At 37.3% G+C, this 72,089-nt stretch overlaps 2 protein-coding genes across 2 annotated transcripts; one reads left to right on the top strand and one right to left on the bottom strand.

The window, feature by feature from the left end:
* Positions 1-20,496: 20,496 nt before the first annotated feature.
* On the bottom strand, positions 20,497-54,827 carry MOSPD2 (motile sperm domain containing 2). Its single transcript, XM_068683492.1, has 15 exons — positions 54,723-54,827; positions 54,489-54,552; positions 46,512-46,667; positions 45,697-45,783; positions 43,081-43,235; positions 39,658-39,718; positions 38,351-38,389; positions 37,566-37,690; positions 32,436-32,606; positions 29,515-29,627; positions 25,914-26,010; positions 25,002-25,098; positions 24,236-24,365; positions 23,025-23,127; positions 20,497-22,518 (listed from the first exon to the last, which is right to left on the bottom strand). Exons 1-15 carry the CDS (start codon positions 54,729-54,731, stop codon positions 22,372-22,374), a joined length of 1,554 nt encoding a protein of 517 aa, XP_068539593.1. The 5' UTR covers positions 54,732-54,827; the 3' UTR covers positions 20,497-22,371.
* Positions 54,828-54,855: 28 nt separating this feature from the next.
* FANCB (FA complementation group B) lies at positions 54,856-68,468 on the top strand. The gene is made up of 8 exons (XM_068683478.1): positions 54,856-55,895; positions 56,906-57,058; positions 57,567-57,659; positions 62,145-62,273; positions 63,156-63,322; positions 65,369-65,823; positions 66,642-66,879; positions 67,983-68,468. Exons 1-8 carry the CDS (start codon positions 54,990-54,992, stop codon positions 68,401-68,403), a joined length of 2,562 nt encoding a protein of 853 aa, XP_068539579.1. The 5' UTR covers positions 54,856-54,989; the 3' UTR covers positions 68,404-68,468.
* Positions 68,469-72,089: the final 3,621 nt, after the last annotated feature.

The following is a 72,089-nucleotide window of genomic DNA, read 5'->3' as shown; positions in this document are numbered from 1 at the left end:
ATATTCTATAGGCTACCTTCACTACCTTTTTTCCCCACTTTTCATGACTAGGGAGGATTGTACACATGTTCATGTGACAACAAGTCTATTTCATAACCACCTTTCCCCTGTTGGTATCCTTTTTTTCCTCATATTATTCTTCTCTGATTTTGTATTTACTTAATAACTAATTTGACATAACTAATAACTTAATAACTAATTTGAAAACCAGTACTTTTAAAAGGCTTTGAGATGCCTGACTTATGAGCTGTATGCATAAAGATATGACATTTTATAAAAAAAAAAAAAAAAAAAAAAAAACAAAAAAAAAAAAAAAACACAAAGAAATTGTAAGTATGTTGCATGATTTACATCGCTTTACCTTTACTATTTTAGGATATCCTTAATTCCTTCAGCTACTAGCTTGTTAATAGCTCCTGATAGCTCCTGATATTTTTGATTTCTACCTAAACAGGACATTGAAGAAATATAATACAATGCCAGATTTAGTCGGTTGTGTAAATACAAATCACAGGCTGTCAGCCAGTCAATACAAATATTGAAGGATCATTAAAAGGTTCATTACAAATAAGCTCAGGTAAGCACCACAACAATGCCTTTATCTTAAAGTTTGTTTAATATACTCTTGTTATCCAATAGATATTTTACCTGTTTTCTTTATGAATTTAATTCATGTGTCAGGGACAAATATGCCTGAATAGAAAATTAAATAACATTTGCTTTGACTCATCAACAGTAAATTCTGCCAATATTATGAATACCAGCAAGAGAGGGACTGTCCTTGTACCCATTGCATTTGACACAGTTGTCATTAGCAGTGCTTCACCAAGTACACACCTTTTATATTTCTTTTCCTTTCTTCTTTCCCCATCAACTCTGTGCCCAGATGCTGCTTATAGCAGTGCTTTTAATGGCTCCTTTGAAGTCTGACACTTCTATTATAATAGCTAAATTGGAAGCCATTTAACACCCCCTATTTCATTTTCACTATTAAAAATGGGTGTTAAATGCAGACAGGGCATTGTGGAAACAATGGTGAATGCAGTATCCAGACCCACAGGGAACCAATTTATTGACAGATGCTCTGTGAGGTGTCCATCTCCCTCTCCACATGTTGGGTGATGGAGGCACTCTCTAGCCATCTCAATTGTCTTTCTGCAGCTTCAGCTGCCTTAGTTGTTATATTGTTTCTTGTTCACATCAATAATAAAAATATTTTCCAGTTAAACTTGTTAAATCCCAGATGGTGTAGCACATTGCTTGTAACTCTTTCCTTGTCTCAGATAGCTTCCCACAGCATCCGTCTGCAGTGAAATGTCCTCCCCAAGCAGTCAAGCGTTGTACCTCGATCTGACAGTGGATATAGATGTGATGAGGGACGGCTGTGGTCCAGTACCATACAGAAAACAGCTCTTCTGTTATCATTTTCTCTGTGTGTTCAGCTCAAATATTTAATGCTCTGAGTTTCCCTGTAAATCCCTACTTTAAGGAGCAAAATTAATGACTACCGTGAAAATCATGTAACTGCCTTCTCCAGAGCAATGGGATTGTAAACAAAAGCCAAAAAAAAAAAAAAAAAAGTATACCAAGTAGCCACTAATCTCATCAAAAAGTGTTTTGAATCAAAACTTTTATTATTACAGCAAACGAAGAGAGAAAAAAATAAACTCACAGAAGAAGAAGAGACACAAAGATTTTTATACCAACAAAAAGGAGTTGAATGTTCCTCATCAGGAGCAAGATTTTCTGAACCTTAGCTCAAAAGAAAAAGCCTGTGTAGCAAAGATTAAACATTGCCAGGTAGTGGCAAAGAGCTGACAAGGACTGTAGGAGCAATTCGTAAAGAAAATGAACCTTATGGTTCTGAATTTCCAAGTGAGAAAGAATCCACTAAAACAACAAAGTCAAACAATTTCCAGGTATCAACATAAAGGACACCCCCGTAATTTTCCCATCCTGTGCCAGGCTCAGACAGTGTCATTATGTTGTTATAAACTCTTCTGCTTAAAAAGAAGTCTTGAACACACCCTCAAGGAATACAAAATGCACAAAAAGGTAGAGGAAATCATAATTTGTATTTGGTTTGTCTGTATGATATTCTTAAAGCATCATACTTGCCATACAGAGGCAAAACTTCACAGGACAACAAGCATGAGAAAAGTTGTGAACCTGTTTAAGCTACAGAAGCAAGATAGAGTCAATCATGCCACATTTTCCTAAATGAGATTTGATCAAAATATGGCTTCCTGCTGTAGAAATACACATGAGCAAAGCCTCCTGACCAGAATATGTTCTAGAGCCCAAAGCAAACTGGTGATCAAGTTCCAGGAATTTATATTGCAAATGGATGCAGGATTTTATATTGCAAAAACCATCATCAAAGTGCAAATAAAATGCAGCATACATGATATAGATACATATCTCTCAAGCACATGGAACCATAGAATATTTAACAAAAAATCTCCTTTTCAATTAGCAGAATAAAAATGGGATGGTATATTATGGTATGAGTTTCTACCTCATTTTAAAGTGAGAACTATTACTGCACATTTTCTATAGATATCAGAGTGACTTTTATAAGTTTGGAGTTTCTGGCTGTTAGATTGTCACTGACTCTTGTCAAATGAAGGTCATCCCTTTGCTAAGGAGACATCACATGTCATCCATCCTGCCTTGACAGCTGTGGGTCTGGGAGGCAGCACTTGAAACCTTTCCCAAAGATGTCTTGAGCTTTCTTCCTTTTCTGATGTAATGGAGAAAAGCTCACATATCTGTTTCTGCACAGATCTGTTCCATTCTTATTCGCTCAGTAATTTCTGCTGGCTGCAGTGCTAAGATTGTAATCCAGGAAGAGGGAGATGTGGTGTAATAGGAATGTAACCAAGGGTGAAGCCTTTCTGCTCAGTGAGAGTGGCCAGTTGTGATATCTGATGTTGGCATCCTACACTAAAATCCTCACGGAGAGATTTGGAAGAGGCCATCCACATCCTCCTAGTACATCCCCAACACGCCGAGTCTTCTTACTTCTGCACTGGCAAGGAAGAGGGGAGGAGAAGGAGGAAGAAAGAAAAAAAAATCCTGACCCTTGAGGACTTTATCACTCACTCTGTCGGAGGAGGAAAGCAGAGCATTTTTCATGCTCTTGTCAGTTTTGTCTCCGCTCATCTTTGAAGGCTTTGGAAGGGTGTACGTGTCTCATTCAGGGAAGGCCTCTTGTTTTGATTTAATGGTACAAAGTGAGAGTGAGTTAATTCTTACTACAAAGCTGCTTGTGCTGTAGCAGCAACATGAAGACTAACTTTCTCTAATCTCACAAGCTTGCTAGGACTCTGAGATTGAAGTGTTCTTCAAGTCTACACATGAGGCACTACTGAAGTCATGTTACTGAAGAGCTTTCATGTTATTTAGAAGCATTACCACTACCAGAGACATAATTTTACCTACTTAATACAACATCCTGAAAGTCCTGAATGCTTAAGCTTGAACAATATTTTTACTATTTCCTCTGCTGATTCTTTTCAGATGTACTGTGCTGAATTCTTAACAGGCAAGAATATTTTCATGGAATAATGACTGCTTTCTGAAAGATATAAACTAAAGAATATGATCTAAGAACTTAAAACTTCATCAGAGAAATTGTTTGAGTATACCTGATGCTGCAGAGAAAATGGAAAGGGAGGCTGTAGGACATCCTTTTCCTTATTCTATGAACCCATGCAGGGAAAGACATTGGTCACACCAGTGTCTTGCTCAGAGGCAAGGGTAGGTGCAGTACCATGATCAAATGCTGCTAGCCCACACTGCTGACTATTCAGAGTCCTCCCAGGACTCATGGATTTATTCATGGAGGATGACCCAATCCCTCTCAGGCATTAAGACCTTGGAAAAAGCAATTCAGTGCTATGAGATCCTCTGCAGTAGCCCAGGGCTCCCTGAATCCTGTGCCCATCCTGACTTCTGGCAGCTTTCATAGATATTTTCAGCTCCTCTCACGTTTTTAATGATCATTGGCCATGATCAGTACTGCAAAACTGGCACTGTCTTTAAATGCCTTTCTACATTTCTATTTGGATTCAAATACTAAAATAAAATAACATATTCACTGTTTGACATTTTGGCAGGCAATGTGTGTCTGTATTTAGATTCATGGTCTAAAAAAATAAATTCACTGTTTTGCATTTTGGCAGGCAATGCTGGTTCTGTTAAGCTCTGCCTGGACTTTCCTTTTATCTTTCAAATTTATTATTTCACTCTGAATCACTTAGCTTGCTCAAACCTTAACTTCAGGAGAGAACATACTAGCAGACACTGTTTTTGACCTGAGTTTCTGGTTATTTCTAGAAGACACAAACTGAGTAACTACCTTCAGAAACTGTTTTTGTGGTGACCTACCTGTGAGACCTCCTGGCAGTCTGCTGTTTGTCTGCTGTGTTCTGCAAAACTGTATGGAAAGGACAGTAGTCTTCCTAGGAAGCAAAGCTACTTTCTTTCTGACCTTCTCACTTTGACTCTAATAAAGCCAAATAAGATATAATAATAAGATAGTACTAAGACAACCTGAATATATAAAGGTAGTACTAAGACAACCCAGAATAAGAGAGCAAAAAGGCAGAAAGGCAGAATGAAGTGTATATATAAATATATATTTCATATATATACTGTATACTATATATATTTAATAATCATATGGTGGCCTCATTATTCATGTGTTATAGATTATGGGAAAAACAATCTGTTTTTCTTTGCTTAGCAGACTGTTTTTGTATACGTTTGCAGTTACCTCTTGGAGCTACCTATGTGTGATTAGAACTGTCAAGAAACCTAGGTATCCAAAAACACTCAGATAATAAGATGTGCACCGCTCTGTAAATAATGATGTCAAGCTGTCAGAGAAGGGATCATAACCCCTAGCACCATAGTATTGTCCTTTCTCAGTGTTTTGATTTTTATTTTGCCTCCATGCTGTTATTAAATTCGTATGAGCTTGGATGATATTTCAGTCTGATGAAAGCCTAAATTATAAATGAATCCATGCAGCTGGAAAGAAATCATCTCATATAAGTGTCATGTTTGAGGTATTGAAATAAGGGAATTCAAGTCCCCTCTCAAATGAGACAAAATTATCAAGAGATATTCAGTAGTAGTTGTAATACATACTAATGTGAAGAGACTCTCTAGGACTCAATCCCTTCATACAATGTTTGAACTTGATGCTTTCTCCTTGGATTGCATGTAATTGTTTTCAGGTCCTTCAGTGGAAAGAAAACCCCACCCACGCTATTATCCCCAAGTACCAGAGTGCTTGATTAACTAGCTTTCCAGCTCAAAAAGAGAATGTACCAGGCTCTTTCCCAATGCTCACTGACTCTTTGTTCCCATCTCACAGCCTTCTGCCTTCCCTGTGGGATTTCGCCGCTGCCTGCTCTGCAGAGAGCAATGGACTGCCCGTGGCAAGGCAGAAAAGCCTGCAGCAATGTGAAGAACCTCCCTGATTTTGTTATGTATATACACAGAGCAGAGGGAGGTGATGAGGGAGACAGGCAGGGGGTTTCAGTGCAGTTCTCATTTCATTGGATTAGCTGTGTACAAGCTTTGCGTTGTGCATGATGTATCCCATCGCTAACAGTGGAAATGGGGCAATTTTGCAGCCTGCCATACTTCTGAGGTGACTGCCCCATCGCTGGTCTCTCCATCAGTCTGATTAACCAAGGACCCATATGTCTGGCTGGATTGCCACTGCCACCCTCTGTGTAGCCAGGGCAGACTTCTTACAGATATCACTCTTGGTTTCTCTGATAAAGGAGTTGCCAGCTGCTCACCCTGCTTGGACCTGATCAGACCACTTGTTCCCTGGGTCATGGTGACATGGTGACAGCTGCATCTCCTCCCTAGCACCTGAGAACTTCTCACGCAATGAGGCACTGTGGTTCGTCTTCATGACACAGGAAGGTGTCAGGGACCTGTCCTGACAAATGGGCAAAGCTCTGCCAGGCTGCTCTCTCTCCCCAGTGCAGTGACAGGCAGCTGTGTTTAGTATCGAGAGGGAGAGTGGTGGCCATCGTGGGGGAGGAGGAGGGTGAAGAAACGCTTTGAGAAAGATGGGTGGATGGACAGGTGGACGGACAGACAGACGGGCTTTTGCTTTATGTCAGACTGGCAGTCTGTCCATTTGTAATCCTGCTTCTCAGTTCTCCTCTTTGTAAAATGAGTTAGATACCATTATCTGAGGGGGGAAAAAAAAGCCAAAAATCTGACAAGGCTTGACTTTCTATTTTTAAAGTGAGCTAATGCCTTGTATGGCAGGTGGACACATTCCTTCTTCTTTCATGAAGCCACTGGCAAATATTTTTTATATCTTTACCTTATGTAGTGAGATTTATTTTTTAAGAGAGCCTGCAGACGTGTGACAATCTGCATTACAGCTTGAGATATGGGAGACAGGAATAGCCAAAATTTTGAAGAAAGCTGAACAGATCTGAGACAAAATCTGTCTCAGAGTGTTGTGGGAAGCACAATCTCTGCAGTCAGACCCAGGGGGCCTCTTGTGTCCATACCTGTGCTGAGGAAGGAGAGAGCTCTCCAACCCTGGTGAGCTCAAGAGGAAACCTCTGAGCTGCAATTGCCCCAGCAGAGCTCAGGGGACATGTTACAGTTGCTTATTCTAAGCATTTTTTTATTGCAGATTTGCTTCAATATTACAATGTTATTACCCTCCAAATGACTATGAAATGTCTTTCCCTCTGAAGAATTAAAGTGGAATTGTTTTCTATCTACTTTTTAATGTCTTTCCTGAAAAACATTCTGTTTGTCACAGTACCACGCATGCTTTTGTCAGATGTTTTCTCACACCTGGCAGTTTACAGTTCCCCTTCCACAGTAATTAGGAAGTGCACTGAATTTGCCTTCCTTTGTTTTGCTGTGGGTAGGGTAGAAAAGAGACTGCAGTATGTGGCTGCCTTGTTTAAGGAAGATGGATTCTGCATACACAAACTAGCACTATCGTGGCTATATTCAGGTCCAAAGTAAAATCTATTTCATGAAAAGAACACAGAGCAGTCCTTCCAAACCAGCCTTACAAAAGACTACAAGACCAGCACATAGTACAAAATACTGGAATTATTTCTCATTATTCAAAATAATGTCCATATTGTGAAAGAAGCCATGGTCTACTCCTTTTCACATTGGCTCCACAACGTAAAAGGGTTGATGCCCACTGCGATAGATACGTTTTGGAAATTGTATTGGTACAGGAATGACATGTAGAATGTGCCAGGCTTTGAGATACCTGTGGCTGGGAGTTTCTGTGCTGTATCTCAGGCAAGGCAGTGTTAGTTACAATGGGTTTGGTTATGTGGGACGCCATTTTTTGGCAGAAGAGTTATAAAATAGGGGGAAACACCCCTAAAATCTCCCATGTGAGACACAAGCTTATTTTTCCTCTGTTCAGATTAGTTCTCAGAGGAGAGCACTGGCAGTCAGGGCTGCATGATCGTGTGCAGAAAAGACAGGGCAGCTGACAACAAAGAGCAAGGACCCCAGTGCCAATGCAGGGCTCATCCTGAGACAGGAGGGCTTGGCTTCAGCACATTTGCAGCCATCATTTAGCCAGTGCAAGTAACTGGAAGGTGAAGTTCAAGCAAAATCACTACCTGAAAAGCAGCCACAAATTAATTCAATAACATTTAACAAACATATGTTTTTTTCTGCATTGGGTTTGCCAGCAACGCCCACAATAACTACTGTGATTCTCAAAGGAAGGTCAGTCATTGCAACCAAATCCCATCCAGCCCTGCTCTGTTATTTTCTTGGGCCATTTTCCTAGTTGGACTTTTTTTTTCGAGGTGTCTCCTTTGTCCTCCTGTGAAGTGCTGGACTCAGTCTACATCCTTTGTCCAAAAGAGCCTCACCATCTTCTGCACCCACAGCTGGACTCCTTGCTGCTGCCCCTTTATGGCAGTGCTGTCATTCCCTCTCCTCACCCTGCTCGCCATCTCAGACTCTGATGTGTTTTCACCTTCACTTCAACCCCTAGTGCCTTTGAACCTGTCTCTTTGTCAAATCCATACTATTTGTGGTCCTTGCTGCTTCTTGAAGTCCAACACCACGGACCCCTCAGCCCCACTACATCTCTGGGTGTAGGAGAACTCTCAGGAGACACACTGAACGCCAGCGAGGTGGAAAACCACTGAGACTGCTGAGACATGTGCCTGCACTGGTATGCAAAGCCGTGGCAAAACACCAGTCATGCAGCACGGCACCACACTGATACTACCATCCGTACCCCCACGTCATGGTGCATCCAGCCATGCCTGCCTATATAAATAAAGTCTCTTCATGACAAAGAAAAACAGGTGCTTGTTTACAGTAATCCAATTTTAGTCTCTAATCAACCTCACCCAGTTGTTATTATTTCTTTATCAGCTGAAGTTTCTTGATGATACACAACTTCACTCACTTGAGGCAACTAAAATCCTCCAGCAGCAAAACACATATTATCAGGGGACTTCTAACACCGTGCAGGGAAATAATATTATCACCAGGAGTGCTGCAAGTAAATCTGGTAAAGAAAATAAATTATGCTATTTCTACCCAGTTAAAATGTGGAAATTAACTGACTGTGCAAAGCTATCTTGCACAGGCTACATTAACCTTCAGCTTCTCCTCTTTGAATCTTAAGGGTCTGTGTTCTCTAGTATCTCCTTAAATCAGGTCCATAGTCTCAAATATTTAACTTAAACAGTGAGTGAGTACCTTCTTCTAAGTTTATCCTTAAGGAGGATAGATATTTTCAGATACCAATAGTATTGCTTGCAAGGGTTTGTTTTTGTAGATGGCTAAGTCAGGTACAAAACCAGTATGACTGCGTGCACTACGAAGGGAGAGAACAAGAAACTAAGCAGTTACTTGAAAAATCCAAAAAGTCTTCTCCCAGGAGGCAAAGAGGAGCATGTGGGTAAGAGTATACTGTGTTACCAAAAGCTGAGATAGCACAAAAGTGGGCATGGGCAAAACACCGAGAAGGTGCTTTCCCCTGAGCAGGCTCAGTGCTGGAGGGGATGTGCGTGGCTGCACACTGTGCATTGCAAGGCAGTGGAGCAGCATCTCTACTGCTTCTGTGCTTCATGAGCTGCCCTTTGGGGTGGACGGGAGGGGATGGCACCCTCCTGCCACCTGGGACTTGTGCTCTGCACATCCTCATGGCACAGGAGTGAGGAGTTTACGTCTCCTTGTTACTTGCCAAAAAAAAAAAAAAAAAAGATACTGGTTTGTATCTCTATGCAAAACATTCTTTTTCGAGAGAAGAAAGTATACGACACAAGGCAGTCTTTCCCCTGGAGACTGAGATTGAGCTCACAAAGACAAAAACAAATATCTGCCAGGAAAGACAGATTGCTTATCCCCTCCTCATCTTCAAGCAGCTTGCAGCCTTCAGCAAACTCACTCACCATCAGAAATCCGAGCACTGGTTTTCCTAGTTTCTAAACTTCCCAACAGCTCTTTTCTTTGACAGCCAACAAATGTTGCAATGGAGCACCCTGTTTCCCAGCTTGTCATTTTTACTGTATAAATTACAAATTTCTCTGAAATGTAATGCCTTCACGCAGACTTTGTTGGTTCAGCAGCGAGCAATATTTAAAACATTGGTGAAACTTTCTCATTTGGCACAAGGAGTCTCATGGTGAATGTTGCAAGAGTACTACTCAGTTTGAGTTTTAAAACATTTCCAGCAACTCAGTCACTTTTGCCAATGATGCAGGGTACCCCATCTGTGCCAATCCCATCTGTCTACTTTAGATCAATCAAGTTAAGTAGTATTGCTAGCTGTCATGCCTTCAAGAGATTTTCCCTGCTCCTCAAATGTGTCAGAGGCAGCGGTCAGAGCACTGAGCAACAGGAGACCCCACGTCACACCAGGGTTTTCAGTCTCACACTGAAGAATAAGTTTGTCCTCAGCAGCATCACAATCATTGTTAATTATTAATAGTGCTTTTTCACAGCCAAGAAATTTCTGATTTGTTCTGACAGGCCACTAGGCATCAGGATATTACGAATGCCCATGAAGGAGCAGAGCTGGTTGTTTAACAGGCTGGTGGGAAGGGCAAATGAGTAACACTAACACTGGGAGGCCTTACCTCACTACTTGAAATCTTCATCACCCCAAAAAGTGTTTTCTCTTTTGTGATAATAAAATGTCTATTAAATGCAATATGTACATAATACAGTTTCTAGGTAAGCTACAAGTATAGTTCAATGGTATCATTTCCATTTTATTTATTGAGGCTTAATGCCTTTTTATTTTTCCCCCGTACAATCAGGTTGCAAAGCAGACCTGTTAGGACAGTTCGTATTCATTTCAGCATGGATTTAGAAAAATTGTTGCTTTTTGCTACAGCTGCAATGTTAGATGCCAGATGCAATGAACCTCTCCCTTCTTCCAACAAGCACCAGCCTATCAAGGCAGGTTAAATCACTTCCTTGTACTGTCAGTTTTGTAATTTTAGCTGATATGTTTGATCACCTTCAGCATTTGAAGACTGTCATCACCAGCAATTACAGTAAAATTTACCTAAGTGTGAAGCAAAGATATTAGAACAAAGATCACAGGCAAAAACATGTCAGATCTCTGCTGGGCTCCTTGCTCCACACTGCCTTGTGCCTTTCAAGCTGTGGAGGTGGCCAGCAAAGTTGCACCTGATGTTGTTTGCCCTTGCCCTCCTTGGCAGCCTGCAGTGTGCATGCCAGCCCTGACAGCACCTTCTCTTTCATATAATCATAGAAAGGCTTGGGTGGGAAGGGACCTACAAGGTCATCTAGTTCCAAGTCCAGGTCTGTTTAGATGGCATCCCTTCTTTCTGTTGTATCAATTGCACCACTCAGCTTGGTGTCATCTCTAAACTTGCTGAGGGTGCACTCAATCCCACTGTCTATGTTACTGATGAAGATATTAAACAGCACCAGTCCCAACACAGGCCCCTGAGGGACACCAGTCATCACTAGCCTCCACCTGGACATAGAACAATTGACCACCACTCTCTGGGTGTGACCTTCAAGCCAATTCCTCATCCACTGAATGGTTTACCCATCAAATCCATCTCTCTCCAATTTGGAGATCAAGATTCCATGTAGGACAGCATCAAAGGCTTTATAAAAGTCCAGGTAGGTGAGATCGGTCTGACATCAAACAAGCCCTCACCCATAAATTCAGGGAAATGAGAGACATGGGCAGCCTGACTGACAGTGAAGCCTAAGGCAAAGAAGTTGTTGAGTACTTCAGCCTTCTCCATGTCTGTTGTTACCAGTTTACCCTCCTCATCCATCAGAGAGGGCACATTCTCCTTGTTTTTCTTTTCTGGCCAATGTACCAATAAAATCCCTTGATATTTGCATCCCTTGCCAAGCTCAGTTCCATCGGTGCCTTGGCCCTCCTGATCCTATCCTTGCACATTCAACAGCACCCCTGTACTCTTCTCAGGTCACATGTCCCTTACATGTCTTTAACATCACTTAAGTGTTCCCTGACTGAGAGTCATGTGAGAGAGGTGCTTATTATTCTCTCTCTTTTTTTTTTTCTTTTCATTTTTTTTTTAGACAGTGTAATACTTTTATGTTCAATAAACAGATTTATTAAAAAATTGTTTTCCACCCTCCAACACTCCTGTGATACCACTTTTACACAGCTTCCCTCAGGTCTAAATCCTAGCCAAATACCAAGTTAAAGCAATCAAGTATTTTCTCTAAGTCAATAATATTTTGTCTTCATTATCCTTCAGCACTGTATCACAAATTATACTGGGATTTGTCTACCAGTTTCTCCCACAGTTTCTGGCAGAGATTGCTGTGAGATTTTGAATAAGTTCTGCATGTAAACCATGCCATAAGTGACAGCATGTTATACCCCTACCCTCAAAGGTGTGTGGCACAGAGGTATGTCTCTAGATAGAGAGTTTTCAAGCCATTGTCATGTTGCAGAACTCCATACATTTCCTGGAGGAGAAATACATCCATTTAAAAATTTTACCTAACATATTTTAACTAAAACTTGATTTATCTTAATATCTTAGCATATAATAAAACAAATTAAAATATAATGTGCTTATAGTTCTGGTCATCACTTTAAAGATGGTTGAGATAACTTTTTTTCTGGCACCAAGTAAGTAAAGAAGAGCATGAATTTCAGTTATATATCCCTTTCCAACATATAAGGTTTTATTTTGTTTTAAATTTCATTTTCATTTATTTTAAAAATGAAAATTCCCCTTCATATCAGTAGCTGGACAAAAATAACATCAGTTTAGGCATAAAGACATCTGGCAGTTTCTACTATATTCTGTTTAACTAAGAGAGGTAAAAAAGTCCTACTTCAATCCAACTTTCAGTATTTTCAGTTTCTGTATAAATTCTTTTTCTTTAGCTGATGTATTGCACCCAAAGTTGTAGCCTTTTACAGACGGGTTTTGTGTCTATTTGGTCTCTGTTGGTTTCAGGGAAACGTTGACAAAACTAGCAATTTAATTGCTAAATATTCCCCTATTTCTTTTAAATCTCTTGAGGATAAATTCACATTTTAGCCTAGAAATTGACCAATTTTATAAATGTATCAAGGACTTTTTTGTTTCCATGACAGATCTGTATTTGAAGCATCATTACACTTCCACACTGAAATTATTTTGTGAGAAATCAGGAGAGCAGCGATGCCTCTGGGTAAAGCAGGCTGCTTTTTCAGAGCAGCATAAACCAGTGTCCAGCCCAGTGGCCCAAACAGATTGTCTGGAAGGATCTTTGCATTTACAAATGTGGCTAAAAAACCCTCAAATCTATTTTGGCTAGACAGTCTCCAAATTTACCTGGAAGGGAGTTCACGTATATATTTGCATTTCTTTACCTACAGATGACTTAGGGGTGACTTTGCTACTTAGAACATTTTCACAGTGTGGTTGAAAGCAATTTCCAAATTGCCTACCAAATAGTGAATGTTTCTGCGACTACTGCTTCCTAGATGGTGTTTCATATGCTCCAGGAAGATAGCAAAGCCCCTTTACACTTGCACGCAGCAAATATAAGGTGTCTGTCACTCGTGCTCCACTTGTGTGATTCTGGATGCATCAGGCACAGCATAGCACAGTCAGTCAAGGGAAGTGATTGTCCCACTCTGCTGTGTGCTGGGGCAGCCACACCTTGAGTACTGTGTGCAGTGAGAAAGGCTTAAAACTGCCCAAAGGAGGGCTATGAAGATGGTAAAGGGTCGAGAGAGGAAAGATAAGGAGTCTCCAGTCTCCACATCCTATTACTCACCTTTCACACTGCCCCATTTTGCAGTCCTGAAGCCTAAGCCAGGAGGTCAGGGAGGGCTCCTGCGCACGTGTTGGGTTTCCCAGCTGTCACACCTCCGCAGGTCATGCAGGAGATGGTGGTTTGGGCATGCTGGGAGCTGAGCCAACCTTTCCCTTCCTGGTTAGTTTGTTCAGTTTATGCGCAAGTGATACCAGACTGTTCTCCTTAAGAAGGGTGCTTCATTTCAAGGTCACAGTGAAAGCTAGCTCATTTTAAACTCTTTAAAATGTGGAATTTCTTACTCCATGTTGGCTACGGATTTAGGCAAAGCCATTGACTATATTTAGGGCCTCTTTTTTCCTAAGGTCTGGAAGACATCTGTTTGAATATTTTATTATTATTATTTTTAGTAGTAGAAGGAACCACTCTTTGGCTTAACACATGTTCATCAATCATTGTGATTATGGGAGAAACATTTGTTTTTCATTTCACTGTTTAAATTTTGTTTCACACTTCAGTCCCAAGCTGCAGATCCACGGTCAAAGCACAAAGCCCACAACAGTAACAGCCAGTTGTAGCAGTGTTGGTATGATAAGAAGCAGGACTGATGGACTTACAATAATTATATAAATACAAGATGACCAACGCAGCATTGGTTTGGAGAAAAATATGTTGTGCTGCCAGACTGCCTCTAGTACCTGCCACAAAAGCACAAATCACAGTTGTGTTTGGTTTCTCAGTGCCTGGATCTCAGTTGTCTCTGTATTGTGGGCCAGAGGAAAAAAATGGTGTGCAGAAAGCATCTACCACCCTAGGGTGAGGAAAAGCTGCAGCAACAGGAAAAAAAAAAAAAAAAAGCACAAATCACAGCTGAAGAGATTGAAAATCTTACAAGAAAATCATCAGAAAAAATACAATTGCAAATGTCTAGAATGGCCTCTGTGCTGCTGGAAGTAGTAACAAAAAGGAAATGCAATCATGTTTCATTTGAGATAATGACATGCATTCATTTAGTATCAGTGTTTCCTCATAGGAAAAAGAATTTACAGTACTGTCACGTGGAAGATATTAAGATCTGAGTGTCCTGATATTCCCCTCCTGCATCTTTTCAAAAAACATTGAGCAATGCAAGGACAGTAAGGCTTCATTCCTCCAAGCAGCAAGCTGCATGCTGTCTTCAGCAAAGAGCACGCGCTGCAGGCAGATTTCAAACACCTAAATAACATGGTGTTGTGAAATGAGTAAGCATTTTGTTTTCTTCATAGGGTAATCTTTTCATCTCTCCCATTCCCGATGATTCATAAGCAGTAACCTATGTAAGAGACCAGAATGCTTCATTAGAACTCTGCAAACCTGTTTTGCTAAATCATGACTCAGATCTAGAAAACTCTACCAAAGAAACAGATTCTTTGGTAAACAGATGTGTGACTCCCTAAATTTCAGTGGTGGGAAAGCTTCAAAAAAAAACAAAAAAAAAAAGGGGGGGGGGGGGAGAAAAACAAAACAAAAAGAAAAAAAACATATAGAAATTGACTATTTTCTCATAGACAGTAACCTAGCCACAAGGTTTGCATTCAAGAGATAACAACTAATACATCCAGAAGATGACTGCATTCTTCCTTTGTTCTTTGCAAGTTCAGATGCATTTAAAAAGAGAAGTTGAGAGGACCTGAACCACAACATTGGGCACTACCATGTGTGGAAAAAAATAAAAATAAAAAAAGAAAGCTGGCCACCATCCAAAACAGCAGAGATGAAGACACAAATACTGAATCACATGTAAGATGACTCGGGTTGATATTCTTAAATTGTTAAATTATCTTCAGCTTGATCTGTAACTGCTTGCAAAATTCAACATGGTGTTGAACATTTCCTAGAGTGACAAAGGACTGAGGACTGAGAACAGATTTGCTGAGGAATGGTGCACAATCAGCTAGCAACAACCAAACTAGACAGCTCCACTTCAACCAGATTATCTTGAGAAACTTGCAGGTCTGACAAACCAGAAGATCACACATCACATTGCTAACAGGACAGTCCTGCTACAAATCTTGTGGGTTTTTCTCCTCTTCGCTGATGTTTCAGTGTACTGATGGATACATGGGTGCTGAGATTTAGAAATTAGACTAGTGAAATTATAAAGTGTTGATCAAGCCTGAACAGATGAAAACTATTTTTTCTTGTTCTTAATCCCAGCTGACTCACTGCTATCTTTTCCTGAGCCACCTTGATTGGAAGAGTTTTGATTATATGGCTTTCAAATTCCACATTTCCACTGCCAAACTATGTACAACCCAGAAAAAAAAAAAAAAGAAAAAAAAAAAAAGATGTTGCAATGTCCTCCATTCTGTAAATTGTAAGGCAATATTCCTTAAGATCTTACATGCTATCAGAGCCACTGGCATGCTGCTAAGTCAAAGCAATGAGAGCACGAGAAGATGATGCTAATTGTTTCATATTCATGCACAAGTTTAAAACAACATCAGCAGACCTTGGAAAAATCCTCTCTCCCTTGCCCGTCTCTCAGAGAAGATCTGATGAAGTCCTATGAATTCTGCCTCTTACAGGGCCCTTGTAGCTGGAATCACTGCTTTGTCTATGTCAAAGACCTTTCTCAAAATCCTAATGCCTTAACTGATTGTATTAGCCCTCTACATCAGTCATCCATATGGGAATGTTAGCCAGAACTATGTATTTCCTTTCAAAAATTTTTAAGAAGTGAACATTCCTTTGCAACACTGATTCAGAACTTAACCTTTTAGAGTGATCCTGAAGACCTGAACTCCATTTCTTAAAACACATCAGAAATATTATATAATATATAAGCAAAATAGTACTTATTGCATAAGTCAAACATCCAACCTATACTAAAACTCACAACTATCACCTGAAATACAGCTTGTGCCTTGCTGTGTACTGTAGTTTCTCAGCTCTACACAACTGGAACTCACTTTGAAGCAGAGAAAAAGACACCACAGTCACATGTTCCCGAGCACTGGCTCATTATCCTCTCTGACTTAGTGACATTCAAGGAGAAGAAACTGCTTCTGAGTTACAAATGGCCTTGTTTTGTCATAAAGAGCAAAGCTTCTTGCTTTTCTACCAATTCATCCCAGCTCTACTTTGATCCATATGTTAAAATAAGTAAAACTGAATGGTCCAAAAGTTGTCAAACTTTTGATGTGTATTTTTTTTTTGTTTGTTTTTAATGGATCACAGTCATTAGAGTGGTAAATTTGATCATTTTGGACCTTAGTTTTCTGTCTCTAATGGCAATAGAACCAACTTAAATTTATAGTAACAAAAAGCCTGTAAAATATGAAAAGAAAATGAAGTGCTCAAACAGCACAAGGACAGCAGTGAAGACAAACAGGGACAGAGCTGAGGAAACATTACAGAATAAACAAATTTCTTCTCCTCTGTGAATCTCCTGCAAACACAGGGTAGATTTTCCACATTCTTGAGCCTTCCAAGGATTAACAAAAGCAATATTTAATTTTCAGTTACAGACTGCTACAAGATGACATCCATGTGACTAAGAAACTTCAGATATATTTTACAGATATATTTCTAGACTTAAATGGAAGGTAAATCTCACCGGAAAAGAAAGGAGCACAAACCTACCTGCTCACCATGTTTTTTCAAAGAGAAACTCGGAGTGGACAAAACCAAGATACTGCTCCTTTCTTGACTACCTCATCTTTTCTTTCTTGGGTAATACTTCCCAAGGTTTCCAGCAGTTGTACCAACAAAAAACACAGGAAAGAATTGGATACCTGTCCTCAAGGTTTTGTTTTTTTTTTTTTCCGTTTTTCCTCTAGCTGGGAACCTGCTGGAGTAAATAGATGCTCTCTCTGAAGGCTCCCAGAACAGCATGACTGCACATGCTCTCCATAATCCCCATCCACATAGCAGTACAGGACAGCCAGCACAGGAATACCGGGATGGACTCTCTGCACAGGCTGCAAATAAATTTCTTAACACTTGCTCAAAACCCCCACAGGCATCCAGTGTGAGGGACAGGAAGAAGCATCACATCAGTCACAGTGTCTGCTAATAAAGCAGTATCTGGGATTACATACATACCAACATAATTTGTTCAAGATAGCATTTAAAAATTGTTCTCTTAGGGTATAATGCAATGGACTGGCATAAATGAACATTGCTTTTCTAAGGTTTCCCACCTATTTCCAGACTAGACTAAGAACCCACGTTTGTACAACCTTTTTGTAGAACAAAGCCTGTCTAGCTGCAAACTCCAGAAGAAAATTCTATTTTCTTTTAAAAGGCACTACAGAATCTTGAGTCACCAACATCAGCAGCATGCTTAAATTTAGGGAAAGAAAAAGGAAAATATGGTAAATACTACTTGTGTACATGAAAACGCACTTCATGGTATGGGGATTATAGTCGTTCACTCATGTCAGTAGGTTAAGCATCAATCTGTAAGTGTTAGTTGTACCAGATTAATGAAGCATCTGTGGTGGTTGCCCAGATTTGCTTTCCTTTCAGCAATTTATCAATTGTAGCACTCTAGACAATAAAAGCTTAACAAATTCTGTTTATGCTTCTTTTTCACACTACTGTTGTCATCTATATTTATTTAAATGATGCTCCTCATTTCTGACACTTTCCCTGGAGCTTGAAGAACAGGTGTTCAAATATAGCTCCAAGCTGTCAAAAATGAAACTGGCAATGGTTAACAAATACCGGGCTAAGGAAATGCAAGAAAGTTGTAATTCTGAAAAATTAACCACCACGTAGGGTTTGATAGACTGCATCGTCATTACCCAAAGGACATCTTAATTCATATTTCATCATAAACACGAAATGGGGCGGTGATCCTCGTGGGACTGATACTGGAATTTGGATTTCAGTTCTTGTGTCTGAAGCATTTCTTTGCAAATCTCAGGAAACCATGTTGGATTGGAACCAAAACTATCAGAATTGCTTTTATTTCTTCTCCTGGGCCCCTGCCTAGGGGAACACTTGCTCTAAGGAGACCACTTACACAGCTGGCTGTGAGAACACATTGTGCAGCATTGATCTGCCTTGCACTCTTGGCTTTCTAGATGAAATTGATACATGGCTTGAATCTCTACCATTTCCTTTCTCTTCAAGCAGCAATGCTAGTTTGTTGTTTTGGCTACTGTACTGGAATGTACATATATATCGGAACAACATGCGTAGATGTTAATCATTATTTATACTGGGCTTTGCAACAGAAAGTACGTATTACACTATCTGTTCCTTCTGGTAAGTTCTAACAGGCTGTGTTTTTGCCCTTTCCTAAAAAAAGTTTGTACAAGCACATTTATTTCAGGGGCAAGGTCTTGTTCAGACCTTGAAACTAAAGGAAACAGGCACAGCAACTTAATGTTTTTGAAGAATATTTCAAGGCACTCGCTGTTTCTTGCTGTCTGAATCACGTCCTGGCATATCCCATGGGCTCATCAAGATGAGCAAAATGCATAATTTACCATTCTTCTAAGAAAGTATTTTCAGCATGTGGCAAAACCTCCAAAAATATTTTGAAAAATAAACAAAACCCAAGTGACAGTAAAATAATAAATACATTTTACTTTGGAAAACAAAAGATAATAAACAAAAGTTATAGGCATTTTTTTTTTTTCTTATTCAAGCTTTTCTAAATTTCAACCAGCTCCAGTACAGTCCTAATGCAACAGATATGAGAATTAAAATTGGACAGAGGAAATATTACTAACAAATCAAGAGACCCATTGGCATAATGAAGAACTTAACTGCCCTTTGAGTGGGCTACCATTATACTTTGTACTGTGCTGAAGACTACAATGACTGGCAACTGAGAGGATTTTGTGTTGTGTCCCCACAAAAAGGGCTTTTTGTTTGGACTTCAGTATTAACTTCTGCTATACCATGAGAATGAATTGCCTACTGCAATTTAAAAAACAACCAATCAAAAAAAACACAAGTGCTATTAGCTGCAATCACCCAGCAATAATTGAATGTTCTTCAGCTGTTAGCCCAGCATTTCTTTCAATGTTTAGGAAAACAGAAGTGACTTAGAGCATGTCAAGTAGGTAGTCTGATGCACCAGTCTGGCAAATGAAGTAAATCGGGAGTTGAGATAGCTACTGGTATAAATCTGTTAAGCTGCTCACTCTTTGCTCATGCAACTCAGGTATTTCAGTACTTCTCAGAAGTAGCAAAGCAGTAATTGCAAAGATCGACCAGGAATCAATCTGAATCAGTCATCTGAATCAGTCTCAGCCAAGGCCAGCACATGGAACTGCACTCACCTGCTCTGCGAAGAAGACAAACCTCACTAGAGCCATGCTTCTTGGGAGGTAGATTTTCCTCACTTCATTTTCTAAGTAGTCTCTATGTCTAATGCTGTAGGCATTTACCATAAAAATGGCAAAACCAAGGTTTGTGAAATTTGAATTGAAAAGCAAGACTGAAACAATTTAGAATACTGAAAAAGGGAAGCTATGCTTCTCACTAGCTGCAAGAAACACAAACCCAGAAGCTGTCAGTGCTGGAAAATGCCTGAGAAATAGGCATGAGAATTCCAAAGGTTATACTGAAATAAGTTAGCTTGAAACACTAACTTACAATCGCTTGCCTTTGTCCCACCTATCATGGCAATGTAGCAACTGACACAACACTGAGTCAGTTACTCCTCAGTGACCCACCTTCCAGGGAATAATGAGCCACACGCTCCAGAAACTCGTTTAAGATGATTTTTTAGCCTCACAGAAGAGCCCACATGTTCCTCTTGGCTAATTAGAACTAATTACTTTTTCCAAAACTAATGCATATACTGGAAATACAGACTTCATGGCTCAGGCACAGTATCTTGTGAAATCACTGCAGGATGTAAAGCAGTGAGTCTTACCTGGAATGCATTTTCTTGAACAGTGCTGTATGGACAAATTTAAATTTGTTCTATTATTAATATTTAAACCACAGTTATGTTTACCAAGATACGCATATTTGTATTGTGTGGATTTGCATTACTTCTGCCATGGTATTATCATCTGATATCTGTTTATCTTACTCTGCCTAAGAATTTAAGGTTATCTATTTTACTTTTGTCTGGTAAATATGATCAAAACTTCTATTATGCAACGGACTATGGGTCATTATCATATTGACCCCTATTTCATGCTAAGTATCTAGACTAATGAGAACCAGACCCAAGGATGGAGCTACTTTAAAAACACTAAACATTCAAGACTATGTATTTCCTCAATTTTATTTTGTAACTGCATTTTTCTGAAACATATTAAAATAGAAAAAAATGTTAATCTGATCCATCATACAAAGAAAATACCAACATAGTAATAGAATACTGAAAATATTTATGAAAGCACCAAAACATTCAAATATTCATATTGGCAAATATCTAAGAATATATTTCTTGCAATTTTACAGTAAAGTGCTATTCAATCCACTCAAATTAAGGAATTATTTTAATAGCATGGTTAGCAAGTATTATCTGAAAGTTACAAGTTAGTTACCTTTCTCAACAAGACAACAATCCAATTTGCTCAAAGCAAGCATTTGAACGTTGTGTGCGTGAAAATAATTTACACAAAAGTTTCATAGTAAGCAATGAACAATGTAAATTGCCAATTCATTAAGAAAACCAAATGTTGATAAGCAAAATGTACAGAAATGAGATTAGTGAAAAATTAAGAAAATGCAGATATAGTAAAACTGTATAAAGTAAGAAAGGACAGAAGACCACGCACCAAACAATTCTGAAGACTTGCCTTTTACATAGTAGTTTTTTTTAGTAATCATATTAAATCATTGCTGCTTTATTAGTTAATCAGTTTACTAGCACGTTTTCTAAACTGCCTGTTTCTATTTCCTAGAAATGGTACTACATCTACAACACATTGGAGAGATACTGTCAGCAAAAAGACAGTGGCAGAGTATTACCTTTATTTTTCCCCAATAATCTCTTCTTGTCTATTGAAATCAACCAATCAAAACTAAATAATCTATTATGAAGTAAATTTGTAGCAAAAACTAATTCTAGTAAAGAAATTATTTTAAAATTTTAGACTTCATCTAGAGTGAAAAAAATAAATGTATGAAAGATACCATTAGTCTCCTTTAAGGTGTTTAGCATTTTAATGTACATATTTACAGCCATGAATACAAAGAATCCATGTTAGAATAAATTCACACTAGCTTCATACACCATTTCTACAACAGATTTGGAGAAATGGCAGATGCAACACTTTTATGTTGCCTTCAATAACATTTAATCTTCCTGACTCGACTGTCTTTTTTCATGAATTCATCTGTGATTTAAGCATATTGCACATCTCAGAGCTAAGTCCTTACACTATTTATTAGCCTTTTTAGGAACCATAACTAGGTCATCAAAAGTCAACTGTTACACTCCTCCTGCAATTTGACTAGGATCTTTGGAATTGAACAAGGGTTATTTTCCTGGTCAATATGGCTGTGTGAATGTTACTTGTTTAGGAAATATTTACAGTACGTTTGCATTCAGGAAAAGCACAAAAATAACGAATTTAACTAATGAAAGCAATGACCCTGAAGTACCAAAATAATTACTATGAACAAATATCTTCCTTTATATGTGAATTTACATAGATTATACAAAAAAAAAATCTGCCTGTTCTACCTAATTTCTGTAAATTTTCCTGAACGAACAAGTAAACCTTTAGAATACACTAAGCAGACTGCTTACAATTTCTATTAGAGTAATTCTGAACATAAGAATATGATGAAAAGAAATTAAATACTGCATTTAAAGTACTTGAATAGAGGAAAAAAAAAGTTTTAAATTATATTGTTGTATTTAGTTTCCTCCCTCCAGTTCAGTAGTATTAAGTTGTACAGTGAAAATAACTCCAAGCTCTAAAATCTTCTTTGTGAACTGTTTGAAGTGTCAAGTTTCAGTAATTTCCTTTGCCAGTCATTCATTCCTTTTTTCAGAAAATTTTATCATCACTCATTGCTGTGGGCTCACAAGCCTCATTTTGGCAGTTCCATTATCTAAGAGCAGTACTGAAACCTTTTCCACTCAAGTCCAACATGATAAGCAGCACCTTCAGAGTAAAACAGTTCTTTTCAGCCTCTCTGGTTATACACCAGGTAGAAGCAAAAGGCAACAACAGTAATTGATAATAATGATAAAACGGCTGACAACTGCTGAAACCAGAGGCAGCGATCAATCTGTTCTTGAAGTCTTTTATTAATTTGCAGTAAATGAGTTAGCTGAAATGAGAAATAGTTTCATTAATTTAAAATTACTACAAATGAAAGTATTTGATGATTTAGAGCTATTTAGCCATGATAACTTAAGCACAGTAAAAATATAAAAATGACATCTCTTAGTGATACATCTTCTATCAGAACATACTTCAGGAAACTCTTCTCCTAAATAAGCTTAGCACTTCTAAGAGTTACAAATTATTGCCTATATCAAGCAGATGACATCTTTATGCTAGTAAGCAGTACATAATGCTGAGTATCATTCACACCTGAGATCATACAAAAAAGATAAATAAATAAAATGCATTGAAAATGTATTTTATTAAATCATTAACACTGAAAGTAAAACAAACAAACAAAACAAAACTATTACTGGTTTAGTTACTATCAAGTACTAAAGATTTTCAAAAAGTCTAACCTACAAAAGTACCAAAGAAGTTTAGTACAAAAAGTTATTTTTATCTCTATCATATTTTAAGTTTATTCAGCACAAAGCAATATACTATTACCTGCATATGTAAATCTTCATTGGTTTTTGCTGGAATATTAAATGCATTCTCTTTTAATGTAAGAGTAGAAGGCTTACTACTTTCTATGACGTGACACCTGAGCCTGTTTAAAGGGTTAAAAAAAGGACATGTGAAACACTGTAAATTTAATGGAACATTGAAAAATTAAACCATCCAAACAACTGTTAGTTATATGTACTTTATAATCTGTTCTGCTTGATGAATTTTATAAATAACCATTGTAACAATAGTCTGAAAAGGCTTCTTCAGTTCACCAATTACATTTAGACAGTTTTTCATATACAAAGACAGACCATAACGACCTGTAAGCTCAGGTAAAATATACCTACTTCATTTTAAAATTTGTAATACAGAATCCATTTGTTTATTTAGTCAAAAACTTACTACCAGAGATGTAACAAGTTATTAAACAGTAAACAAAAACTAAAAGTTTTCCTTCTGTTTTCATCTTTAGCAACAATATTTTTCACATACTCCACCTCTCCTGCAGTTGAATATGTAGGAACAGAATTTCATACCACTATGAAAGGCAGTGGAATCCTACACGATTTATAAATACAGCAGAAGCTCCCTGATAACATGCATGCTTCTCTTTAAGATGTGCAGTGACATCACTAGATGTGAACAGATGTAAGAAAGGAGTAACAGGCATATTTAAAACAGTATATCAGGATACTTATTTTCCTGGTGGTATTTTTCCACCGTTATACAAGGAAAACATACATCTTAACAGGTGATGGCTTTTACAGAGATCTTCTCTACAATTATTTTTCCTAAGCATTTAGGGAGCATTTTCTAATATTTCCTAGAAAATATTTTTGCATTGTTAATTCTTCCCTTGCATGTTTCTTTTTACAAAACTAAAGGGGCATATTCTTATTAAAAATATGTATCTACTGTACACATGTATTTTCCTGTCCAATGACATTCATTTCCACTTATTTTTAAAGCAGCGCAAAAAAGCAACAATATAAAAAAAAAAAAAGCATGTACAGAACACCATGATGCTTTACATGTTAAAAAACTCATCTAATAACTTAAGACAGAGAGGAAGTCACAGTAATATACTTCAGTCAGCAAGCACACAACTGGGGTTTGTAGAATCCTCCACAGATTATGATAATGCAAATGCTACTAATCAGATAAATGATGGCTAAAAAAAAACTGGCAACAGAAAACTCTATGCTCACCTATGTTCCATCACTTTGGTCCTAGGAACTTCTTTCCAAAACTGAGACAGATCTTGTACACCTGATCCAGAAGACTGGTCCATTTCTGCTGCCATTATAAGGAAACGATCCTGCAGAGAAGCTGCAAAACCTGCCCTCAAAGGAAAAAAGTAAAAATAAAAATAAGCAAAAAGGGTGCTTGGATAAAATAACAGTACGACAAAACATACGGAGCATTTTTGAACAAAAAACTTTTGAAACAAGAGATTGTTTAGGGTAGGACACTGAACACTGACTTACTAGAAATAAAAATGATGAAATAATTCTCTTATGCTCACCAATTTTCTCTACATTTGTTCCTAAATTAGGCAGTTGCTTTTTAACAGAGTTTCATGTGAGTGATTCAATGGCAACCCACAATTTTGTAATGAAAACATTCTCCAAAAAATTCACCTGCCCTTGCAACAATTCAGAAAACTTGATTTTCTACAGATAAACTTTCACTGTAGGAGTGTGAGCCAGCTGCCACTAACTTTTTTTTTTTGGTTGTTGTTTTTTAAAACAAGAAACTGAATCAGTTGCAGTCAACATCTGCTTATGGCTAGGTGTAGTAAACCAGTATGGGCCAGTCACTCAAATGCTGTCTGACAGTAGCAAAGAGTAACAATGTCATACTTCAGCCAGGTAGATATGAGTTTTAGTCAGCCTTACTACCAAACAAAGGTTTGTATTCAAAGTAGTTAATCCTCCAGGCTTTGTAAAAATTCTACAATAAGATTTCACTTACCACCATGAAGAGAGACTATTATGTCTAATGACGTGCCAGGTTCACAGCTACTGTTACTGGGTTTAACTCTGTATTTTTCAGGAGCAGTTGTTCTCACCTAAATACAAAAAGTAACAATCAAGCATATAGTAAATACACATACAAACTATGACCTTTTCATGACCTAATTCTGCCATGACTAAAAATACCAAAACTGTAAAACACTGTTTAAGACACAGTGATGCACATGGTCTTTAAATTATCGTACTCTGTAGGAATAATCACATTATTTAATTTTTTCCTCTCAACCACTTTTATTCTTTCCTGTCTGGTATATCCTATTATTGCCTCTCTTTTATGCATAAATAAAGCCAAGAATATCAAATGGACTATCTGTCCAAATCCTTAACAGGATTACGGAAACTATAGTTATGTGTGTGAAGAAAACACAAAAGATGTGGTGGAAAACCAAATCAAGATGCAAGTCAACTCAGAATTTTTGAAGCAAACATAACTGCATTTATTCCTTTGATGGCAACATTTGTAGACGGAGCTGCATCATTATTGAGCATTATGAACCTGTTTCCAGCCAAGATTTAAAATGGCAAAAAGTTATAAAAAGATCCCTTTTCAAAGCTCTAAGCATACTTTTTTAAAGGTGAAGTATTAGACTACCACTAAAGAACTAACAATCACAATAGCTGTTTTTCTGTCAGTGCTCCAAAGATTTGTATTGCTGATTATCCCCTTTAGCGTGGTACACCATATGCACAAATTCAGCCAAAAGATTTCTTTGATCTGCTTTAAATACCCCAACAGAATAAAAATTTGGACTGGAAAAGTGGCTTAATAGTATTTCCACCTCCTTACCCAAAACTATGCAAAAAGTTACACATTTCATAAAGTAAACCAGGTCACGCTTAAGATATTTACCTTAAAAGCTACTACGTTTTTAGTGACGTTTGTCAGAACTATCAAACACTTTTTTTCTCCAGTTTCTTTGGATCCAAAATATAGTTCTTCTGCAGGGCTAGTGAGAAATATTGAAAGAATAGTTTTATTCAAAACATCTTTATCATATATCATTGAAATAAACGGGCTACACATACAAGAAAATAAAACACTTTCAACCTTTCAGCTACCGTCACTATAAACAGTTTTACATTTAAAAAGTTGTGAAAAAAATGCAAATATTTTGTAGTGAAGCTTAGGGCTGACTCAGTGTCCACATGTGGATGGACTTAGTTGCATCAGTTGAGTTGTCTACAGCCCTTGACTACTTCCATCTGGAAGAGCATGACCATCTGCAACAGCAGGCTTGGCAGACATCCATATAGTCACTTCACTCCCTGCATTTTATAATGGTATGCTAAGGGAAAATGTAATTAGTTTCAATTAATGCTAACATGAAAGGCTATAAGCTGTTACAGCCTACTAGCAATTTCCACCTTGTATGTCTGCCCTCGGTAATGGCCATCATGCATGCATATGAAGAGTAGGCAGGTATCTGTGAGTGGCATACATCTCAGCCACTACTGCTAAGTTGACTTGTACTCATTAGTCAGTCTTCACATACTTCTGAAGATGCATGCACAAAAAAAAATTAAAAATCTAAAGGCTTTGCTTATTTTTAATATTCTTGTGAAATTACGAGTCACACATCAAGTCTTTTAAAACCATGTTAAACTACCACAATTTATTCTGGATTAAGCATTCAAATGAACACGTAGACCAAAAAAGCAGGGCATGCTCGTATACTGAGAAGACTAGACACAAATTAAAAACTTGTTTTCTTTAAATACACCACATTAGGAATTTGCAAAGAACTCCCACAGTAAGCAGTACTACAGAAATGGGTATTCTTTGACAGAAAGCCTTTTGCAAAAATGAACATTACTTCACTTCTGCTCCCCCCTTTTTAGAACGTCAGTTTCACATTTGACCTCTTCCTCCAATGATCTCCTTTCATAATGCCTATTCTTTCTTCTCTCTCATTTAAACATACGAGTGTATTAGCTAAAAAGAAAAAATCCTTGGTGCTGGATGGCAAGCCTGAACTGCTATGCTAGAACAGGAGTCCAAAGGTGATTGTGTGTGGGAGGAAGGTGCCTATGTTTGCAATGTATTAGGCAGTCCACATTCTTGGTGGTGAGGAAGGAACTGTGCTAAGGAAGGCAAAAAATGAGAAAGTGATGTGTAAAAAATGGCTAATAGGGTAACTATCTCCTCCTCTCAGCTCTTTTATTCCTGTTCCCAAATTATCAGCCTAACTAACCAAGAGCAGTAAGGAAAAGGAATGAAGAAATTTCAGTTGTCTTACTACCACGTTACTGCAGCCATGAGCGTTACAGAATTGCAAGATAAATCATAAATGGTATTGGAAAGCATTAACTAGTGTCAAAATAATCAAAGAAACTAGCTGGAGGACAGAATATTGTGCCATAGCCTGATTTTTTTTCCCTACCACCAACTGTGGCAACTGACAAAAAAAATAAAACACACTTCAGGACCAACACTGAACGTTTGTTTTGTGTCAAGTCAAACAGTTGCACAGTATGGGATGGGGGTGGTATTTTAAATTAACACCAAAGCTTTTTTTCATTTCATACTGCTGTCTTTACTCTCTGATGTGTGGGAATAAAGCAGTTCAGATCATACTACAAATTCCAGTCTCCAGACATACTACAACATGAGCTGTCTTCTGCCAGACAGTGCAAGTGAACCATTGCAGTTTGTTTTTTTTTTTGTTTGTTTGTTTTGCCTTACCAAATGTATTCATTTATTCATCAGGAGGGCCAAGAGAGATCTATCTTCCCTAGGAAGGAATGCAAGGCAAATGCAATAATGATCTAAACCAGAGATGAATCACTTGTGGCCACAACTATGCATGAACAAACAGAAGAGCCCAAGTTTGCCAGTTCTGCTTGGTTACTTGGCTTTGGCCATACGCCAAAGCCACGAAGTAGTAAGTAGACATTGGTTAAGAAGTATCTGTGCAGGGGGTACGTTGCAGAAGCACTTGGGGACAAAAATGCTACTGGTTGTTAGTGACTTCACACTACCAGCACTGCTATGCCTCAGCTCCCTCCTCAGTCTCTTTGGGGCTCCCTGGACAGGGTAATGCTGGTATAAGCAGACATAACCTAACTGTACTGGCAGAGGTTCCATTCATGCCTTATCTGTGATATAGATGCTTGTGAGTGAAAATCTGCTGGTTATTTGGTTATAAAGTAAAATATATAATGTCAAGTCAATGCCCTGAGAAAGACTCCAGGGAAATCAAAACCAGGTCTAGCTTCTACAAAGTGACAGCATCAATAAAGAACAACGACTGTGCATACTCCTTCAAGAGTTTACTCAAGGAACAAACAGCAAAAACAATAAAGAAACCAGTATTTTATTTTTCCATGACAGCAAGTATTAGCACCACTGTAATTGACTAAGTTTATTCTTGAAATTTACATCATCTCCAACACCTCTACTCCAACAGCAGAACTTCAAAGATTAAGAGAAAAAAGGCACTTTTTTTTTTTATTTTTAATATTTTTAAATGGATGGAAGGACACAGCTTCTTTTGTCACATGGAGAGAAAGGAAAATATTTCATCTGAATTCTCTTCACAGAAAACCTAAGTAGACATCCATGGATTTCTGAAATTCTTTTAAGATAATGACTCTGCAGTCTATGCCTTTGTACAGCTATACAAGAAACTAGGACTATAAATAGATTTTTTGCAAGTAACTAATTTTCATTTCAAACACAAGGAAAATTTGACATACAGAAGAAGTTCAGATGCTAATAAAAATGTAATTTTTCAAAATCACTTCAAATTTAATTCAGTGTAACATTTATGAAATTAGCTAAGGAATACCTATATCTTATTTTCTTCATTCATCTAATAGCAAACTGGAAATGAAAAATAAAAGTTAACGTCTAAATCATTTTCTAAACAAGCATCTCAACCTGAAAGTTGGTGAAAAGAAAAAAAAGATTTCCTGATTATTTTTTCTTAAACTTTCCTGATAAGAAGCACGTTAACTGTGAGACGTAAGAATCTTGGATGACAAAATCTTCTAAGCAGATATGCCATTTATACACAGCACTTCCCACAGGAAGAATTTTGTACCCATTCATTTAAATTGGTTCTAACTACTAGTGTATATACTTATACATCTTAAGTTAAAACAAAGCAAGATTTAACAGTGTATGCTGTTTTCTCTATGAAATGCTCTGATTTCATTGGCTTAAGGAATTAGTGTCAAATCATTAACTGTTCTTATTACAGATATTCACAAATTTAAAGCCAATGAGTTTCCCGACAGAAATTAAATATACACCTATTAATTAGCACAAAAGGCATGCCAATGGTTACACCAAAAGATTCACTGAAGATTCACATAAAACCAGAAAAATTGTAAGAATTTGTTTTGTTTGCAACTACTGTGTTGTTTAATAGTCTAAAAACAATTTTAAAAATTCACTGTTCAAGTGTCCAAGGCACATTGTTGAAAAAATTAAAGAAAATTAATATTACCTGATATGTAATAAAGGTCCTTTAAAAGTGGTTAGTGCTTTCTTTGCATTTTTTGGTTTGAACTCTGTTTTGTCACTTTCCTCTGATTTGGAATTTTGTTCTATAGAATTCATCTGAGTAAAAATCATAGTTATAATGATTAACTAGAACACTGGGTTACACACACTACAGATTCATGCACGTATTTCAAGGAACATGAGGCTTATTTCAATTTATACATTACAGACCAAGCTTAATGTGCATTCTTTCTTTAAGGACGATGACTGTCCACTGCATTAAAAAATGTGTATTAGAGGTTACGTTTATATTAAACATGAATGATGAAGCTTTTTTGCCTGTTTTCCCCACCCTTGAGTATTTCCCTGATGCCTAAGTTGATTATTTTTGAAAATGCCAGACATATAAGTTGCAGTACTTCAAATATCAGTTTACCAAGCACTGATGTTACTCTTCAACTGAAAAAAAACTTTCAAAGCAGACCCCTCAAAACAATCACTGCAACACTGAAGAGCAAGCACAGCAACAGTTCCACACACTGCATTTAAGAGATGCTAAACAAATCTTCATTATTTTTAAATGGAACTCTGAAGTACTGGACTTAAAAGAAGTAACACTGATGGAACTGGTACATATGAAACTGCAGAGATACTGTAGGTTCCAAAGTTTTTCCTCAATATATTAAGAAACTATATGCATGTCAACAGGCTTGGATGTCCACATCATAATTTTAGAGTTCTTTATTTTCAACAAAGTGCGTAACAGGGAAAAAACAGAGAATCAGAAACATTAGTGGTATGATGAAGATCAGCTAGCTAGCTAGGCAGTTTGTGTTTATTCCACTTGAAATATTGACAGAAGAGAATCCAGATAATGTAAATTTGAAGCATGGGAATTAAACAAATAGTTTTATAGAAGATAAACATAAAAAACGCACAGGTATTTTTTTTTTTTTTTTTAAATAATTGTGGTTATATTAGAAGGTTATTGTGTAAATATACTGCACCTGTCATGTTTGAATTTATTCTAAATACCTCTGATTTAAAATACCAGAAAAAAAAATATTACTGTAGTGTACTTTAGATGTAGAATCTGCTTCCAAATATTGGTGTTGACATGAAAGGCACTTACAATTAAGTTTATCACTCATGGCTCCCTCTACTCTGTGAAAGAGCTAAGCATTTCTATAGGATGACAGGAGGCATACATACAGAAAATAAATCAGATGAATTCCTGATGATGACAAAAAAAACTGCAGATAAACATTGGTACCACAGTAAATAATAATGAAGAAAAATTCTCAAAGATCACTTGAAACCTGTCAGTTTGGAAGCTGGCCTTATTCAAAAATAGTTAATTATTTATGTTTAAAATAGACACAAAATAACTTAAGACTAAGAAATACCAACAACTCACAAAATAAGGGACTGTTTCTGAAAAACATTTTGGAACAGGATGCAATATTGAAGTGACATGCTTCTGTGTAAGAAATAGGAAGTAGTGTTGTGTAAGAAATAGGAAGTATTATCCTTAAATATGTGAACAGAACAGCAAATTGAAGAAAAACAATTCACTTTTTGTATTTTTTGGAACAGGAACAATGAGATCTATAACCCAAAATTTTTAAAGTATGTTAAGGGTGAGGCCTTAAACATGCCTCAGAGTTAATTGATAAGAGTAAAAATATCAGTCTGCTTAACTAACTCAAAACAAACAAACAAACAAAAAAAGAGTAGCACCTTAATTATACAGTACAAAAAAAAAGAAGATACCATAAACTGAACCATTAGTTTTAACACTGGAATAGACAGAAATACCGTAAGTATAAAGCTGAAGTCAACCAAGCAAATCAGATAGTAACTAAATAGAAATATTGAGGCTATTAAGCACCAAAGCCAACTCTCACACTAAGCAGGGATTCCTAATATGTCTGTATCTGAGAATCAGATCTTAAGAGACGTGTTATAACCAAAACAAGCTAGAGCCCAGTGGTCATGAAGCCACAATAGTTACATATTGCTTCTTTTTGACCTTAAAAAAATTATTTCACTGAATTTATTTTGAATAGAATGCCAAGTTGCAAAAAAAAAAATAAGTGTAAAGTTAGCTGTGTGCCTCAAGTGATTCTGACAAAAATTTAACACAGTAAATGAAACCAAAATTAATACTAATAAAGTATTTAAGTGCTCCACTCAATTAAATAGAAGTTTTACAATTCATATTCCAATATTAATTATGGCACTGGTGAATGAATTTCAGATTTCTCTGTTTTTTTCCTGCCATTTTTAAAAACAATATCCCCACTGACTATAACTGCATATTCTGAAGTGTAACTTCATGCACTTATATAAAATAATGCCTTATATTTGTGGATAAACAACACTGCAGGAAGATTGTATTGTCAGCATAGAATTGATAGATTAGCAATAAAATTTGTCCTGAGATTAAGTGATTACTTTCATGTGTTTAAATTTTACAAACAATTTTTAAAAGTTAGCTTTCAGTAAGGCATAAAAAATTATTTTCTCACGTGCGTACTGATTTAAGCATCTGAGAACAATAGATGTATTTGAAAACATCTGCCACAAAATAACCCAAGCTTAAAAATCTACTAGGTAGAAAGACAAGGTTTGAAAACAGTACGCACACTTTTTAAATATTACTGTGCAATTCACTAAATTCCAGACATACTAAGTAGTTAGTACAGGCTTTACTCATTCAGAAGCACAAAGCTGGTCTTAACAGTCAAATCTGTTCAAACTAAGAAGCAAGGTTGAACCTGCAGTTATATTTTTCAGTTTTACCGTGTACTTATTTCAAACTAAAAAGAAAAAAAAAAAGCCTGAGCACAAAAAAAAGTTATATGACACCTATCTTACTTTGTAAACATATAATTAGTTCTGCCTCAGCCTTCAGTCAGATACCTTTTTCTGATTAAGATTTTGTTCTTCATTCAGATCCCCAGTTTCTTTAGCATCTGCATCAATCTCTTCTTTACTTTCATGCTCATCTTCACTAGTAATGGGCCCATTTTCACATAAAGGTGTTTGGAAGTCATCATCAACAAGTGGAGGATAACTGTACTTGAAAGAATCCTAAAACATAAGGAGATTTATAAAAGACCATTTAGCATGATGAGAAGTGCCTTTTGTAGTTTTTTGGTTTTGTTTTGTTTTTTAAATGGAAACACTATCATTTTGTTTCATATGACTTGCAAGTTTCATTTACCTATTTTATATTAGGTCCCTGTGCAGAAAGCTGATACTACAAATAGATTTGATTTTATCATCATTAATACACAGACCCCTAAAGCCACTAAATTATAACAACTGTTATAGAGCCACACAGAACTGTAGTATTAGGTCTATCAAGGATCAGTATTCAAAGTCTTAGTGCTTTTTTTTTTTTTTTTTTGTTAGGTTTTAAACCATGTTTCCTACAACTATGACAGCTAAGGATGTGAAGAAACAGCCTCAAGGCGTACTGGGGAGAATTAGATAGGACATTAGGAAGAATTTCTTCATGGAGACAGTGGTCAAGCATTGGAACAGGCTGCCCAGGGCAATGACAAAATCCCTATTCCTGGAAGTATTTAGGAGACATGTGGACACAGCACTAAGTGACATAGTTCAATGGTAGAATTCTGTAAGGTTAGGTTGATGGTTTCAGACTCAGTAATCTTGAACATCTTTTCCATCCTTGATGACTGTATGTCTCTAAAGAATGTGACTGTATGTCTCTAAAGAATGTTCTAAGTGATTAAAAAAAATGTTAGAAACAACGTCTAAATAGGGCACTGTTTCTACTGCAATTTCAGTTTTAAACCCTAAGTAAACTGAGTTAATTTGTTAGCTTTTCCAGTGGAAAATACCAAAGCATTGACTTCTTTGAGGCAGACTTGAGCCATGCCCACTGTTTCCAAACTCTGCTGCCACCAGCAGAGTTGAAACAAAAAAAGTTTTGTCTTCTCAAAACAGAAACAATGATCTGATGTTAGGTGGGAGGGGGTGGGGGTGGGGGGTGGGAAGAAAAAGAAGAGATGCTATGTTTGCTGCACATTTAGCTTCACCATGATGCTGGGTAATGTCATCAGCTGATGTGAATCTCATCACTGTGACAACTCAAAGTCCCTCACTTCCCAATCACAAGCCTCAGTCAGGTAAACAAGACAGATTTATCCAATGCTCGATACATCCATTCCACAGAATGACAGCTTTCTTTTAAGGTGAACACAGACTTTATAGAGCTATGTTTGTCAGTAATGGTAGAGGTTTTAATCATGGTAGTCGTATTTTCTAAGACTGCATGTACACAATGGCCATGAAATTGCATGCAAAAGGCCAACTAATATCTTAAACTTCAGGCCACAGACCTATTAAAGGTTCTTCCAAGAAAACCTAAGCTATAGGCTGTCAATTCAGACAGGTGAATAGTGCAGCATTCTAGTCGCACATACTGTTCAATGCTGGCACCAGTGGAGGGAACCCTGAATTCAACAGGGGTGAACTGCTCACCTCTGACAAAGGAAAACTGGACAAACAAACAAGCTTAATAATCCTATGGGACATGCACATACTCGATCCTGTACTAAATGTTATTGAAGTGGCAGCAAGTTTCCCTGGCCAGATAGAAACATGTCTAAACTGTTCTATCACTATCTTCAAGAGCTGGAACCATTCTTGTAGAATGTGGACTACAAAGGATTGTGAATCTAGGAAAACAAGTTTTGAATACATTTACTATTATATGCAAAGTATTAGGGAGTGTTTTTTGTGCATCTGACACAATTTCACAAACTGCTTATCACCAACTTGTTCCTAAATCTGTTTTGGGCAATTTCAACAAGTTCTTCAAGACACACACACCCCTTATAAAAGATAGGGAGACCTACGCAGCACAGACAAGAAACGCTCAAAACCAGGTACATGGTACATAGGCCCTCTTTGATTAGCAGCAAGGAAACAGTGACAGCCAACAGATATTGATGGGAACTTGGATATAACTTGCTAAGTATATGTGTAAATTCCTGCAAAAAACACATTTCTGTTTTCCATAATTAGTATTAATGCTTTGGATACCCTGAAGACACCTTTATCCACCAGTTGTCCAAAACAAATTAGGTCATTTTCCTCCTTTCTCAGCTGGGTGACAGTTGACTGAAGGATTTTCATGCTAAGGGAAGCCTCCAATTTATCCTGCGAGTGACCCATGTTATAGCAAAAACAAAACATGCTTGAAGACAACCTGACAGATGGAGACACAGAACAGTTCCCTTGATTAAGCAGAGCAATTGGTGACTCCAAGGTGAACAATTCAAGCTGTATTACCAAAACAGTCCACTTTTTAATTTAATTCCAGAACTGGTCTCTAAAAAACATTCTTTTTGGACACCTGGATCCCATAGCACACACTTTCTGCAAAGTGACCAAGTGACCTGCTCCACTAGCTGTTTACATCTGGCAAAATGAGGAAGATGAATCTCATTAAATGAAACGACTCTCGTGAAATGAAATGAATCTCTCAGCCTATGAGGAAAGTCTGAGAGACCTGGGTCTGTTCAGCCTTGAGAAAAGAAAACTGAGAGGGGATCTTACCAATGTTCACAAATATCTGAAGTATGGGAGACAGAGGGATTTGGCCAACCTCTTTTCAGTGGTTTGTGGGGACAGGACAAGGAGCAAAGGCTGCAAAATGGAGCACAGGAAGTTCCACACCAACATGCAAAAAAACATCTTCATGGTGAGAGTGACGGAGCACTGGAACAGGCTGCCCGGGAAGGTTGTGGAGCCTCCTTCTCTGGAGATATTCAAGGCCCATCTGGATGCCTACCTGGGAAGCCTGCTCTAAGGAACCTGCTTTGGCAGGGGGGTTGGACCTGATGATCTCTCGAGGTTCCTTCCAACCCTAGAATTCTGTGATTCTGTGAAAACCTGACTCCACAGGATGGATCCCAGTAGGGAACTAGGAGAGAAAGGAGAGTATACTTATGGCTAGAGTACTGAGCAAAAACAGAGAACAGATACGCTGTGTTCTTTCACCTGCACTATGCTGGTTGCAAAGCTGACCATGTTCTTAAGTGACTGGAAATCATTAAAAGAGGAAATGGATATGGGGAAAAATGCTTCAGTAGAAAGTGGAAGATATTTTTTACACATCAGGTACCTTAACAAAAAATGAACAAAAACCCCCACAGGCCTGTCAACACTAGCACTAGTAGATGTACTTCCTCTTCAGACTCTAGCTGTCTCAGGAGAAGGCAAGCTCGATCACATCAAGATAAAACACGCTTTCAGAAAAAGTGCTGGAGACTAACTGCATACTTGCTAACACTTCCAGATGGTGACAGTTCTGATGTAAAAAGTTCAGAACACCTATTAAGTGTTTAAATACTGAAGAGACTCAGTAGTTAGACAAAACATATGCTGGTTCAAAATATAGGACTTAATAAGCAGGAACGTTTTTTTTTTTCTGAAATAAACACACTTAAGAGTCCATGTTAAATAGATGTACTCCTGCACTACTAATTTATTACTGTCACTACAACTTAGCACCACAGCTAAGTAGGTTGGTCAACATGGGGCCAGCTTGGTCACTATCACTAGCTAGCACTGAGACCTTTCAGGTCCAAGGTGAGATAAAGGAAAACTAACTCTGTGTGCTCAAGATAGGGGGATAAAGGATGCAAAAGGATATTTAGCAAAGCAGCAAGCTTCTTGAAAAGGGAATTAGCTATCAGGTACAACAGTATAAAGCAGACAGGAGATACTGAGGTCTAAGAGTGAAGAGAAGAACTTTCCCTGCTATTGCAACAATAAAATAACAACTTGGAAATTAGGCTCAGAAGAGCCATTGCTGTTCAAATCCTTACTGAAGCCAGTTAAGATAACATCAGTCCTTCCCTCAGCATCCACTACGTAAGTTCAGAGATTTCTACTTTCTCTAACACGAGCAAGTTCTTACACAAGACTGTGGAGTTAAGGCAGCAATTTTCTATGGAGAAGGATACGATCTTTTCAGGTTTTTGTGATAGGAGCGTCATTTTAAAAGTGCTTTTTACAGTGTGCTATTTTCAGTTAAATAGAAACAGAGTAACACTATGTACATTCTCAAAATGGTTTTGCATGATGTTCCAGCTACCAGCACTCTGCTTTGAGCTTAAATAATAAGGAACAAGCTTTTCTCCTACTTTGGCTGAAGCAGAATCTTCCTTTTCTCCATATTGTTACTGTTTAACATCAAAAACATTCAGGAGAAAAAGTAAAAATGAAAAAAAAAGAAAAAAAAAGGTAAAGATTACTACAGTGGGTTTATTCCATTAACATAAACTGTTTACAAAAGTTTTAAAGAAAAGGAATATCCTTTCTGCAGATTCTGTTACAAAAATTATGCAAAATTATTTACCAGCTTTACAAACAATGAAGCTTGTTGCGCAAGAGCATTGTGCTGTTTTGCCATTTAGGTTATAATAGAATAGGATCCAGCTTCTGTCAAAGCAATACTGGATTGAAAAATACTTTGGAGTATGCTCTCTAACATCCTCTTAAAAAGTCTTCTATAGAGTCTTAGAAAATGCAGCCCTAGGGACAACAAAGGAAAAATAATTGCAATACTTTCTTTCCTAAACCATAGCTTTGGAGCAGGATGAATTTTCAGAGGGCCATGAAATCTATTTTCTGTTTGCAGAACCTGTATCATAAACCAACACAATCCCTCTTTAATTCATCAGGTAAGGGAAAAGAAAAGTGGAAAAAGGCATTTAAAATGGATAGATATTTTTTGCTGTTGAAGGTCTGAAAACTAAATTTCTTAGGACTTGAAAATGAATGATTAAAATCATTCACAAAACTGATTTCTACATTTAAGACTACAAGATACCAAATTCTTATAAAAATTAATCCATTTTATACTAATGTGATTTAGAAAATATCATTTTAACGGAACAATCTCAAGAAATTTCACATCCAAGAAGCGCCAAGTTGCAACACCACATATGTTACTTAAATGAGCATGGCTCAACCTATCACAAAAGGATTACGAAGTGTTAATATACTTACAGTTCCACCCATATGAGGTGGCAGATATTCTCCACTGATGTATTCCTGTACATCACTCTTGTTTGTGAACTTCAACATGCTTATTGCATCTGGGCCAAGCCAGCCCTTCACAATTTTAAAAGCAGCTTTATAATGGAAACAAAAAAAAAGCATATGTAAGATGTCAAGAAGGTTTTTTTTCCACAGTGTATCAGTAGACCTAATGAAGCAAGTGAGCTACGCCCCATAAATATGGGCCTGTTCTAAGAATCTATTATAAAGTGGGAACATGACGCAAAGGAAAAAAATATTTACAAAGAAAACATTTTACGGACTATGTTTTTCTATAGCAGAATGCAAACCTATCACAGACTAGCAAGTTCTGGAGGAAATGGGGGATTGCAGCGGCACAGGGGAGAACTGTAAAGCAACTGTATTTCCAAATCTGTATGAGGGAGGTTGGGAAAGTTATATATACACATTTTAAACATTTTGTTGTTTTAAATTGCTCTGGTTTAGACCTTTCAAACACCATAGTTGTTTTATTGGCGGTAAAACTTAATTTTACAGGAAGAATATAGAGCTACCATAAAGGTACGTATTTTAAGTGGCATAGATACCGGAATAACCTGCTTATCATAGACATTATAATTAAGGATAAATAACAAAGTATACATCAGAATACATGTATGTAACAATTGCCATGTCCAGTGTCAGGCAGGCATCTGCCTTAAATTGTACAACATAGTTTTTGGCTGATTGTTAGTGTTCAATGTTGATGACAGTATTCTTGAATCATTACTTACCATTCATTATCCAAGGCATTTCAAAGATCACTATCTTTGCTGAAAAGAAAAGGAAACAATGTTAGGTATTTCTGTTTAACAGGGAGTACAACAATAATGGTAATGTAAAAACGGAATACTTCATTTTTTGAGACTGCCATGCTTACTTCCTTGTAGAGGAAACTAGTTTATAGCACGTATAAGTCTATTTCTATTACTATATGAAGGCAGTAAGTATTTATGTGGAAACTGTTTATAATATCTCTCTGGCTTAGTGCTTTTCTGACATATTACTAGTAACTAATTACCCCAGTAAGGTAGAGAAATGTAAGGATTTATCCTGATCTAGAAAAGTAACTGCTTAATGGAAAAGAAAGAAGGTTAACAGGTATATTCAGCACCTCTTTTTCCCAAACAGACAGTCTTCCAAACAGATAGTCTTTGTAAAGCTATACTTGTTCTGATTTTTTTGTTGTTCTTGTTTTGTTTTACGAAAGAAGCCTGAAAAGTTAGTGCCTTAACTCAAATGTCCCTAAACATTTTTCTCAAATGTCAAAATTAAAACAAAAACATTGCTACACTTCTATTTAAGTTCAATCTTTGATCAAAGTTCAAAACTTGTCAATAAACTGAAATCTCATTTCAGAGTTCAAGCAATTGCTGATACAGAGCTCCAAAATTCAGACACTTTCACTCACATACAACAAGCTGGCAAAAAGTGATTCAATTTTCATCTATTCATAGAAAATTAGCAGGCAGTTAACTATGCACATACCAACATGCCTTAATCCTGTTCTGAGGAATCAGACTATGGCTACTGAAGACTTTCTATAGCCAGTATCCTTTGTTCCCTAAAGTCTCTTAAAGGATACCAATTGTCATATAAGTTTCCAAAGCTTCACCCCAGATAAAAGAGTGAAAGATAAAAAGGCTAATTTAATTCTATTAGATATATATATTGATTTTCAATCCACAAAAACATGCGGATTGAGAACTGGTAAATACAAAGCAAATTATTCATATGTCTTGAAAAGTCAGCTCATTTTGGATATATCATAAATAAACTTTATATTCACAGTTGTGCTGATTCTTAAAAGTGCAAAAATATCCTGAATCTACAATGTCAAAGCGTTCTATGCACTTAGGCTTTATCTAAAAATCAAATCTTATAGTCTGAACACTAAATTCCAAAGACAAGCCTTCCACTGATTTTTAAAAACCACATAAAGAGCATGCAAAAAGACTTCAAAAAAGTCTCCCCCATCATCTGCAATATTATTAAATGCTTCTGTTAAACAAGTCTACTGTACTTCATATACAATACTTACTGAGAAAGTTTGGATAATAATCTGTAAAACAATTGACAATAAACCGAACAAAATCCAAGTCCTAAAATAAAAACAAAGTAAATAAAATGTAAATCAAAACATTAAAATATAAGCTCAGTTAAGATAAAACACTTACTGAGTAGTACAAGATAAGTATCTTGTAATCATCTGTATTTCTCATCTTAAGACATTACAAACATTATCCAAATTTGTATAATGCCTTTCATTTCATTAAATTGCTGCAGAATTGTGGTCACACAGGCTTAGCTTTATGATATAACAGAAGTTAACAGACTTATTATCAACACAGTAAATTAGGTAATAAAGTAACTACTGATATCAACAGAATTTAAGGTGTACAGGAAACACAAAGAAAAATAAAGCTTTAGCTCTAGGGAACCTGACAAATTACCGTTAGCTGACTTATAAGGTTTTAAACACACTGAAATTTCAATTGAATAACTTATCTACCAAAAGGCATGCAAAAACTTCATTCAGAATCTACCAGAAGGAAGAAGAAAATTTAATTTTAAGAGAATTTTTGTCGTTGGCTTTAGTTAGTGCTATGTTGACAAATTATAGGCACCGACAGCACCCAACAAAACTGCCTGCATACCACCCACTGTAGGGGTGCTCCTATCCAATGACCAGCAGGACAAATACAATACAACTGAGTCTCCACTGCAAAATCCTGCTGTAATGGGACTACACAATAAAGAGCAAAAAAGGCATTTTATGAAACCGATATAGACAATACAAGAAGAGTTACCTTATCACAATAAATTACTTTGGTTAGGTGGGAAGCCTGCCACAAGCACTTATTTTCCTCAGCCCTTCTAACAGATTACCTAACAAGGAGGCTTTCAGAGGCAGGACAAAACATATTACTGATAGAGGATCCCCCAATGCCTGTCACATAAGAACATTAAAATGCTACGGGGAACTGGCTCCTAAAGTGATGTAAACACACTATTACTACATTTGCTGATAAATTGGTAAAGAAAAGCTGTATGAAGAGGATTACCCAAGACCTGAAAGCTTCATTAGGAGCTTCAGTAATTATCAACTAACTGACAGCTTGGATATCTTTAGAAGAAGGAGATAGCATTTTGCAGAAGCATTTATCTCAACTCGCAGTTGCTTGTACCAAAACAGTATCTCCTACTTAACAGTATAAACAGTGATAGATTTTCAAGTAATGATTAGCATCTCCTGTGCATTAGCAAGCACACTGATCTTATTTCTTCAGTCTAGCCAAAAGCAACACTATCAGATATAAGGAGGCTGAATCCATTATTTTGATGAAAGTCAAATAAGAGCTTAGATTTGAGCAGACCATTCAATAACTGCATTAATTCTAGTTACCTGAAATGCCTCAACAAGGCATGAACTACCAGAATTATCTGACTGCATACCAATGAGAGAAGCTGACATAGCAGATTAGACAATATTAACAATGGAACGAACAAAACGTGCTCTGGAAAAGAACTCAAAACCCCAAGTTCTTTTAGGATAACTTTTATCAGTTACTCTACATGGCTACAAACAGCCATAAAAAAAAATAAAAATACTTCTAGCAAAATGAGACTGTGCAATGGGAGACTGATGTACAGCACTTGCAGAGAATGTCTCTGGTAGCCTCAAACAAAATGGAAACAAGTTGCTTCAGGATATGTTCCACAAATTAAAAAAAAAAAAAGAAATCTAGTGTGCTTTTTTGTTTGTTTGTTTTCAACCATAAAGGCAATTATATTCTAGTCTTTTATTTTTATTATATAAAAACCATTGCTTCAGTATTAGCTTAGGAAAATAGATAGACAGCTCTCAACTAAAAGTTAAGAACCCCAATTCAGTTTTGTAAGTTAGGATTGGCCCACACTTATTTGTAAAAATGTCTTCTCAAAAGCTTACAGCCCTGTATTGCATGGCTGCAAGGTCCCAACGCAACACTGGGGTCCGCTCATTTTTAAAAGGCATTTCCACCATATAAACAAAAATGTAAGATGACACATTCTAGCCATTCTTATAAAATGATAGCGTGGCATTATGTAAATAAAAAATCCAATGATTTTACCTAGTCACTGTGATTTCTATTTATTGGGTATCTATAGTCAGTCTAATGATAGGCAAGAGCTGCGCCTTACAGTCTTAAACAGTTTAGATCCTGCTCCTGAAAGCGGATTCTAAAAATGGATTTCTCTGCTCAATTCAGCTGAAGAGAATGATCCACAGAACTCTGCAGATATTTACTCATCTAACATCCCTTCCTCTCCTACATCCCCTTACCCCCCAAATATCCCGATTTCAGGGATAACTTAAGGATTGGTAAAGATGTACGTAGTGACAATGTTCTATTCCTCTAAACAAGTTTCTGCAAATAAATTCTGAAATAAGATGCCTGCAACAAACTATGGATATGTATTTATACTTTCCATATAAAGATACTAACAGGTTAGAACAAACAAAAAAAAAAACAGACCTGAAGTAAGAGGTACAACATACATTCCTTTCTAAATCTATATAAATTGAAAAAAGCATTTTTTTTTTCCTAAATGTTATCATTTCGAAGTTTGAACAGACCCATCGCTTCATTCTATACCATTACTAATCAGTTCTATTAATTGTAGCAGTGTCTCATTCAGCTTGCATTCACAACAACTGCAAATAAAGCTGCACGGAAACAGACTCGTATCTAACATGGATCACAAAAAAAACAGACTTAAAAAAACAGGCTGCATTTGTGAAGATGAGTAAAAAAGCAATGCCTACTTGATAAATTGCTCTTACGCATCAAGCTAACTTCTTTTCACAAGAAAATTCAGTAACTGAAGATGCATGCAGGATCTTCAGAAACACACCATTTAAACATATGGGGGAACATACACGGCATGCAGGATGGAGCGACAGGAACAGGATCAGAATTGTCAACTGAACATGCTGACTTTTCAAAACACATCATAATTCTCAAAGATCTCAGATTAGGTCTCAATACTTCACCATTACCCCATTTTTCCATCGTTTGCTCTTGACAAACTTTGATTTGTTGAAAGAAAAGACAACAATGAATTTTGAACTGTTGAGGAAGAGGAAGCAACTATATTAACAATAAGAGGCCTCAACTTAATTTTTAAGTACCCAAAAGGCAGTACGTTCCACTATCAGCATCCGTAACAACTGACAAACTAAGCTTGTGAGTAACTACTATATAGTTGGCTCCATCACTTACCAAATTAAAAGGAAGTTTTCAGTTTAATATGTAACAATGGATTTCTGAAACTGTTTATGTCTTGGGAACAACCCCTACATAACACTGCTGTTAACTGTTATTTTAGTTTAAATGACTGCACAAGAATCCTCTTCTGGGCAGATGAGGACTTAGATTAAATAATTCAGGAAGCAATCAGAAAAAATAAATATACTTACTATGTGACTGATTCCAGATTCAGCCATGTCAAATACCACTGTTAAGGGCTTTCCATGATCTCTCTTGGCATAATGTTCTAACCAAAAAGCTACCAGTTTCTTTTTCTCAAGTTGCTGTTTTTGATCTTTTACATGAAGTTTCACTCTAACCCAAACTTGGGAGAATAAAGGAAGAAAAACACACAGAAGTTGAAACAACAGATGTGAATTAACAGGAAACATTTTCATAACCATACAGGATGCACTGTGAAATTTACCAATCCCTCTTTGTTTGTATTCTACATCTTTATTGATTTTATGGTCACACTGAACAGTCAGAACAATTGGATACTTTTTTCATTTTCTTTTGCTCTTTTTTTGCACTTTTTTTTTAATTTGAAAATGTTACAGATTACAGCAAAGGGACAGTAGAGAAGAAAAATACTTTTAATGTATTTAAAGACTCCTACTACTTAATAAGAGTATTATTCAATAATTCCAAATTAAGTGCATGCAGTCCTCAGATATTGTGTTCTGAAGACTGTTGTCGTTTTGACATTTACACTTTTATCTGCTTAAATTTTCTATGGTCTTGTAGTTGTCATGTCCTGAAAAAAACTATTTATACACAAGTTATTATGAATTATATAAAAAGCAACAGACCTTCCTAAAATAAAACTAAGAAGTTCAGAAGATGAACAACATTACTTATATGAAAGCCCGATATATATCCTTCTGGAATAAGAAATGAGTCACACAGAGACAAGTTTCTCATGTAAGTAGTGGATTTCAAAGTAAGACTTCATAAAAATGCCTGCAACCAAATGACTGACTATACAATTAAGTGATAAAAGAATTATTCAGGGGCCCAACATCAAGAGCTGCCTTCATTCGTGGTATATCTACACTAGGAAAAAATAGACAAGACACGAAAATAGCAGTAGATGCGCTAATATTTTTCTCCTTGAAATGTCAAGAAGTTTTACTTAAAATCATGATTTTTCCCCCCATCTTTTACTTCTTTATCACAAGCTCATTCTGTGAATTCAATGTAAGTTTTCCAAGCTTTATAGCTTGTGTAGAGACAGGCTTTTTATTTATCTATTTAACTGCAGCATATTAACTGGATTCTGTAAATGCAGAATTTCAGAAAGATATCCTACCTGAACACAGGACTCTTTTGAAAGCAAACAATTCTTTATAGCTTTAAAGGTCTATTCCACATAGTAGTTAAAATGGAGTGTGTGGCCCAAGAAATATTTCTCAAAAGCTCACTAAGCAGTAACTCTTAACTACAAGACAATCTCAATTTGCATACTGAGATATTCTAACCCAGTAACATTCACAGAAGAAACACTTTGGGGATGGGAAATTGAGATATTGGTTATCATTCAGTGACAATAAAATCAGAAGTATTTATTCAGCCACCTGACTTACACATTCGTATAACGCAACTGAAGTATTCTAAGTCTGACTACCAATGCAAAAGTATCATGTCTTCCTACTTCACTTCCCCACCCTCTTCAATCTCATCAAATTGAACCACAGTATAATCATGTTTAGCTTTATAAATAAAAAAATATATCTGTAAAAATGATATATTTTTATGCTATAAAAATATATAATCACCACTTAGCCTTGATTACTTACCTTGCAGGCGATAGGAAAATCATGAAGCATAAAAATGCATCAACTTTTCATAAAGCACTTGTATCTTACAATAGTAAGAAAAGGGACAATTTGACAAAATACAGCCAGGGAATATAAGCTGTATTTTTCTGGTCATGATTTTATTGGAAAACTAGCATATTAGTGTTTAAAACAGTCATTTCTGTAAGAGACTGGATTGTTAATGCATTTCTGGAGGTACAATCTGGCCTTGGTAAAAGAAGGAAAGTACAATTGCAGACTTTGTATTTTTTTGCAGACGGTTTTTCCCTCTTCCCACTCCCCATCATTCAAGATTATTGCCTGGATAGCCTATCAGGTGATTTGTTTTAAAAGACTCTTTGGTCTTACAGGTTTTAAGGTTATTTTTGTCAAACGTTATACCAAATTAATTTATAGAAAATAATACTGCTCATCTACTACACACTCAAACCCAAGAGTACTTCAGGAAATATTTACTGCTTCTCTACAAGTCTTACTCCTTAGTGCTAAGTTAATCACACAGTTTGGGAGTTCATTCTCCACCAATTTTCAGCTGCTCACACTATTACTGAACATGCCGAATGTCATAAGAAAATAAAAAAAAAAAAACAGTGAACCCCTGCAAGTATGTAAGAATGTGGGCTGCTAGAAAAGCAGAGTCACTGCACTGCAATAGTCAGCATTTCTTCTATTTATATATTCAACATAGTAGATAAAGAAATAATGCACTTCAACAGGGAAGACAGAAAACCCACTGACAATTACACTTAAAGGTTTATGATTTTTTAAAATTGATGATGAAATTAATTATTAATTTCTGTGATCCAAAGAGATAATAGACATTACCAAGTTCTCACAATACAGGCAGTTGCTTATACATACATATTTTTATTTTTAAAACATTTATTTTTCAAAACAGATGCTACTGAAATGCTGGAAACAAAAAGTAATGACAGATGACTGAATATTATGTTTTGCATAACTTACATAATTTATAGCCTTCTTTATCATATCCATGCAGAAAGAGAGCACCATTTTCAAGTAATGCTTTTGGAAGGACAGATTCAGTCAAGTCTGCAAAGCCAAAGGAAAAAATATTTCAGCCATCACATTAATAATCACATTTCAACTTAACAAAAGTCACTAAGAACACAGAAGAATAACAACAAAATATAAAAATGTTTTCATAGACCACCTCCCACATCATTTTGGAAATTAATGCAAAAATTGAGCTCATTTGAGAATTTTATTATCTTCTTCTCAGGCTGTATGATTGGATATGTTTAGGAAGACAGAAGAATAAAATTCTGAGGGAAGAAAAATATGCTGCAAGCGTTTATTTTTTGCTCTGATCTACAGCCCTTCTTGCTCTATCCTTTCTTAGTTCAGATTATGAAGTCTTGTAGATGAAGTTCATCTTCAAAACACTCAGAAAAAAAATCTATTCTACCTGGCAGGCCAATGCTAGTATGATAAACTTGTATCACAACATCAGAGATATGATTTTCATTTATTTAATAGGACCCCACTTTAGCACACAAACACAAAACAAGAGATAGCTATTTTCCCTTCTTTCCCTTAAACAACCTTGTAATTAGAAGTACAATGTTACAGTACTGGTTTATATAAGAAGCAATTATTTATTTTTTTTTTAACTGAGTAGAAAAGTTCTTGCTAAGTACTCTGTGGTATTTTCACAACCTTTGAGAGCGAGAAATGTAATGAAATTAAGCATGAAGGTTAGATGTAGTTCAACAGGAAAGCAACATTCACCACCACAAGAATTACATAACATAGCTTACCATTAACAGTATATTCTTTCCTCCACTGAAAGCTTTGATCAATCATCTTTAATGTATCATCCACAACATCTTGACGCCAAATCAGGTAATTTTCAACCCATTTGTCATCTTGCTGAAGTCTTTCCACATCTCTGGAATCATATTTATCTGATTTATCTAGCAAATAAATGAATTATTGTAAGAACATAGCATTTGCAATGAAAATAGAAAAAGATTTGTCAAGTTTCAACAGGCATTTACTAAATGTATAGGATTTCTTTTGCAGTCTCATACTTAAGGAGACAAAAATTTTCAATTAATTTTCTAACCCATGCCAACTATCTACTGTGAAGATATTACAAACACTACTGGATTACTCTCACTAGAAAGAGTAATATCAAAAAAAAACCAAACACACTAGAAATCAAGGTGTGTGTGTTGAGGGGTGGCTAGGTATAATTTTCCATAGACAAAAACAGTTTTTTGTAGTTAACACAAAAAGGTGTGTAGTCTAAGAATCTGTGTACTATCGGATGCATATGTATTAAGAATTAGTAACTCAAGCTTGAGCTCTCTAGGCATCAGCATGACAGACCACAAAGTGTGGTATAAAAATTACTAGCACACAAAGTGTGCATACTAGTTTTGATTGTGCTTTAAATATCATTACATTATTATTACATTCAACAATTATTTCATTTAAAAAAGGAAATTATAGATTTTCATTTAAAAATCTATACCTGTTATAGATTGTTACCTTACTGAACACAAAATATGTGCTACTCTGGAATAGTACAAATCCCCCAAGCCTCATACTCTTCTTACATCATGTTAAGAAGACAACAGGTTAATACACTTTAGGAAGTACTTATGATGAAACAGGAGTTACTGCTACTTTTTGCTTTATTATTAATAAATAGCTTTTTTGTTGTTGTTGTTTTGTCAGGTGTTTGTTCCTCTAAACAGGGATGTTTGTAAAATACAAAAGCCTAAGTGAACCCAATTTTACTGTAAACATGCTTAAAGAACAGCTCAGTTTTTAGATCAATGTTCCCCTTTCTCTGAAAAATCTGCATCACTGGAATGTAAATCAAGAAATGGGCTTCTGAAAGCAACAGACACTGATATGTACCTCTGCCAACCACCAAAAAAATAACCTTTTTTTTTTTTTTTTTAATTTTTCACTTAAACTGGTTAGTGTCTTGATCCCTTCATGGTTTGATTGAGAAAATTTAAGACCTTTCTTAAAATAATGTTAATTTTCACATACTGGAACAACCAATTCTCTCTCAGCAGCAAGAAATTCAATGTAAATGCTTTCAGGGAGGGCCATCACAATTAAAAGTAAGTATTTATAGCTGTTAGTGGATGGTTTAGTGATGCCTATTTAACTTAGACCCTAACACTGCAGAAAATGTTAAAAAAAAAAAAACACACCATTAAATTGTAATATTTTTAGTTTTACTAGTTTACATGTAAAGACTTGACCTGTTTTACTGATATTTTAATTTATACTGTTTTGTACAACACAAATTCGATTTAAATGCAAGAACCACTCTACTGTGTGCTGGTGCGGCCTCACCTCAAGTACTGTGTGCAGTTCTGGGCACCACAGTACAAGGAGGACATGAAACTGTTGGAAAGTGTCTGGAGGAGGGCGACAAAGATGGTGAAGGGCCTAGAGGGGAAGGCGTCTGAGGAGCAGCTGAGGGCACTGGGCCTGTTCAGCCTGGAGAGGAGGAGGCTGAGGGGGAACCTCATCGCAGTCTACAACTTCCTCAGGAGGAGGGGTGGGGAGGCAGGTGACCTATTCTCTGTAAACACCAGTGATAGGACCTGCAGGAACAGTGTTAAGCTGTGGCAAGGAAAGTTTAGGCTGGGCATAAGGAAGAGGTTCCTCAACGAAAGGGTGGTCACACACTGGAACAGGCTCCCCAGTGAAGTAGTCACTGCACCAAGCCTGCCTGAATTTAAGAAGCGTTTGGGCTGTGCACTTAGTCACATGGTCTGAACTTTTGGGCAGACCTGGGCGGTGCCAGGAGTTGGGCTTGATGATCTTTATGGGTCCCTTCCAACTTGGGATATTCTATGATTCTAACATATCCCTTCTTTTTCCTCTTGCCCACTACCCTCTCACCCACTAAAAACTCTCTTGCTCTTCCAGTTCCTTCTCTGATCATTTCTGTGATCACACCAGACAACTTATTCCCTATATTCTGACTAAGTTCAGGTCTGAACATCCAGCACACAAAAGACTGAAACGCTTTTCAGTGTTGTGGTCAAGCACAGCTGGAACACTGTGCAAATATTTTGAGCATTAAGTTCCGTAAAGTCTCAATTGCTCGTTTCAAATTTGATTATTCCTACAGTGATTTATGACGTGAGTAGTTTTGAAAACGTCCACGTGTTATGTGAAACATATCTCAATACATATTTCTGGCCCAGTGACAATTTTTTCTCAAACTGTGAACTTCAATAATATTGAAAAATAGAAATTTAACTTAATGTTTTACAAAAATGAAAAAGAAATGGAGAAAACATTTAAAACTGACTTTCTACATCACAATATAAAGCATGCTGGGTTGAGATGTAAGGAAAGCAGAAAAATGCATTCCCACCCCTCCTTCAGCAACTAAGCTCTCTACAAAGTGACAATCTAAATTCATGTATGTGCAGCACTCAAACATGACAATCTAGTCAAATTCTGCTTCCATAAGCACTTGAAGAATTTCAATCAGGTAAGCTCAGTAAGACTGACAGAACAACATGAGTGCTGATTACTATTTTAACCTTACCTGATTTATCCAACTCTTGCTACAAAATAAATAAAATTTAGAATGAGACTGTAAACCTGAAATACAATTGTATCTTACACACATAAAATATTGAGAAAAGATTGCTGCAGTCCTTCCAATACCAAAGTTACTGAAAGTATGTCAATTTAAAGGAGGAATTCCTCTTCAAATCCATGCGCTGCCCATAATTCTACAGACATTTGGAAACTTATTTTCAAACAATGCTGTAAAAGAATCAGAAAGCTTCTCATTTGAAGTTACTCTTGCAACATTTAGCTGAAGCTACTGGATTATTAGAAATTTCTGGAGTTTTCTAACAGAATTAGTTAAAAGAAAATAGACCTTCCTAGTTCTCAACATATAATTTAAACATCCTGCACAACAGTTGATGATGCTAAGACACTGAGTTCAGTCATCATTTGCTGAGGGAGATGGGCATCTCTATCATTTAGTTCATAACCAACACTTCCTAAAGTACTTGGAACACTCCCCATCTGCTCTGAGATTAAAATACCAGAAATAGCATTCACAGCGACTCCTGTTCAGAAAGAGTAAGCAAAAGCTGCAAATGGAACTGCAGTACTAGGTTTTTGTGACACATTGCATAGGTAAGATAACTGCCCAAAAGCTTGGAAGCCTGGTTCATCCTTCAGCTCAAGATATTCATGCCCTATTGTTCATCCAGAGGAGTGCCACTACCAGTAGAAGACACACAGCTGGGATGATGCAAGACTCTTCTGTTGAACTGACAGGCTGTGTAGAAACTAATCAAGACTCAGATTCAAAAAAGAAAGAGCATACAGTGCTTAGTTATGCAAATTGGCCAGATATCATTAAAACCAAATACTACATTACATCAGAAGGAATAACAGTCACAACAGCAAGGAGAAGAGTCTAAAACTAATTCTCTTCCTTCTCACAGACAATAAGCCTTGAAAAATTTGAAGGAAAATTTGAAAAAACAAGAACATAGCTACTTCCAAGTTACTTCCATTTTCTCATTGGACATGTGGGATAATGGGAGAAAAGACTAGAAGACAAAAAAAAAAAAAAAGAGTTCAGGAACCACTTCTTCCTATTACTCAGCTTCCTTTCTTCTTGTCTGAGTGAGGAGTTTCTTGTTAAGGACACGTTCTACCCCATTAGTAGTAGTTATCTTTAAGCTAAGAAACATAAGGTGAAAACCATAGCTCAGCTACCATCTTTCAAGACAGTAGATTCTGTACTAAAAAAAAAAAGAACAACTCTAAAACAAACTCCACACTCATGCAAAACTAAACAAATGAAATTCTCTGATGCACAAATGGAGATGTCGTGTGTGTGTGTGTGTGTAAGAAGTAGGAATAGCAACCTACATGCCTCCAAATAGTAAGAATAACTTAAAAAGTACTTTTTTGTACAAAAGAATTGGAACAAGCAACTTATCAGATCATGTAAAACTTCCCATTAAACAAGACCTTTCAGTTTAACTAATGTTTTTCTAAAAGATATGTCAGTCAAGAAGTCTTGAGTCTGAAACAGTTATAATTACTCCTCCAGCCATAGAAAGAGGAAACCCACTGTAATTGACTGTTGACTTCTAACATGTCAAGATGACCACTTATAACCACTTAGATATGTGCCTTCAATTGTTAAGCAAGGAAATTGACAAGGCTGAAAGCAATTTAGGAATGTCAGTAGCCATACACAGACTGGGAGGAAGAAAACAAAACCATTTCCATCCAGTAGGAGTTGTTTCAATAGAAATAGAACAGTAAGATACAAATAAAATATCTGCCTCCAATAAGAGGTAATAAATTTAAGCTTTCAGCAAAAACATACTATTGGTGATGATAAAAGCTACTTTGAATGGAAAGGGCAAGCATTAGTATCACATAGCTTTCTGTAAAAGTATGCTTGCTATCCTATCCATACATGTTTCCTATCTTATCCTCACAATGCTTCTCAGACTTAAAGCCATGAATCTGAAAAAACAGATTTTTTGAAACATAAGCAAAGAAAAGCAGCTATTCAAAACATTACCTTAAGAGTTTTCTATGACAGTCATATCACTCTACTTTCTTGAGGATGTCCCAGACGTCTAAAACCATATTTGCAATTGTCCCATATAGTTAATAAATCACATTTTGCCGCTGGCTTGAAGTCATGATGAAATTTAATCTGTAAATTGCTGTGGGAAGTTTTTTTTTTTTTGTGAAAATTAAGCTTTCCCTGAAGGAAAACGCAAGAGGATGCAAATGAGGAGGAACAAGGAATACAGACAAGAAAGGTAAACGTGCAAAAGGAAGCATGGAAAACAGACTTATTGAATCGGAAAACCTACTAAGATTTCTAAAATCTAAAATCCACCAAGAACTATAAATGAATTCTTTTGCAACATGAAAATATTAATTTTCATGTTAATAGTCCAGGAATAAAACCTAGTTTCAGGAATATTCTAATGAGCGAAATCCACCAATGGATGAGAAAAGACTGACTGTTAGAAAACATTGCTAGTACCAGTCAGTACTGGAAAATAATCTTTTGTTTTCGTTGTTCCTGTCACCACACAGACCACTTACATCACCAACCCTCACAAAGAATCCAAACAGGCAAACAGAAATCAGGCACCAAACTGCCGGGACAATGTGCTGTTCACCTACCACATCAGACAGAACTAAGAGGATACTTCTCAAAGGCATACTTCCACTACTGAAAAGGAAGAGTTTTAATTACTAGGGATACACATTCTTCACAAGCACTGAAGTTTTGTCTTCCAAATACAGCTTGAAAATTTACTGTGAAGGGGAAAAAAACACACAAGATAACAGTTATCTTTGAAACAGTGCTTTATGATAAGATCTCACAATAACTAAGTTTTCCTTCTAAAGCCCCGCCAGGGCCACATGAGTTCAACAACTTCAGCACGAAAATTCTCATGCAAACTTCAGGGAAATGAACCAGTAGAGTTCTCCAACACTATTTCCCAAACTGTATCTAACTATTAAAACCATTCTTTGACTTAGTCACATAAATGAAACAGACATTTAATTCAGAAACAGATTTCTAGTGCTTTTATATGAAAATGACTGTCCCCATTTTACCTTGAAAATTGTCAAGACTGTAGCATATAATTTGATTATAACTTCTACCTGAGACATTCCAACACGCAGTATTAAATGTGGAAGTTTAACATGAGACTTTTCTCAGTCAGATATACTTTAAGATATTTGAACGTATTCTGCTTTAATCTAAAACATCGTATTCTGCCAATAAACTTCAACCAAAATAAAGATCTCAAAAGAACCTTTATGGTTTCATTTCACAACAAAAATAAACACTACTGCAGGACCACACAGCATATGTGGCCATTAGCAAATCATCCTGCATGGGGGGGAGGAAATCCAGCAAGTGTGAGTTCCACAAAGTGGCTCTGACATTTTAACACAAACCCTTACTGTCTAGAATAATCACTACCACTGTTTTCTTCAGACGGAAAATAAAACAGCAGCAGCTGCAACTCCCCAGAAATAAAATCTGCCCGTAAGTTTTATTAAACTATTACCACTTACAGCTCACTTGTAAGTGGAATTAGTATCATTCTGTGGTGGCTGACAATTCTACAACCACACCGAACTTTCTATGAAAGCACCAGTTTCCCAATGTACCTTGACAGTGTCCTTACTTTCTCAAGCAGACTAAACTTGCTGAATATCAAGCAATCATCTGTACCTTTACAACTTAAGAAGTCACAGGTTTGGGGGTGTCTGTATCTTTGTCCCTTTGCATCCCTTTTCAAATAAGAAAGGATAGAAGAATACATTTTAGAATATATACAGTAAAGGCAGAAGGACCACAGTCACACAAAAACTTTTGTGTTTTTCACACTTGAACTGGATGGGACAACATTAATTTGCTTGTGGCATTTCTAAATTTAAGGTAAGGCCTTCAGAATGTAAACTCAAAAAAATCCCTAATCCGATTTTCTCGAAAGGGCTGAGAGCCCTAAACCACAACCAAAAAAGGGAGCTTATTGAGAAAGTGTGTGTTCAAAATACTGCAGGCAGGATTAGAGCTCACCTTGCAACAGTGCTGAATTATTTTAGAGACTATGACAACCAGCCCAACGGCAGCTTCATTACAACTAAAGTAGTTTGCAGAATTACAGGATTCTAATGGATAGTTCAAGTGAAAAGGTAATACTCTCTTTGAGCAGCAACTGGTCTCAAGGCAGTTTAAAGCTAAGTAAGTTTTTTTTTGGGGGGGTCGTTTTTGAACAGCAAGTGTAGCTCTAGGATAATAGATATATATTTCATAGGAAAACAACACATTAATTGAAAACATTAGCAGCCAAAAGAATTTATAGTTGAAGATTCTTCGCTTTCCTGAGTTTCAAGGCTGCTGAAGAACTTCATTCACAAATCAAAACGTAAAATAAACTCTCTCTTCCCTTCAAAACATCATTCTAACAATTTTATTGTTATGCTAGAAATACACGCCATGGCTAAACATGGGCCAGAGTAATGATTTATGACTACTAGAAGGGCAAACATATGAAACAAAGTCATACCAGATTCAAGATTCCCCAGAATTTATAAAGATAAGTGCTTTAAGTGCTGATCATGAAGAAGTTACAGAGGTGTGGAAGCCTTATGAAAAAGTGGTAAGAAACTTTAATAGTCCTGATCAGGTACATTAATGCAAAGCGTGTGTTTGCAGGATTTGGACTTACAGGAGATGAATGCAACTCCTACGCTACTGGGCTCTTGCTGTATTTGCATTCAAAATTGGGGAGGAGAATGTTTGTAAGGGAGAGCCTTCACACAGTCATAGGAAAACGCTGTGCTTCCTGCGGCTGTTAGCAGACTGCCCTACCTGCTGTACAGCCTCCAGCCCTAAGCAATGCAAATCAGCTTCGGATTAAGCAAAAAGCCCCAAAGCCCTCCCTGGCTCCCCTCTCCCCGGGGGCTCCCCCTGCCCTTCACTCAGCAGCCCAAACGCTTCCGAAGCTCGCAGCATAGCTTTCACCCGGACCAGCACGAAGCGAAGGCTGGAGATGCTCCGGGAAACCAGCTCCTTCCCCACGCCAGCCGGCGGAGGGCAGGACGTTTCTCCCCTGGGGCCGCCAAGCGCCGAGCCCAGCACCACAAGCAGCCCGGGCGAAGCCACGGCGGGGGGGGAACCCCCTGAGGCGAGCGAGGGGCGCAGCGGGGCCGGGGCTCACCTGGCAGGTACTCGGCCTCGAAGCGCCGCCTCGTCTCGCTGACCAGCGCCGCCTTGTCCCGGCGCTGCTGAGGGCGAATAATAAAAAAGGGGAGAAAAGAGAAAGAGAGAGAGAAAGAGAGAAAGAGGGGGGCGTGAGGAGGGCCCGCGGCACCCCCCAACCGCCCCCAACGGTCGCCAACCGCCCGCTGTGAGGGAGGGGAGGGGGGGGGGGTATCGGCGCGAGCCCACTCACGTCAGCCATGCTCCGGGGGGCAGGAAGCAGTGGGGAGGGGCGGGGCCGCGCGCCGCGTGACCCCGCGGGAGGGGCGGGGCGGCGAGGGGAAAGGGGCGGGGCTCGTGAGGTGAGGCCACGCCCCCTCCGCCCTCCTCCCGTCGTGCCCCGCGCGCGGCGGCGGCGGGAGGTTCGGACGGGTGCGTGCCGCCGCCTCCTCTCCCCCTCCCCCCCCCTGTTTTCCGTTAATTCCGTTGGGGCTCCAACGGCCCCGCTGCTGCCTCAGGGATGGCCGCGGAGCCCCCGGGTGGCGGCGGGGCGCACGCCCTGCCCTTCGGTGGGCAGGTGCTGGTGCTGTGGCTGGCGGAGGCGGAGCTGCGGCTGAGGAGGACGGCGCTGGGCGGCGGGCGCTTCGGCGGCGGCTCGAGCGGGGCCTTCGAGCTGCGGGGCCGGCGCCGCGACGCCGCCATCGTCTGCTGCGGCTGCGCCGCGCACGCCGCCACGGGGGTGGTGCTGCCCTGCGTGCTGCTGAGGAGGAGGAAGAGGAGCGAGGCCCTCGAGTACCTGCTCCTCGCTGTGCACGGCTCCAACCGCTTCGAGCTCGCCTGTCAGTTCGAGCTGGACTACGAGCTGAAGGAGGACGTCAGGCTGCTCGGCGGCCCTACGGTGCTGTGGAGGCACGCTGACAGGCTCTTCTACATCTCCCCCGGCACCGGCACGGTGCGAAGCCCGCCCGTTCAGCTTTCTTCTGTGGTGTGGGCAGGGGAAATCGAAGGGGAAGGCACTGTAGTCCTAGGGGTGCGAACTGCTCGCCTGCAAGAGGACGAAGCTGAGGATGGGCTCTCCGCTTCGGACAGAGCCATCTGGGGCACTGAGTTCTTCGGCTACGCGATCGAAGCGCAGAAAATGCTGGCCAGCACGTGCTTCATGCCCCACGCGTACAGCAGAGTGGTGTCCTCTGTCCACGTCTGTAAGAGCCAGATGCTGAAAAAGCAGCTCAGAACATCGGTGGTTGCCGTCACCCACAAGAATCAACTCATCTGGTTCCAAGATGGTCACCCTAAAGGTGTTTGCGAGCTTCCTTATGAGAAACCGTGGTCAATAAAAACAGCTGTAACCAGTGGCAATCATTTGCTATTTATTGTGTCTTTTGCCTCTGGGAATGTGTGTGTTGTACGGAGTGAGAACTTACAGGTATTTGTGGCCTTCAATAGCTCCCTTTTACTATCCTATTTTTTTTGTACATATTGTCTTATCTGAAGCTTTTGCAAGTGAAATGCCTACATGTTCAGGTCCTATAACACCTTTTTGTTGGTGTTGATTGTGTTAAAATAACCTGTTTTAAGTATGAGTAATGAAAAACTTTTGTTTATTTCTTACAGATTTGAAAATAAATCCTGGATTCTAGTATTTAATAATGCATTTTTATAAGCCTAGGCCAAAGCTTCTGCTGATAATTGAAAACTTACATAGTATGAGGACTTAAAGTTATAAGATAGTTACAAATGGGTTTACGTATTTTAGGTTAAAATTATAGTAAATTTTTTATTGTTTTAAAGCATAACCTTCTTGAAATTGAGAAGCTTTTGAGTCTTACTTCCCAGTCACAAAAAAAACAAACACGCTGCTTCTAAGACATCATAGAATGGCTTGTGTTGGAAGGGACCACAAAGATCATGTAACTCCAACCTCGCTTTTCTTTCCTGAAGTCAGTAGTTACAAAACTGCTAGGGTTTTGTAATACTCTGTCAAGAAGTCACGTAACTCAGGAAATGAAAGTGTCTGGTCCTCAGCATTTTATAGATGTTGTTACTGTACAATTTTGGCTTTACATCTCAGTTATCTTTGTTGTGGATGGCTACACATTTTTCTGAATGTTAAAGGTAGAATATCTGTAAGTGATCTGAAATTATTGTGTGTTCTAAATAACTTGCACAGCATTCAGCTATTCATCTATTTGACTACACTGAAAAAGTGCAGTCTCTGCCACCTGTGTCCTGGAAAGTGGTCTTCAAAGAGGAGTGGCTAGACTTTCCCAGTGTTACAGAGGCTCCAAACAATGGATTAAGATCTTGAAACTTATGAAATCACTGTATTCCAGACACTCAATTAGGGTGCCTCACTCTAAAAAGCAAACTTCATCAAAACAACATCTCACGCACAAGATTTATTCCAATATATGTCTTTTGAAACTTCTACTGTAGGTTGCTTCCAAGTGGCAGAAGGTGAAGTCTGTTCTGGTAGATGATTTTGTTGGCTGTGGAACTGACCAACTGTTGCTGCTTTTTAAGGATGACTCCAGTACGGACTTGTTAAGTACATTCAAAATAACGGATTTGGGGAAAGTCAACTATGAAGTAAGTTCAGTTTGCCTTTTCTCAGTTACTCAGTCTGTGCTTACTAAATTAAAAACTCTCAAGAAATTATTAAGATACTGGTACAAAGTGAAATTGGATGTCTGTTGCAAAATGCCCCGAATTTTGAATACAACACTCTCTGTCTGAATTGCAATGTAAGTTACCTGAGGAGATTGTTTTGCTTTCTGGACAGCATCAGCATTCTTTCAGGAATTTAAAATAATGTGGTTGAAAATGTTTCAGATGTGCAACAAGTTTGCTACAATGCTTAGCTTCTAGCTAGGAAAATTAAGGTAAATTATCTATCAATTATCTTCTCATAAATGGGCCTTTTTGTTATGTACTACCAAACGCTAATTGCTTTCAGAAGATAAAACTTTTCTTTTAGAATGCATATGGTTACTCTTATGGTGTTCCCTGTAACCCCCCCCCCCCCTTTATTTTAGTAGGATGTAATAGCCTGTACCTTTCTTTCAGCTTTTTACTTTTTTAATTTATTTTTTCTTAGAGTGGTATTAATTACAAAGATGATGTTCCTGCTGCAGAAGGATTGCAAGAGAATGGTTTGCTTACCATCCAAGCTCTTGAAAAAAGATTACAGGTTTGTACTCCATAGTACTCTGTATTTTCTGTATATAGCCTCTGTATTCTCTCCACATTACTTTATCATTACATTACCCAAAGGGTAAGGTTAACAATACTGATACTGTTTTTATTGGAGAAGTGATAAATGGAGAAAACAATGTTATTTAGTGTCCATTCCTGAACTGGTGGTAGTCTGCTTCAGTTCTCTCAGTTATAAATGCATATGGGTAATCAGAAGGGTCTAATTTTATTTAAAATTTTGAGATAATGCTGAAGCCATCTTTTAAAGGCTTTGTAACAGTCATTTTACTGTTAGATACTAAACAACCAGTTTTATAAAATCAGAGTGGCTACTTATTTTGCTCGGCATTACGTGCTTTGAGACAGTGTAGTGACAGGTTCCCAAAAGAGTGCCAATGAGCAGCAGCTAATCCTGAAAGAATCAGCTTTTCCTTTGTCTATGGACTTCAGTCAAGTCAATTTTGACTTCTGCCCTACTTAGTGACCATGGTTATTTCATCACCTGCTGACATTTTTCTTCCAGTTATTAGCATCTTTCTTAGGCTAATATTGCAAAGTAGAGTGAGTGAAGTTAAAATGTATCCTTTTAATTAGCTTCATTTATAAAACAAGCTGGGGGAAACTTGCTGGAATATAAGTAATAATGGGAATATATTGTTGGCTGCTAGTGAAACGTGAAAATGCAACTTTCTAACTTTCATTCTGTTAGTAAACCTCCAGCGTGCTCTCCAATATGTTCTTTTTCAGAACTGCGTGTAGTTACCTTGGTCTAAGGTAGACGGCTAGCAATTGACCAAATAGGAAAATTAAAAACAACAGCAAAACTCAGAAACTTAAGGAGATAGCATAAATCTCAAAGTGAGCCAATGATGTAAGAATGTTGTTAGTTTGTTGAGAGTACTTTAAGTACAAGATAGAAGGTAATTATTCTGTTCATTTGAGAACTAGTGAAAACTTCAGTGTTGTGGCAGATGGATCTCCAGCCCTTAAAAATTGAAGCAAGTTGACTGGGAAAAATTTAGGACTCAGATAAAAGCAGGAATCTGATCCATTATGGAAAGACTGAAAAAGGAGATTTTTCTATTTTTTAATGACAGAAGAGATGTTTGGAGTTGTCATTCAAAAGATAACTGTTTCTTGGAAAACACTGAAAAATGGATTTGTCTTTCCTGGAAGGCAGAAGAAAGTAGTTTGATTAATTCCAAAGACCTCAGGAGGTCCCTTCCAACCCTAGATTTTCACAGCTATTTGCTTTGTGCATTAGAGGCTTATTGGCTTTCACATAAAAAAGTGCATATTTCCTTCACAATACAATACTTTCTCTTTTTAGACTCTTTTGGTAGTCAAATATTTTAAAATTGAATTATTTGTTCCTATAGTCTGTCCTTACTTAGTAAGCTACTTTCTCCCTCTGCCAGACAGACATTAGTTTGTTGATCCTTCCCGTTTGGTCATGAAGATGTCTGCCCTGCCACTGACTGCGAAATGTTTTATGTAACTTGTCTTTTGACATTGTTCTTTTTAAATACCAGCTGGTTTTCTGTTTTACATCTTGGTGGATCTGTGCTAGGATCAAATGAATACTCTGTTTTGCACATTCTAATGGCTCTGGTAGAAGCAAGCCACTGGCTGAAGTTCTCATGTATCATCTGCTGATACAGTCCTTCTGACAGAGACACAGAATCCGTCATAAATATATATATTTTTAAGTAGTAGATCTCTAATTTCCAAAACCACATGCTAGCACAAGCACTACAAGCAAATCAAAAATCCTCTTATGTTTTAATGCTGTAAGTCTTTGCCATTGCCATGGTGATGAATTTGGACGTAGGTGCCTTGGTGTTGCTTCCCTGTTGAGATCTCCGCTGTTTTGTGTTTCCCTGAATAGTAAAGTGCTGTTGCTGCTTTGTTGCAATCTGATTTATTACTGAATTTCAAGGATGGTTATTTGATACAATAGTGCATGGAACCTGCTTAGCTTGGAAAAGTCCAAAAGTTATTTAGCCTTGGAGTGGGGGCTCTGATATTCGTTATCAAAATTTGGGTCCTGTAGAAATTTGCAATCTAATCGTGCTTTGACAGTCTCTGTGCTATCTGCTATGTTAGGACAGAGTGAAATAGCAAATGCAGCCCTTTCTCATACCTCTGTTTTTACCCCTAAATATTCTACACTCGCATAGTTGTTTCCTAGCCACGTGAAAACTTTGGCAGGACTGAGTTGTGCTTCACTCCATAGGAATAGGCTGCATTTAAATTATGCACAGTAATATGTATAAGCTGCATTTTGCAGATGGTAAAACTGAAAAATCTGGAAGTGTATTTTTGTAACTGTTCTAAGTTTCTCATGCATTCATTCTTCCTTCATTCTTCCTTAACATTCGTTACAGTATCTTCTGAGGAAAACTTCCTTTGACAGAGTAGTGCAGCTACCCTACAACAGCCACAGTTACAGGGTTTCTGATGATTTTAGTTGGCTGTTCTGGCAGGAGTGCTGGCCTGATCTACATCCAGCTACTGAACAATTTTGTAAGGGTTATAATGCCGTGTTCTTTTGACTGTGATAAAATTGCTTCCTTCAACTCAGCTTGCCTGTTTCAGGGCAGGGTTGGTGGGTTTTTTTGTTTTTGTTTTTCTCACATCCTTCTGATTTATTGGATTGCTACAATGTCTAATTGTTTCTGTTCCTGTCCTAGTAATGTTGATTCGGTAGTGGGTGGGAAGTATTCAAGAAATGTTATGTACAACTAATTTTTATTACTGTGTTTAGTCTGAACTTTCAGTAGTTATTCTTCTATCTTTGCTGTAAATCGACCCTTTTTTCAGTTTTTTTTTCATAACGGATTTTAGTCACTAGAAAACCACAGAGCCTGTTACTTACTATAGCAGCAGCTTCATATTCTAGGCCTCTGAATTAGGTTTCCCTTTGGCTTTGTCGACTTTTTCTGTTTCACCTTTACTTTTCACAGTATTTTAAGTCTTATAATGAATCTTCCTTTTCATTCCCTTTGCAAAAAGGCCACAGTTCTTGGTAGTTTTAGCTTTATTTATTTATTTAATTATGAATATTGTAACTTCAATAGCAGTGTGTCAAAGCACTGGCTGTTTTACTTGACACTAAGTCTCTGCCTTAATTTGTTTTGTTTCAGACAGGGATTCATCTGTTCTGCTGTTTACGCTGGATTTTCTCTTAGCTCTGTTGTGTTCAACTCTTTACTGCAATGGTTTTATGTTGGTATTTATCTTCTGTTTTAAAATGATGCACTCTTATTTTCTCAGTTCCACAGCGCAAAGGTTGTGACTTCTGCCGACCCTTGTTGGTCAGCACATCTTGGGATATGAGACAAAGAATGTGCATTTCCCTTCTTGCAGAGACAACAGTAGCCACATGTTAGTCTAGTTTTGCCATGTGATAAATTTCAGTTCTCATTCCTGTTGCTTTGTGAGGGGAAGAAGCACTTGCAAAAGTTAGATGGGTCAGCAAGCATAGATGAGTGAATCCTTGGCCATTTTGTCTTTTAGTCTGTGCTTTCCTGTTTGTTTTCTGTATCTCAGTTGCTCACTCAGGAGTTACTCACCAGTGGGACCGAGTAATGTTTTGGTATTCTGATAACTGCAATTAGGAAGAGATCGTAGAAACATCTTCTTAACTTTTCCTTTTCTTTCTCCACCCCAAATCTGGCATTAGAGTATTTTGTGGAATCTGGTATTTTGGACACATGGTTTGATAGGTGGTGAATCATTTTGTTTTATGATAGGTACTACTTGCTCTAAATGCTCTTTGCTGTTGCAGCTTAAGCAAATGGCATCATTTCTGTTATTTGGAGTGCTTTTTATTCAGTCTTGCCAGTTGGTGATAACTTATCTTGATGTCTTTCTATTTCTTTATTAGTTTAGAGGCTGGTTTTCAGTTCTAATGGTAAGCTTTGTTCTCACGTCTTTTGATGGTAGCAGACTTCTTGGGATCTTGTCTTCCAGAGGACAGTTTTGAGGAGTTTTCTTAAACTAATAATCTGGAGCCGGCGTGCTTTTTTTTTTTTTTTTTAAAAACAAAACAAAACAAAACAAAAAAAAAAAAACACCACTGAGAATTAGCCTACATATTTGTCTGTCTGTAAAACTGTCGACTTTTCAATATATTTCCTTGAAAAATAATCACTACAAGTCCTGACAAAAAATCAAAATTGATGTCATTACAAAAGTAGGAGCAATAATTAAGGAGATTACCTACCTGATTTGAGAATATTTACTTTAGAAGTTTAAGTTCAGCTCAAGCTTTAATTTTAAGAGGCCAGGACTCTTAGATTCATGTTTTGGCAGCAGAGTAACCTGACCCGAACAATTTTTAGAAGCGCTTTTTGAGGAACAACAGGTTGTGATGCTTGCTTAAAATGGAAAGCTAAAGGATATCTTGGTAGCTTCAATACCAGTTCTTACTTTCTGTAGACTAAAGCCAAAGTCTGATCATTTTTATCTTTTACAGGCTGGTCTTTCTTCTGTTCGAGAGCTCCAGCAGCATTTAGGTCTCAAAAAGAGGGTTCTTATTGAATCATGCAGAGCATTAATAGATCTTGTTGAAGAAAGAAGCCATATTCTACCAGCCGCAAAAAAGGTAAAAAGCAGAGGAGAGCACAGACCACTTCTGAGTTCTGCTGAGCCATTTGCACAGGGTGCTTCCCTCAACCATTTGTTACTTTTATCAGTAGGGATTGCCACTATCAAAACTCACTAATTTGCTCTAAGTAAAGTCTGGTTCATTCTCTTAACCTGTCAATGTATGTAGATAAGAGTAAATTTAATTGCTTTTCCTTGAAATTGATTCACACAGTACCTCCTGACTAGGTTGGATGGAGGTGTAAACTCCTAACAAAGAGTTAGTGACAAACAGCAGGGGGAGCGTACAGTCCTAATTGGCACAGTTGCCTAGATAACATGTTAGATCATGGACAGTTATTTGATATGAAAAATTAGCTGTGATAGATTTGTGTAAGCAAAATTTATTTTGTAACAGGGGCAGAGTGAATTGAAGCTAAAAAGGTGATGGGGTTTGTTCAAATGTTATTTTAGTATGTTTCTTTAAATAAATATCTTAACTTACCTGAAATAATCTTGATATTTCAGTTAATGTTGTTGTCCCCTTCAGGTCCCCTTCAGCCAGGTTAAATGGCAAATTTTAAGCAATTAATGTAATAATATAATATAACTTCTAATACTTTAAGTCTTCTTAGGATAATTAGTTATATTACAGTACAAGATTTATACTCATGCTGCTTAGTAGAGAATGAGTTGCTTTTGTCATGACAGCTTGTGTTTTAAGAAAAGGCAATTAGATATTTTAAATCTATTCTAGAGAACAAACTAGTTTATATAGATTTCATTTTATGTATCTTAAAAGCACTTCCAGGGATCACTTCTGGCAAAACACTAAATAATGCAATATGAAAAAGAACAAGTATATGCACTTAATTTATTTAAACAAACATTTTTCTGTAAGGAAGGTCTTGTCTCTCTCTGGGATGATGTAGAAAATCCTCCTCATTCTCTTAGTAAAGAGGCATCATCGACATCTAAAGTTCCAGACCACTTCGTAGAGAAACTGTGGCAGCGTGTTGTGGGTGAAAGCTTGGTAGTTGGAGTAAAACTAACTGAATCATTTTCCTTGTAAGTATATGAATCTAATAATTTCGTTCTGTAGTTTTATAGAAATTGAGACTACAAGTTAAGCCCTGCAGTAGCAAGAATGGATTTTTGAGATTTGACTTTTCTCATTGTGTGTATAAATTGTTTCACGTGTGTCTCTTGCCAGTGTTGTTGCTGCAGCTTGTCTCTCTCTAGCACTGTGCAAAAAATGCGTTATATAGCCAAAAATTAGCTGCATCAATATAACTACATCGTTACTGGAGACTTTTTATAACAGCTTTCTTTGACAACAATTATGGTTCTCTATAGTTTCTATTAGCATAAGTAAGGTATACTGACGTCAGCAAGTAGTGTAAATTTAGTTCTGTCCTAGCTATAACATTCCTGCTGCCTTAGTGTTAATATCTTGCCATTCCTAGAATGCGATTTGCTTAAAAAGAAGTGCAGAAGAAAACATTTTAAATTCTCTGATCAACTTAATAGTGTTCAGCGACGCTAAAGTCAATATCCAATCAAATAAAGTATTTGCTAAGCCAATTTATTATGTAAATTACATGGAACAAAGAGGCATTCAATACTTAAAGTTTCAAAACTGTTTGTTTATTCTTATTGTCGTTATAATGATTTGTTTATTTTGTACATTACGATTGCTTAGTTCTGGTAGTAATTACTACTGATGTCATTTCCCTCTTAGATGGAGGGAGATAATTTGAAGCACACTTTTTAAAAAAGCAGGATTACATTAAACAAACTTACGCTGGTGGAGACAGAACTTGCCTTTTGACCTATATTCCCACATGCTGTGTAGCTGAGACTGTGTTAGGGTAAGCTTAAAGAGTGTTGATGCCACTGAAAATAATTCCGGTGGCTGTGAGGGAGCTGACCTATTAGGCCCTTTGGCTGCTCTGCTGGAGCTGTGGGTATATTATTGCTCAACTGCCAGGTTGCTGTAACTTTACAGGAAAGTTGACCTTGTCTTCTTGATGGCCTATTAAGAGCCACCAAGGCAAGAGATTGCTTTTGCCTTTCCAGTGTGTATTCTTTTAGCTTTGATGACAATTTGGTTTTGAAATTGAAATACCTAATTCCTGTATAGCTTCAGAAGCCCTCAAGATTTGTAACTGTTCTTTAAAAATCAGCAGCAAGATTGCCCTATCCCCCATTTTTACAGCTGAGAAAAGATCTGTGAAGATCTTCTGAGATCATTTGTCAAAGGTTACCTGGTAGGCTAGCAGCAGAATCTAGGTCTTCTGGTCTCCGGTTCAATACTCTGTACAACAACCTGTGGTTCCTGGTAAAAGGGCTTTCCTTCTTTCTACCCCAAAGCTGCAAGTCTTTACTGATTATTTTTTGGGCTTCCTACTAATGCAAGATTATAGTGATATTTTAGATTGCACTGTAAGGTGGTGATACTTCTCTGTGAAGAAAATTAGACATTTATAAGACTTTCAGGTGTCAGTGACATCTTGAGACTGAGTTGATTGACAGAAAAAAAGAATCTTCATTAAGAGAAGATCAGAAACACTGCTATTAGGATTTCATGGAAGAACCCTGTGTTGAATGAACAAAGCACTTCATACACTTCAGGAAATTACTGAATGTTTAAGGAAATGGTATTTTAAATCTTTTATTTGACTCTCTACACACGCTTTTGTTTGAATACCTAAAAAGCAATATAAAATACTAGAATAGCTTTTAGTTAAACCTCAAAGACACTAGAGCTGATATTTTCTGAATTTATCATTAAAAGATTTGGATTTTAAAAATAGATTACAAATGCTGTAGAGTATCTGCAATAGTTATGTAGAATTTTCAACATATTCTGGGGGAATGAAATGCCCAAATTACTTGAGTTAAAGTGAGGCATCGAAATCCTAGAAGCTCTTAATACCAAGCTTAGATGAAACAGTCATTCAAAATATACTCTTTGTGCGTTCTCTGAATTAATTTGGAATGATATTGGACTTTGGTAGTCTTACAAGTCTGTATATGTCTGAAAAGTTTTGGTTATTTGTCAGAGGCGAAATGCATTCTGTGCGTGCAGTCATCTTACATGGATTTTTACAGGTCACTGAGTGATGTCAGTTTATCTTTAGTGGTGGATCAAGACTTCTCTTCAATTTCTCCAATTATTGAGTGTCGGAATAAAATCATTAAGCTGAACAAAGCCTTCTCAGCATTATCTGTTTCCTCGTGTCAAATTGAGCCTCCACCGAAAAAGATGAAATTGGACTTGCATAGCAAGAATGATCTGAAAAAACAGGTTCATAAGAAATGTTCAAAGATTAATCTGGAAGGAGCGAAGACAGTCACTGCTGTTACCAGCCTTTCACCGTTATTGGCATTTCATTGTGTATGTTGTGTAGTTCTACTACATGCAAAGAAAGAAAAACATAAGAATGATGGTTTACAGAAGAGCAAAAAGATCACTTTACTCTGTGGGAAAGTTTTATTAAGTCTGGAAGATATCTCAGATGGAAAATACTCAGTAAAGATGCTAAGGGATAATAGTTACTGTACAGGTAAATGGCTTGATATGATTTGGATTCATAAATATGTGGTTGATTCTTCTGTTTATTCTAGATGAGGCTAAGTTTTCAGGGTGTAGTTATGTCTCTCTTTGAATGCAAACTGCACAGATTTTTTCAATTTAGAAATGGGTGAAATACAAGGCAGAAGAAACTTTTCAAAATGGAAAAAAGCATTGCTGTAAGGTTTTGTGATAGCATTGGTGCTGAAGCGCATCTGGAAAGGTTAACTTTAAAGATAAGTCTGAACATGGAAAGCTGCATCCTGCTTTTTTTTCATCTAAGATATTTAGTATTGATTAGACACACTTTTCTGACTTAGTATTACTATTTTCCAAATAATACCAAAGTAACTGAAGCTTTTCCTCATCTTCACATCTATTATTTTTTTTCTTTTAAAGTTCCTGATTCAACTGGTTTTGAACTGGGCTTTTACTAATGTAGTGAAATGTCTTTCTTATCATTTTCAATGAGTTATAATTTCTTCCTTTAATGCTATATCATCAGCTAACACCAGTGTGTCATCTTACTATCATAGGAGGCTATTAATAGTATTCGTTTGGCAAGGTGATGCTTGTCTTTAGAGCTCTCTTTTTATACAGATGAGGCTCTGTTAATCAGGTAACCATTTTGCTTGACAGAAGTAGGTGTAAGAATTTAGGTGAGAAGAAAATTTCCAGAGAACACTTGAATGCAGGTACAGGCTCTCCAAGTAACACTAGGGGTGTGAAGCAAAAATCTATTCACATTTACTGCATGCAACCTGATCAAAATATTTAGGTCAAATATCTTTTTACTGTATTTTCTTGCAGGTTCCATGGAAGACATACTCGCTGTCCTTGCAGCACCTATGAGATTTTCCTTTCAGATTCAGTCTTCTGACTTCACACTAACTTCAGTAAATTCATGGTTACTTGGAGAAATGGAGTGCACGCCATTTAAAGAATGCCATGACTATATGTTCTGTCATAAAGCAGGAAATGTATACAGTACAGTTTTTAACTGGACCCTGAAAAGTCCATTTGAAGGAGTTCTAACGCTATTTTGCAGGTAAAATTGGTCAAAAAGTGTGGAATGTATTTATCTAACATATACGCTTTAGATCATCTTTATATTGTTTCCTACAGCTGCATAGAATTGGTTTCATATCAGAACGATGTCAGAGCATGAGTTGTAATATTTAATTTTGTTTTGGTAGTACATTGGATTCCAAATATTCTAGTCTCCTTTAATATGCACTTGGTACTATTTCTTTTATTCTTTTCAGCCAATCATAATTTTATATTCATTATTCTTAGAGTAATATGAACATATGCTGATAATATTTGTTGTTTTTTTAAGAAAATTTTTAAGAGAATTTTAAAAAACAATTGAATTTAAACTACAAATAAAAATGCCTTTCTGATCAGCGTGAGAAACCTAGCTATTTGCAGATGCTTGTGGATGCTTTTTGTTTGTCTTTTGTTCTGAAACAATTTTTTTTTTTTTTAATCAAAAGACATCTGCAGAGCTCATCTGGCCATATAAAGGAAATAAGAATATTTTGAAAAACTCTGCATTCCTCTTAGAATGTGTGTCAGTCTGTCACTGCATTGTATACACTATACTGGTGTCTAGGGGAGTCAGTTCCCTGATGTACACAACACTATTTTATTCGGGATCCTTACTAATTTTGAATATCTGAATTTAAGTGTAACACTTTCTTACCAGTGACCATTCCAAAAAAGACAAGTAGTGAGCCACCAAATAGCTGTGCAGTACATAACTACTGATAGCAACAACCTATGAATATAACTGACTTTTTTTTTTTTGCCTTTGCATGCAGACCAGGAAGCATATTTCTTTGTGTTATCCCATGTGGCCCTTACATACGATGAAATACTTCTTAAAGACAGAAGAGATACTCTTGTAACTGCATTTATTTTAATGTAGATTATTTATATTGCTGAACCAACATTTTTTTTGTGTACATTGGCTAAGTGCACTCCATTAGACAGTCCTTGCTTATGGTTGTGTATGCTGTATACACAGTACTTAAAACCATAATCATCCTAAGTTTTTTCCCTGTTTGATTTAAAGTAGCATTACTATAGTTGCCACTATTGAATTTTGAACATACAAGGTAGATTAATTACAATACTCTTATTTTACAGAAGTCTGACAGTCTTGTTCCAGTGTCTTCATAGCCTCACTAAAGTTCTCCCACCAAGTTGTGATGTAAAGCTCCTGAAATCTGGAAGCAAAGATGTACTTACTGAGCAGTTAGCGCTGGCTTTGGAAAAAGAAATGCTCACCTCACGGACTTCTCTCTCCTCAAAAGAAAGTAAAGCTGAAAACAGTTTGATAAGGCAGAATGAGCCTGGCAAAAAAATCAGTGATGCTCCTGTGACTTCTTTACTGGACAGTGAGGACAAAGTTCAGCAATTCAGAATGAAGCTTCAGAATGAACGGGAAGAGAGTGTGCTAAATATGAATCAAACAATGAATGGTACCCTTTATCAGGAAATGGCTTTGAAACTAGCAGAAGCTCAGCTCAGTTCTGATATGATTGTGTGGAGACTGAACAAGTCCTAGAAACTATTTATTTTGAACAAAGTTTTAATTAAAAATATAGAATTAAATATTTATATTTTCATATATACTTATTCATGTTATTTTTTTTAATATCTAGAAATAACTATAGAATAACTAATTTGGTTGGTGACCTCTAGTTCAGCAAAAAAGAGTATTCAAGAGTCATTTTGTTACAGATTTCTAAAATACATTACGGTATTTTCTAATAAATGCTATTTCAAAGTTGTAATTCTCGATCTTGAAATACATTAGAAAAAAATAGCAATCAAGAACTGTTCAAAATAATCCTATTAAATTTATAAGATGACTGCTTACACAGACAAAGCTAAGCTTTTTAGAAATCTTAAGACTAATCTAAAGTTAGATCTAAGTTAAGCAAAAAATTTTAATTCATAATTTGAGTGTGGGGTTTGACAAATTCAAAACAGCAACAGCCTATTTTCATGATAGATCCAGTATTTTAAATAACTTAGATTTAGTGATAGCTCTTAAAGAAGAAAGCTCTGACCATACCTTGCAGACCAATTTTTCAAGAGGCCGCCATTAGATCTGAGACAGTTAGGAGAACTTATTTGAGCTGGAGAAACTAGATCAGGCTGCCTACAAAATTTCAAGTATTCCTGAACATTCACCCTGTAATAAAATGCTTTTAGGTTTGAGAGGTTCATTCCCATCCATAAGTCTGTCATAGCACTAATTTGGTTGATAAATCCTAGATGAAACTCTGTCCTTCCTTGGACCTTAGTCCAGCTTCAAAGACATAAGATTTGTTTGCTCATTCCCTCAGTTGTAAATTATTATCTGCTGATACTAGATGCTCAGTGGTTTTGTCTTATCTCAAAGGTTTTAAGTAATAAACAACTCCTTGCCAATGGAGTTGCTTCTTGTTTGGAGATCACAAAATCATGAAGGTTGGAAAAGACCTCCAAGATCCAACCATTCCCCTACCACCACTGTCACCCACTAAACCATGTCCCTAAGCACCACGTCCAACCTTTCCTTAAACACCCCCAGACACTGTGACGCCACCACTTCCCTGGGCAACCTGTTCTAATGCCTGGCTATTCTGAGAAGAAATGTCTCCTCATTTCCAACCTAAACCCCCTCTGGCACAACTTGAGGCCATTCCCTCTAGTCCTATCACTAGTTACCTGTGAGAAGAGGCTGATCCCCAGCTCCCCACACCTTCCTTTCAAGTAGTTGTAGGGAGCAATGAGGTCTCCCTGAGCCTCCTCTTCTCCAGAGCAAACAACCCCAGTTCCATCAGCTGGTCCTCACAGGCCTTGTGCTCCAGGCCCTTCACCAGCTTCGTAGCCCTGCTCTGGACATGCTCCAAGGCCTCGATGTCCTCCTTGTGAGGGACCCAAAGCTGAACACAGTACTTGAGGTGCAGTCTATAGCACCTGTGCGTCCCAGAAGAGAACTGCCTGTGATCTTGCAGGTAATACTTGCTGTGACAGTTTTTAACAATTTTTCTTTTTTTTTTTTTTTTTTTTTTGTTTTGTAAGTGGCAAAAAGCTTTGAAAATCACAAATTATAATTTTTGCTTCCTTTTTTTGTGCTTTATGCAAGCAAAATTTTTGTTTGTCACCATTTTTCTAAAGTTGTCAAGACTTTGCTTTTCAGTTCTCCTGTAAACAAAGTTTTAATAGTTAAGAACTTCAGCACACACTCTGACAGTAAGAGTTAGGTGGGAAGAATGAAAGATTTATTAACCTAAAAGAACATTTCAGAAGAATACTGTATCATTTTTACATTAGAAAGTTCTATGTATGTTCTCTAGAAGCATTAGAGATGCCAAGAATTTGTTTTCAAATGGTGATGTTTTTCAGTGCAAAATGTCATCTCATACTGGCAACTAGAGTTCAAGTAGTGCACATCTAAAGATGTGCAAAACACTGGATAGAAAACAAGTAAATAAGAAAACACTTTTGTGTTTCCAAGGTTCAATTTTGTGTAGTGAGGTAGTTTCCCTTCTGTGACACTGTGACAAGTAATGAATGTCTTTGTTTTAGGATATAGACAAAATTTTCATGAAGTTGTCAAGAATGCCTTAAGAACAGATACTCTGTATTACTGGATGAGAAGGAAATACTGAAACCACCCACAGAGAGAAAAAGCCCTTGTTAAGCCACAATTCTGTTCAGCCCACAGTCAAAGCTAAGAGCTCATTGTCCGGGCTTGGCTATCTGTTGTCACTGGAATTCCCAGAAGAAAATATCTAATTATAAGCACTTTAAAAAAAAAAAAAAAAAAAAAGGCAACCTTGTGGTTTACAGTTAAAGAAGATGTCTTGGTAAACCAGCTGAGCAGGAACTTTCAGAGCAACAAAGTTATTATTTGTCCCAAGGTACTTGAAGCAGGTTATGCAAAGCAGTGGAAATAGTCCAGTAATTGCTTTTTGTTGTAGCAGCATGGTGTCATGTAGTAACTAACCTTAGTATGTGTGTCTCTGGATCTAAAATGAAACCTCCATCTGTATTCTCATCAATCCCCTTGCTGAACTAGTACAGTTGACCAAATAAAGATAAGCTTCTAAAAGACAGAAGTTGCCAGTTTCAACTCCATGAAATTGTTACCTATTATTTAGGCAACTTTAGGTAACTTATCTATTTTGTATACCGAAAGGCAGCAGTGAAATCACATAATTACGTGGCTCTCCCTTAGAGTAGAACAACTCATAGAACAACATGTTTCTACTACAGAGCTCTTCTGAAGGCATGAATGCTTAGTTTGCAGGTCCTCAGGTGAGGTCATTATAAGCTTTCCTAAGACCTCTGACGCTCCTGAGAGTAGGTTCCCAAGTGACAGGTAATGCGTGAGGATATTGCACAACTTTCATTGGTAGTAAGTGATGCAATTGGTAGATGCACTGTATACACGTGGGAGATTCTTTGATGTGGCAAAATGCTTCGAAGGTTTCTGCTGGTATATTTTCTGGGCCAGGAATCATGCAGGAAATGGAGCTGCTCTGAACAGAGGTGGTTTTCTTTAAGCAAGTCTTTTGAGAAATGAAATTGGTTCATGGTAGCAGCAGTCCTTGTTAGGTGGGGATCGATATTGCCAAGAAACGCCTGATAAAATATTTGGATGCCCGATTCTGTAAATTTGCTTTTCCCTAACAGTGGATCAGATTGGGGAAGATGGAGATCACAACCAACAGAACACTTTTTGTTAATAAAGCTCTTGCCAATAGCAGGTAACGTCACACAACACATTCACTTATTTGTAATTACTCAGTAGGAGCAAATCCTGGGAGACCGATCCTAACCCCTCAGAGCTCTGACTTCCAGGCCAGTAGTTCAGAGAATTCCTCGAAGGGTCCTTTGCTTTATCAGGTGCATACATACAACCCTGCAATGTTTTTGCCTTCATATAGCAACTGCTACCTGCTTGTACATGGTCCAAGTTGTGCAAGTTGATACAAGAGTGGGTGGTAGTCAAATGATACCAGAGCCAACTTGTCTTGACCCCAAAGAGTCAATAAAATGTAGTTTTTAATTTCTGAAAACCAGCAAACATCAGTGACTTCTGGCAGACAGCTATAGTTTTCTGGCCAGTAACATGTAGATACGTACCTTCCAATGGCTCTACTACCAGCTGTTTGAAAAAACTTGGCTGTAAGAGAGAAGCCTGGTAAAAGAAGTATGAGTTGTCATGCTTAAATGCACTCTTACATCTGTCTT

The sequence above is a fragment of the Anas acuta genome, chromosome 1 (genome assembly GCF_963932015.1).
Source record: "Anas acuta chromosome 1, bAnaAcu1.1, whole genome shotgun sequence".
Classification (NCBI taxonomy): Eukaryota; Metazoa; Chordata; class Aves; order Anseriformes; family Anatidae; genus Anas; species Anas acuta.
This window is presented reverse-complemented; position numbering and strand designations above follow the sequence as displayed.

Excerpts from the sequence above, each read along its gene's own strand:
- MOSPD2 (XM_068683492.1), bottom strand. Across the intron at positions 43,236-45,696 it reads TAAAGAAGGCTATAAATTAT|TTTGGGTTAGAGTGAAACTT; the intron begins GTAAGTTATGCA and ends TATTCTCCCAAG. Across the intron at positions 25,099-25,913 it reads AAAACGTAGTAGCTTTTAAG|GTGAGAACAACTGCTCCTGA; the intron begins GTAAATATCTTA and ends TTTTGTATTTAG.
- FANCB (XM_068683478.1), top strand. The coding sequence starts at position 54,990 with ATGGCCGCGGAGCCCCCGGGTGGCGGCGGGGCGCACGCCCTGCCCTTC. Across the intron at positions 55,896-56,905 it reads TACGGAGTGAGAACTTACAG|GTTGCTTCCAAGTGGCAGAA; the intron begins GTATTTGTGGCC and ends CTTCTACTGTAG. Across the intron at positions 65,824-66,641 it reads GGATAATAGTTACTGTACAG|GTTCCATGGAAGACATACTC; the intron begins GTAAATGGCTTG and ends ATTTTCTTGCAG.